Source organism: Carcharhinus amblyrhynchos, unplaced genomic scaffold, assembly GCF_965287045.1.
Source record: "Carcharhinus amblyrhynchos unplaced genomic scaffold, sCarAmb.v2.hapA scaffold_39, whole genome shotgun sequence".
In the NCBI taxonomy this organism is placed as follows: Eukaryota; Metazoa; Chordata; class Chondrichthyes; order Carcharhiniformes; family Carcharhinidae; genus Carcharhinus; species Carcharhinus amblyrhynchos.
The window spans coordinates 2,175,715-2,247,803 of record NW_027649780.1 but is presented as its reverse complement, the minus strand read 5'-3'; the positions used below and the strand labels follow the sequence as shown (position 1 = coordinate 2,247,803).

Sequence of the window (72,089 nt, the reverse complement as noted above, 5' to 3'; positions counted from 1 at the left end):
CTTTTTGAAAAATTCTGCAGTACGTCTTTGATCCTGTCAACCTATTTAAATTTCTCACCATATTAGGAGCCAGCAAAAAACTTTAATCTTGTAGGATTTGACGATTATGTATTCGGTAGGCTATCACAGTGTTGCAAATTCAGATATTTCTCATCAGAAATCCAAAAGGTCTTCTTGCATGTGATGTTTTTTTCTGAACGTTGAATACCCATTGAAACATGTTTTTGAGATTGATGTGATTGTTATTGATGTAATGAAATTTTGTAATATGGAGTATTTGTAGGATGTCGGCAAAGAATGTTGATTCGAAAGGTGCCATGGATGAGGGTGTAATCCTCTCTGCAGATATTTCAGAGGTTGAAGCTGATATTGGACTTGCTCTCCTTGATAAAATGTGATCAATCTATACACAGAGGGCTTTCAGAGAGGGTTTTCATGTGTGATGTCCAGATAAATTGCATCTTCTTTCCAAAGCGTAATCACAAAATTAAAGTAATTTTCGAAATCAATTTAAAGGCAGTGAGGAAAAATTCCTCAAATTGAAATTTGGTACTATCTGGAAGACATGAACTCGAGGAGTAGTAGAATAAAATTTCTTAGAAAGTTGATGTACAGTTGCGCATTCAGGGGAAAAGGACATGTCGATGTCAACAAAGACTTTTTACACATTGTGGCCGATAACTAAAACACCCAGTGACTTCGGCACTTTCTCAAAGCACGTAGGGCAAGGCCAAGCCTGGGAGCAGCAACAGATTGGGAAGTGGTCCTAAGAAATAGGGAAAACAGATGATTTTTGAAATAATGGCATCATGCCTCATGCTGTCTGTAAATTTTTGAGCACGAAACAAAAATAGGCAATGTTGGAATTTAAACAGTATGCTGCCCACGTGATTTTAACAGCTAAAGTGTCTCATTGTTGTCCAGTTGGCTACAGTTTTCTTCTGAGGCTTTTCTTTCTGAGCATGCTCTCCCAACGAATTGGCTATTAAATGATTGTTCTGTACTCCGGACTCCTGAGGTAATTTTGAATGAATTGTGCCCTTGAATAGAGTTACTGGGCAATAGGAGCAATTTTGGAATTGTGCAGGTGTAATCATTAAGTCTGGGAGAGTGAATATGGCGGTTAATGCATACCGAGCTCTGAAAAGAGATATGAAAATTGGTTTGGAATTGTCACTTGATTTAGTGGAGGTTTGGTACAGGCCTATTGAGAGTGCCTGTGTCAGTGGATTTGCATTGTTCTGTTACCGAATTGTGGAGTACAAAGGTGGTTGGGAAAATAACATATGGCTTAAATAGAGTCATGGGAGAGAATGGGCGTGTTGGAATCGTGTTGAGTTGATACATATCCCTGAATGGACCAATCTTTTGACCCTTTTCTACAATTCGAGATAACAGTGTACCTGGGTGTAAAACTTACACATGTGCTTTGGATACACATCCTCTGAAACAATTTGTGGAACAAATGCATTCGATCTTCGATTTAAGATTATACATTGAGCTAATAGCTTTGACTGTTTGTTGGGAAGAGTTGCTCAGCTCCAGCATAATTTTCACGAAAACGCATTCCATATCAATACTCTGAGAGGCCTGACATTCAGTTGGAGGCCATGTCCACTTTCTTCAGTGCACATCTCCAAAAGCAGAAAGATCGGGTTGCCTCGAACGACTCATTTTTTAAAGAAAGCTATCAAATTTCCATTTAGGAATTTAGAAGACATGGAATAATAGCCGAGTTTCCAGAGTTTCTATTCATGATGTAATACTTCGACGCTGCTAACATTAAAGTATATCAAAGATTAAAGCGAACAAAGTAGTTCACAGCAGAGGAACAGGCCCTTCGACCCTTCTAGTCTGCACCGAACATGCTGCCCGACTGAACTAAAAGCCCCAATGCTTCTGTGGACCGAACCCATCTATTCCCATCTTATTGATGCATTTGTCAAGATAAGTCAATATCGATTCTGCTTCCACAACCTCTCTTGGCAGTGAGGTTCAGGCAATCAGTACCCTCTGTGTAAAGAAAACTTGCCTCGTACATTTCCTTTAAACCTTGTCCTTTGTACCTTAAACCTATGCCCCCTCGTAATTGACTCTTTCACCATGGGAAAAAAAACTTCTGACTATCCATTCTGTCCATGCTTCTCATAATCTTGTAGACTTCTATCAGTTCGCCTCTCAACCTTTGTCATTCTAGTGAGAACAAACCATGTTTCTCCAACCATTCCTCATAGCTAATGCCCTCCATACCAGGCAACATCCTCGTACATCTTTTCTGTACCCTCTCCAAAGCTTCCACATCCTGGTGGTAGTCTGGCGACCAGAATTGAGCACTATATTCCAAGTGCAGCCTGACTAAGGTTCTATGAAACTGCAACATGACTTGCCAATTTTTAAACTCAATGCCCCAGCCGATGAGCGCAAGCATGCTGTATGTCTTCTTGACTCCATTCTACACCCACGTTGCCACTTTCAGTGGCCTGTGTACCTGTACACTCAGATCCCTCTGCCTATTAATACTCTTAAGGGTTCTGCCATTTATTGTATATTTCCAATCTGCATGAGACCTTCCAAAATGCATTAACTCACATTTGGCTGGATTGAGATGCGTCTGCCATCTTTCCATCCAAGTCTCCAACATATCTATGTCCTGCTGTATTCTCTGATGGTCGTCATCGCTATCCGCAAATCCACTAACCTTCGTGTCGCCTGCAATCAAACCAGTTACATTTTTCTCCAAATGATTTAGATATATATATATGTGTATATATATATATATGTACAACAAAGGACCCAGCACTGGTTCCTGAGGAATGCCACTTGTCACAGCTCTCCATTCAGAAACGCATACTTCCACTGCTCCTCCTTGTGATCTATGATTGAGCCAGTTCTGTATCCACTTTGCCAGCTCATCTCTGATCCCAATCGACTTTTGCACCTGTCTGCGATGAGGGACCTTATCAAAGACCTTACTGAAGCCCATGTGGACAAAATCCATGACCCTACCCTCACCAATCATCTTCGGCAAATTGTTTATTTCATGGCCAATTTTTCCATCTTCTTGACCACTTTAAATTATTTTTCATGATGCTCCAGATTTGCTCGTGGAAGGACTTTCTGTTGCTGCACAAGATATCTGTTGCTTTATTGTCCAGCCTTGTGGTTATTTAAGACGAACATGTAGTTGTCATTTTTGAATAATTTTCTTTTTTTCGTTATTTTAGTCAGTTGCTTACATGGATGATTAAACGATTCTGGAAGTCACTTTCCCGATTTGTTTACGTCATTCACTTCCACAATTCGGACACTTACTTTCTTCCCAATTAGCTGGGCTCTCGTTTACTTATGTGGAAGGCCATCTACAATTGAATCCATGCTCCTAAATTATTATGCTCTTTTGTAATTCTATGTTACATCTATAATTTATATACCACTACTATTTCAGGATCAGAACATTTGGACATACAATTATTAATAGTGTTATCCAAATTCTGAGGCATATAATGAATATCTGAGACCAAAGACTGAAGCACATGCAATCACTTCCAATGAAATCTCCTTCCAGGTCCTTTCGACTTTCATTCTGTCTTCTACTTCTTCAATGGTCTAAACAAGTCAAAAATTTCCCTTTAATTTCATTCGCAGTGCTGTAGCCGCACATTTCTTTGCGAATGGAATGTTTTCAAATGCATTCTGGAATAGCGATCAGCAGCACTTATGGACAGTTGGCTGTGTCCAATACTAAAGTTGCACCTTAACTTGTATACCATAGTTATTACCTTGGAAGTACAGAAATTTACTATAGCTGGAAAAGACACAAGCTCGCCAAAAAAAAATCGTCATGGACTCATCAGGCCAGATTTCGAAAATACCAGCTGTAATAGGAGAACAACAATTTATAAAACACGAGAAGAATATGTGATATTGTTGGCAGGTGGACTCGAATTGGTGGAGATGCCGCCTTTGGAAATGCAGCACATTTATTCCAGATAAATTAACTGACAACCCATCCAGGCTGAAGCTAATAGGGACCGTTTTTCTTTCAGTTTTCCATTGATGTAGAACAATAGAAGAGACACAGAAAAGCACAGCGACACGTCCTTTGGCTTTCTCAACCTGAGCTGATCATGATGCTCCAGCTGAACCAAAAAAATGTTCTGCCCTTACTCCATCAATATCCCTCTATACCCTCCTTCCTCATGTATCCATCCAGATACCTCCTAACTATCACTAATATGCCTGCTTCCATCACCTCCTGCGACACCAGGCACCCACCACTCTGTGAAAGACCCGTCCCTCACATCTTCCTTAAACATCCCTCCTCTCACTATGAACCTGTGCCCCTTGGAATTGATATTTCCACCCTGGGAAAAAAAACTTTGACTATCCACTCTGTCTATGCACCTCAGAATTTCTCCCCTCAGCCTCCGCTGTTCCAGTGAACTTCAGAGTTTATTCAACTTCTCCTCATAGACAATACCTTTGAAACCAAGCATTATCCTGGTGAATCTTCTTTGCATTCTCTCCAAACTTCCACGTCCCTCTGGAAGTGTGCCGACCAAGACTGTACCTAAAACTTAAAATGCGGCCTAACCAACGTTTTATAGAAGTGTAACATGTATTTTTCCAACTCCTTTACTCAATGTTACGGCTTTTGAAGGCATGTATGTCATATGCCTACTTAATCACCTTTGTCACTTGTGTTGCCCGCTGTTAGGTTACTGTAAACCTGCACGCCGAGACCCTACTGAGTCGCAACAGAGGACACAAAATAGTTTAGGATTCTTTTCTTTGTAAATAGTAAGAAAAGTGTTGTGGAATTTGTTTCCTAGTTTAACAGAACTATTAGGAGTCACAGGGCTTTGTAGTTTGCTTTGCATTCCCACTTTACTACGGGGCAGGATGGAGCTGAAAATGTAGCTCTGTATAAATTTACGGTTTTGCATGAGTGACCGTAACGGTTGATTTTCTTAGTGACATCCAACTATGGGGAGCGTTCCAATGATCTGAATAGTACTTAGTTGAAACCTCGATGTGAACACTGAGACATAACATGGCAGCATGGCACATCTTGGATTGGCCAGAGTTGAGTGAGATATTGCAATCCTTTTTGGATCTCCTGATGAAGCCATGCTGTGATAGGTTCGGATCGATCCTTCAGGTTTCGTTTGGAATTAAAGAGGTTAATGTCGAGAGAGTAACCAAAACGGGAAAATATTCTCACCTATGGAAAGCGATGGAGATGAAGTGAAACAGTGCGATAAGTTTATCATATGGACTGGGACCGTTTGAGAAAGAGAACAGTCGGCATTAGGTTTGAATCTACAGATATAAGGAGCGAAAATGAGTCAACATTTCTGGTTCATCAATGGTAAATCAGTATGCTGAAAGAGGGAACAGTGAAACGGGTGTGGGAATTATGTATAACGAAGGGCAGAGAGCTGTGGCGTTATCTTATTCAGGGATTAATGCAGAGCCACGGGGACTAATTGACATGCGTAATTACTTTGTAATTTACCCCGGGCTACTGGAAGCAACAATAATAGAACAACGAACAATATAGCAGGGAAACAGGCCCTTCGGCCCTCCAAGCCTGCGCCGCTCATTGGTCCAACTAGACCATTATTTTGTATTCCTCCAATCCCAGTCTGCTCATGTGACTATCAAGATAAGTCTTAAACGATCCCAGCATGTCCGCGACCACCATCCTGCTTGGCAGTGCATTCCTGGCCCCCACCACCCTCTGTGTAAAATACGTGCCTCTGATATCTGAGTTAAACCTCGCCCCCCTCACTCTGAACCTGTGACCCCTCGTGTTTGTCACCTCCGACCTGGGAAAAAGCTGCCCACTGTTCACCCTATCCATACCCCTCATAATTTTATACACCTCTATTAAGTCTCCGCTCATTCTTCGTCTTTCCAGGGAGAACAACCCCAGTTTAGCCAATGTTTCCTAATAGCTAAGACCCTCTATACCAGGCAACAGCCTGGTGAAACTTCTCTCTACTCTCTCCAAAGTCTCCACGTCCTTATGGTAGTTTGGCGACCAGAACTGGACACAGTACTCCAAATGTGGTCTAACCAAAGTTCTATACAGCTGGAACATCAGCCGCCAATTTTTATACTCCGTCCTATAAAGGCAAGCATGCATATGCATTATTCACCAGCTTCTCCACCTGAGCTGCGACTTGCACACCCAGGTCCGTCTGTGCGTCTATACTTTTGAGGGTTCTACCATTTATCGTATAGCTTCCCCCTATATTAGTCCTACCAAAATGCATCACATCGCATTTATCCGGATTAAATTCCATCTGCCATTTCTCTGCCCAATTTTCCAGCCTAAATATGTCCTGCTGTATTCTCCGACAATGTTCATTGCTATCCGCAAGTCCAGCCATCTTTGTGTCATCCGCAAACCTACTGATCACACCAGATACACCTTATTACAAATCATTTATATACACCACAAATAGCATAGGTCCCAGTACAGAGCCCTGCAGAACACCACTGATCACAGACCTCCAGCCGGAAAAAGACCTGCTATCCTCTGTCTTCTGTTGGTAGTTCTCTGCCCATCTAGCCATCTCTCCTTGTGACCCATGAGATTTAACCTTTTGCACCAACCTGCCATGAGGGACTTTGTCAAACGCTTTACTAAGATCCATATAGATGACATCCACGGCTCGACCCGCGTCAACCATTTTTGTCACCTCCTCAAAAATCTCCACTAAATTTGTGAGGCATGACCTCCCTTTTACAAAACCATGCTGTCTATCACGAATGAGATTATTCCGTTCTAAATGTGCACATGTCCTATCTCTAAGAATCCTCTCCAACAATTCCCTTGCCACGGATGTCAAGCTTACCGGCCTCTAATTTCCCGGGTTATCCTTGCTACCCTTCTTAAATATGGGTACCACATTCGCTATCCTCCAACCCTCAGGGACCTCACCTGTGTCCAATGAAGAGACAAAGATTTCTGCCAGAGGCCCAGTAATTTCATCACTTGTCTTCCTGAGCAGTCCAGGATAATGGGTTACTTTGGGTTTGTTATGCATCTACAGGGAGATGGGCTGGAAGGGCAATTATAGCACTGCATCTTTTCCAGACTAATCACAGTGTCCAATGCAATGCCATAAATCTCGTATCATTTCCATCCTACTCCCACTGCCACACGCTCATATATTGGCCTGAAGCTTCCTCAGATTAGTCAGAACCATAGAACCATAGAAAATTCTGAGCTGTAATTTTCTGTGCTTTCTTCTGAGGAAAGTATAGAAAGTGAAGTAAAGGCTACAGTCATATCAGCCGCGCACCTATTCTATGGCTCAAGCTTTTTAATGATCTTTTGCTCCAATGATGATATATTGATTATGATCAATATAGGTTAATACATGACTGCAGGAATTGAGAGGAGGAGTGGAATGAGTTTGGAATTGATATAGGGCGAGGAGAAAAACGGGATATTGGGTTTATTTCTGGATTGCTGAAGACAATTTTTGAGAAGTAGATATTTAAGTTAACTTGATATTGGTGCAGGGTTGTTACGAGGGACAGGAGTCATGCAATTTGTTTCAGATTGATTTTGGATCATGGGGTGAGAGTGCGGTAACAGATTTTTTGTCTGAGCCTTATAAAGAACGGAGAAACTGACAGTGACAGAGAGAGGCACGGAATTAGAAAATAACAGGGACATGGAGCGTCCCTGCTTTGGATTGTAGGAGTAATTATACTCTGTGGCGAAGATAGACCAGTACCCTTAATTTTAGAATATTGCAATGTTATGGGGTGAGAGTGGGCTTTGAGATTAGTTTCTGAATTGGGAGAGAGGCATTGCGAGAGTGTCAGGAAGTGGTATTAATTTGTAAATTGATACAGATCTATGGGGTAGAGTGAAACAGTGGAATTAGATTGTTAATTGATATAAAACGATGTGAAAAAGGTGGCAATGTGGGATTCTAATGGCATTGAGAAAGAACTATGGGGCACACACAAAAAATAATGTAATTAATATTTTTCATGAAACAAAGTAACTGAAACGCCATAATCCTGTATCCATTGCGGTTAGTAAATGTCAGTGGTAATTAATGGCTTCTGAGTCAGTTTCCTTTTTTTCCCTAAACTGTCAGTAGCCATGGAAACTGGTCGAGGCCGCAATCAGCAGCAGGCAAGTTTCCTGAACAGATTATCTGAACTTCTCAAGCTCACGTTACCAGAAAGGAAGCCATTGATCATTCTCAGTTAATCCCAGACAGATAACGGCCACATCATATAGAATCACAAAGGGCGAGAAAAAAATGCTCCATAAAATTTCTGATGCAGAATAGGGCGATATATATTGAGCACAATAACATTAAGATACTTGTGGGATTTTACTGAACATATGAATTCCATTCTAATGAATTCCAAAGCTGCATCTCAAACAGTTTGACATTCCTTTCCTTAAGTCATTGCTGCCTGATTTAGCATGCTTCCTTTATTAAGTATTGAATTATGCTGCTCTGGGGGAACGAGTTACAGTAGATCATCGTTTTGCCCAATAAATTATTAATTTCTAAAAAAAAATCCCAGGCTTTATTGCAAGAACTGGGACAAATCTGACTTAAACTGGCATTTAAACTGTCTTAAGCAGGTAGCACAGTGGTTAGCACTACTACTTCACAGCTCTGAGGGACTTGGGTTCGATTCCCGGCTTGGGTCAGTGTTTGTGTGGAGTTTGCACATTCTCCTCGTGTCAGCGTGGGTTTCCTCCGGGTGCTTCATTTTCCTCCCGCAGTATAAAGATGTGCGGGTTAGGTTTGATTGGCCACGCTAAAATTGCCCATTATTGTCCTGAGATGCGGAGGTTAGAGGGATTAGTGGGTAAAATATGTAGGGATATGGAGTTAGGGCCTGGGTGGGATTGTGGTCGGTGCAGAATCTTTCAGTGCAGTAGGGTTTCTATGATTTCTTTCACAATATTCAAAGCAACATGCACAGAATTGGATACGCAACAGAAACCTCCATGATTCAAATAAAACTGGCTCATTTCTTAGCATTACTTGGTAGCAGTTTTCTTTCAGGTCTCAAAATTATATTGCTGTTGTGAAAATCATCATTATAGTTAAAATGGTATTTCTCATCATCAGTGTCGCTATCATTCTTGATGTGTGTCCTATTATTTGTGCAATCTATCAGCCCGTGTCAGAACACACAACTCGTGCAGTGAACAAGCTACTGTAATTTCACGATGCTCTCATAAGATGTCAACTTTTACAGAATACCACGTCAAAATTCAAGCACAACAATTTCGACCCGTACTCAAGAAACTGACTTGTGTGAGGGATTCATTCCTTTACCATGTGTCTTCTTGGGTAGCAAGTGGTTAGCGCAGCATCAGGGACTTTGTTTCTATTCTCAACTCCGCTCACTATCTATACAGAGTCTGCATGTTCTCCCCATATCTGATCGTGTTCCCTCCGGGTGCTCCCGTTCCCTCCAATAATCCGAAATACATGCTGGTTAGTTGCATTAGGCATGCTAAATTCTCCATCGGTGTACCCGAACAGTCGGCAGAGTGTGGTGACTCAATGATATTCACAGTAATGTCATTGCAGTGTTCGCGTAAGCCTACATGTGACATTAATAAATAAAATTTAAACTTGTATTCCCGGACTGTAGTTGTGAATTATTTGCCGTTCTTCGTATGTACTCAGTGTTCGTCTCGCCTGATGAAAGTAAACAGCACTTTTCTTCCACCTTCCGATGCTCCCTGATTAATAGTATTTGTCAACAAAATGTAACGCCTCAACGATGGTAGACCATGATATTCTCCAAACAGCCACAGAGTAATACTTAACTCCTCGAAACTGTGGATTGTGAATTACATTTGGTCAGACAAGAAAAAAAAAATGAAAGGTAGATTTTTATATGTAGAAGCACTATGACATGCAATTTAAAATGTTGTAACAAGCCAAGGAGGTAAGTAGGTGTGTTATGCTGTTTCTGAAACTCTTCCACTTTATTCACTCTCATAGAATCCCTACGGTGCAGAAGGAGGCCATTTGGCCCCTTGAGCCTGCACCTACAAAAGTCCCATTTGTTCCCCTAACCCCATGAATTTGCCCCACTAATTGGACAGGAAGGTTCAATTCAGCATGGTCAATCAACTTAATCTCTTTGGAGTGTGGGAGGCACTGCACTGCCCTCATCTACATTCTTGGCTCCTCCTTCAAAAAACTCAATTAAATTTGTGAGACATTGTTTTCCACTCACAAAGTCAAGCTGACTGTCCCTAATCAGTCCTTGCATCTCTAAATGCCTGTGAGTTCTATCTCTCAAAATACCTTCCAACAATCTACCCAGCACAGAAGTGAGGCTCTCTGGCCTGTAGTTCCCAGGCTTTTCCCTGCAGCCGTTTTGAAACAAAGGCACAACATTTGGCACTACAATCTTCAGGCACCTCATCCGTGACTATCGATGAGTCAAATATCTCGGCGAGGGGACCCGTAATTTACTCCCTCGCCTCCCACAATGTCCTGGGATATATCTCATCGGGTCCCGGAGATTTATCTACCTTGATGCGCTTCAAGACTCCCAACACCTTCTTGTCTGTAACATGTACAATACTCAAGGCATCACTATTTATTTCCCCAATTTGCCTAACATCCACTCTTTTCTCAACAGTAAATACTGATGAGAAATATTCATTTAGGATCTCACCCATCACTTGTGGATCCGGATATAGATGACCTTGTTGATCCTGAAGAGACCCTATTCTCCCTTGTAACTCTGTTGCTCCTTATGTATTTGGAGAATCTCTTTGGATTCTCCTTTGCCTTATCTGCCAAAACAATTTCGTGTCGTCTTTTTGTCCTCCTGATTTCTCTTAACTGTACTCCTACATGCCCTTTACTCTAACAGGAATTCACTTGATCGCAACTGCCGATGCATGTCATGTGCCTTTTTTGGCTTCTTCACCAGGGTCTCAATATCCCGAATCATCCAGCGTTCCCGACTTCTGCCAGCTTGCCCTTCTCTCTAAGAGGAATGTGTTTATCCTGAACCCCGGTTAACACACTTTTGAAAGCATGCCACTTACCAGACGTCCCTTGCGTACTCACAGAGCGCCCTCCCCCCCGCACCCCCCCCCGCCAATTAACTTTTGAAAGTTCCTGCCTGATAGCATCAACATTGGCCTTGCCCCGATTTAGAATTTTAACTTTTGGGACAGACCTATCATTCTCCATTGTTATCTTAAAACTAATAGAATTATGGTCACTGATCCCAAAGTGATCCTTCCCTAACACTTCTGTCACCTGCCCTTCCTTATTTCCAAAGAGGAGGTCAAGTTGTTCCCCCTCTCTGGTCGGGCCATCCACAAACTGAATGAGAAATTCCTCCTGAATACACTCAACAAATTTCTCTTCATCCAACCTGCTAATATTATGGCTGTCCCAGTCAATGTCGGGAAAGTTAAGATCACCTACTATTACCACCATATTTTTCTTGGAGCTATCTGTAATCGCCTTACATATTTCCTCCTCAATTTCCCACTGTCTCTTTGGGGGCTTAAAGTACAACTCTATCAAAGTGATTACTCCCTTCTTATTTCTCAGTTCCAACAATAGAGACTCAGTGGCAGAACCCTCAGATATATCCCTCTCAGTCGGCCGTGATGCATTCCTTTGTCAGAAGTGCAACTCCCCCTTCTTTCGTACCTCCTGTTCTATCTTTCCTATATTCTGTAGCCTGGAACATTAAGCTGACAGTCCTGTCCCTCCATGAGCCATGTTTCCGTAATTCCTATCATGTCCCTGTCCCATGTACCCATCAAAGCCCTGAGTTCATCTCTCTTGACCATCAGGCGTCTTGCATTGAAATTGATGCAGTTTAATCTGGACTTCCCTTGCTTTCTGTCTTGCTTTTGACTGATCTGCGGTAAAGAGACATTACATACTATAAGACTTGAAAATCATGGCACCAATTTGTCCTTATCTATTCTTCCCAGACCCCTCAGGATTTTGTACATCTTCATCAAATACTGAAGTACAAAATTAATGAAAAAAAACTTCTAAAAGACCTCAGGATGTTCTTTAATTTTATGTATTGGTAACATTTTGTGCCCCCTTTTCGCTCTTCTATTAAGTTTTGTCTTGCATATTTTATACTCCTTCAGAACTTCTATTGTTTCGAACCATCGATGTCCACCACAAGCCTCCTTTTTTCCTCCTTATTCAATGTGGTATATTCTTCCCTATCAATATTCACTCAATTAAAATTTCCGAAAGTTTTACTCTATTGGAATATGTTATTCCTCCAATCTCCCTGTTTCCATTTTGAATGCTATTCTGCCATAGATTTAAATAAAATTCCCCGTTCAGTATCTACTCTGGTCAACCTCTGTCTGATCCTATTAAAATAGCTTTGATTTCTGGCCAATACATGTCCTTTCCCACAACAATTTTGAACATAGCTGAGTTATGATTGCTGTCTGCCAAATGTTCCCCCAATACTTCAATCACTTGCCCCGAGGTCTTCACCTAAAACTCATTCCAACAGCTTCTACGGTCTGGCTTAAACGTTTCTCCTGAATGCATTTTGAGGAGAGTTATGCCCTTCTAAAGCTTTAACATCATAACTACCTTAGTTAACGTCGGAAGCAGAAATGCCCCACAATTCCTACCCTCTTTCTTTTATACACCTCGGAGATTTCCCTACAAATCTGCTCTTTTTTCTCAGACTGGTAGAACCACTGAATCTCCACAGTGCAGAAAGTGGTCATCCAGTTCATCGAGTTTGCACTGACTCTCGGTCGGAGCTTCCCAGTCAGGTGCTCCCCAGCAACTCACGCACATAATCTCGCACACTTACCCTGGGCCATCGAGGTAATCTACAGGTCTTCGGACACCAATGGACAACGACGCATGACCAATCTACTAAGTTAGAACATAGAACATAGAACATAGAACACTACAGCGCAGAACAGGCCCTTCGGCCCACGATGTTGCGCCGACCAGTTAAAAAACAATGACCCACTAACCTAAACCAATCCCTTTTCGTCCATAAACCTATCCACAGATCTCTTAAACGCCCCCAAACTAGGCGCATTTACAATTGCAGCAGGCAGGGCATTCCAATCCCTCACCACCCTCTGGGTAAAGAACCTGCCCCTGACATCCGTCCTATAACTACCCCCCCTTAATTTAAAGCCATGCCCCCTCGTGCTAGCTTTCTCCATCCGAGGAAAAAGGCTATCACTATCCACCCTATCTAAACCTCTAATCATCTTATATGTTTCAATAAGATCCCCTCTTAGCCGCCTTCTTTCTAGCGAGAACAACCCCAAATCCCTCAGTCACTCCTCATAGGACCTCCCCTCCATGCCAGGCAACATCCTGGTAAACCTCCTCTGCACCCTCTCCAAAGCCTCCACATCCTTCCTGCACGCAGTACTCCAAGTGCGGTCGCACCAGAGTTGTGTACAGTTGCAACATGACACTGCGACTCCTAAATTCAATCCCCCTACCAATAAACGCCAAAACACCGTATGCCTTCTTAACAACCTTATCTACTTGATTCCCAACTTTCAGGGATCTACGTACACATACACCTAGATCCCTCTGTTCACCTACACTATTCAAAGTCCTCCCGTTAGCCCTATACTCGACACATCTGTTATTCCTACCAAAGTGGATTACCTCACACTCCTCCGCATTAAACTCCATCCGCCACCTCTCGGCCCAGCTCTGCAACCTAAGTCTCCCTGCAAACTATGACACCCTCCCTCACAATCTACCACACCTCCGACTTTGGTGTCATCAGCAAATTTACTAATCCACCCAATTATACCCTCATCCAGATCATTAATAAAAATTACAAACAGCAGTGGCCCCAAAACAGATCCCTGAGGCACACCACTCGTAACCGAACTCCATGACGAATATTTACCATCAACCACCACCCTCTGTCTCCCATCTGCTAGCCAATTCCTGATCCAATTTCCTAGATTACCCTCAATCCCATACATTTGCATTTTCTGCAGAAGCCTACCATGGTGAACCTTATCAAACGCCTTACTAAAATCCATATATACCACGTCAACTGCCTTACCCCCATCCACCTCTTTGGTCACTTTCTCAAAAAACTCAATAAGGTTAGTAAGGCATGACCTACCCGCTACAAAACCATGCTGACTATCTCCAATCAATTCATTACTCTCCAAATAGCTATAAATCCTATCCCTAATAATTTTTTCTAAAACCTTGCCCACAACAGAAGTAAGACTCACCGGTCTATAATTCCCGGGGAAGTCTCTGTTCCCCTTCTTAAACAATGGGACATCATTCGGTATCCTCCAATCTTCCGGTACTATACCAGAGACCAACGACGACCTGAAGATCAGAGCTAGAGGCTCTGCAATCACCTCTCTTGCCTCCCAGAGAATCCTAGGGTAAATCCCATCCGGACCAGGGGGCTTATCTATTTTCAAACCCTCAAGAATATCCAGCACATCCCCCTTATCAACTGCAGTACTGTCTATTTTACACCCCTGCAACCCAATGTCCTCCTCAGCTATATTCATGTCCCCCTGCGTGAACACCAAAGAGAAATATTGGTTCAATGCCTCTCCAATCTCTTCCGGGGTTGCACAACTTCGGACTGTGTGAGGCAAATGGAACACCGGGAGTAAGCCGATGCAGGCACAGGACGATGTGAAATCTCCATATAGACACTCATGCAAGGCCGCAAATGTACCTGGGTCCCTGGCACTCCGAGTCAGCAATGCTAATCACTGAGCCATCTAAAATGGTTTTCAAGCCTTATAATATGTCATCTCTCCTTACCGCCACAATTGCTTCCCTGAACCCCCTCCACTTTCACCTTCTTCCCTGTCCATCCTACGTGCTGAAATATTCATCTTCCTATCCTTTCTCTCTCTAAATCATGTCACAATGGCATCAATTACATCATATCCCCATGTTTTAATTTGTGCCTCAACTCATCTGCTTCGTTCGTGTTCGTCAAAGTCCACACATTAAATTAACTCCAATGCAATCTTGGCAAACTCCCTTCTGTCTTAATTTAGGCCTTGCATCTCCCCCTTTTCAACCTTCTCTCGGGATTTCATTCCCCTACCAAGTCAATGTAAACTCTTTCCCACAGCATGAACAAATCTCCCTGCAAAGACATTGGTTCCATTTTGTTTCAGCTCCTTCAGCATTGCACAGATGACACCGTCTCCAGAAGTCATATAAATCATAGAAACCCTACAGTGCAGAAAGGGGCCATTCGGCCCACCAAGTCTGCACCGAACACAATCCCACCCAGGCCCTACCCCTATGTCCCTCCATATTTTACCCACTAATCCTTGTAACCTACACATCTCAGGACACTAAGGGGTAATTTTAGCATGGCCAGTCAATCTAACCTACACATCTTTGGACTGTGGGAGGAAACAGGAGCACGCGGGGGAAAAACAACGCTGACACAAAGAGAATGTGCAAACTCCACACAGACAGTGACCCAAGCCAGGAATCGAAGCCAGGTACGTGGAGCTGTGAAGCAGCAGTGCTAACCACTGTGCTACTGTGCCACCAAATGTAGTAGAGATATAAAATTCTTCCTTCTGCACCAATTCTGCTATCATGTGTTGGACTGTCCTTTTGTTTCTGAATTCATCAGCTTGCAACACCGGCATTAATTCAGAAGTTACTACCATAGTTCCCTCTGTTCTGCTTGCAGGACCTCGCCGCTTGTCCATCTGTGCTACCAATATGTGCCATGATATCTGCCCATTTTTCCTCCAGCTTCAGGATGCTCTGCTACCGCCCAGCGACAACTACAACTGCATATCTGGCACCTGGGAGGAAATATGCCATCATGAAGACTCAGTTGTTGCCGCATCAAGTCTTTTCCCCTTACAAATGAATTCCCTAAAACTATAAGAAGGATGTGGAAGCATTGGAGGGAATGCAAAGGAGAATTACCAGGATGCTGCTTGGTTTGGAGGGTACGTCTGATCAGGAGAGGTTGAGGGACTTTTCTCTTGAGAGTGGAGGAGGATGAGAGGCCACTTAATTGCATCAGAGTTCCTGTTAATTATTCATGCCACTGAGTCAGGAGAATGTTGTTAATATTCACACACTGTTCATAAGAACATAAGAAATAGGAGCAGGAGTAGGCCATCCAGCCCTTCGAGCCTGCCCCGCCATTCAATAAGATCATGGCTGATCTGTTGTGGCTCAGTTCCACTTTCCCGCCTTCTCCCCATAACCCTTAATCCCCTCTCTTATCAAGAACCCATCAACCCGCTTCTTAAAAATATTTAGCGAGGCAGCTTCCACCACTTCAACGGGCAGAGAATTCCAGAGATTCACCACCCTTTGAGTGAAGAAGTTCCTCCTCAACTCCGTTCTAAACCGCCTCCCCTTTATCTTGAGGCTGTGCCCCCTAGTCCTACTGTCTTTTTTGAGCGGGAAGAGTCTCTCCACCTCTATCCTATCCATCCCATTCATCATCTTATACGTCTCAATGAGATCTCCCCTCATTCTTCTAAACTCTAACGAGTACAAGCCTAGTTTATTCAGCCTCTCCTCATAGCTCAATCCCCTCAACTCCGGTATCAGCCTAGTAAACCTCCTCTGCACTCCCTCCAGGGCCAAAATATCATGGGCACCGCAAAAGCTAAAATACCTCTTTTAATACTGATTTTTGTTTAAACTCAGAGGTTTCAAAAAGAGAATTGGAAAAATCACTTGGCAGTGCAGAGCATTGATGCAAGCCAAAGACATTGAACTAACAGGTTCGGTTTTTGAAAACAAATACCATAGACATGAAGGGTTGATTGGTCTCACGCTGTGTTGTGTAATTTTACAATTTTATTCTTCAATTAATTTCTCTATAATGTTCCAAAATAATCTGTCCAATTTCTATGTTTGCAAAATAAATTCCAGAATCTCAGCACAACTGCACAGTCTGATATGTAGCTTTGCTTATGTAATGTGCTGGTTGTCACACTCACCTTACACACAAAGGGCTCGACCTCCCGGTCAAACGCGGCAGTAATGTTGACAAATTATTTCAACTTCAAAATGAGAAAAAATTCAATTATTCGTTGATTTACCACGAACTATTTACTGGATGTTGAGTAATTCTATCTTTTATGATTGTAAGTCAGGAGGCAAATGGTTCAAATGAAAAGAATGAAAAGAAAAGAGAAAGAGCTATGATGGAGAGCAAGGCAGAATGATTCAATGACACAAGGGATAATGGACAAGACAACATTGACCTGTGATAGTGGAACCCGGATGGTCCATTGTTTCAGGGTTAATATTTTGCCAGTACATCTCGGGCTCAATTTAAGCTGAGTAACCTTTTGGTAAACAGATTATTGTATCTGAGAAACTTGCTTGTTGTGTAAGGGACCACTAGGAAGGCAATAGGTAAACGGATCATTCTCAGCTCATTGGTAAGATCACGGCTAGCTTGTCCAGCGAATCCGTTCAGATTCGGGACTTTCACAGCTGTTCCATTCCCGGATATGGCTGAATTCGATTTCACCACTATGTGAACTGTTACAATGAAGAGGAATTTCTCATTGAATGAAACAAAGACCTGAGCGTTTGTTTACAGGGTTGATCCTCCATCAAACGGGCGGTAAACAAATCCTTATCGACAATTACAAGGACCTTCCGGTATGGTGTTCTATTCCTGTTGTCGTGTATTGCATTCTAACTCAGTGTTCGTATCACGCAGGGCAATAGTAAGCTTGAGAGTCTAGGTGGCAGTATGGTTCAATGGTTTAAGGTGCTGGCTTACGGATCAAGTTTGTCGGGACGCTGGGTTTGAATCCCATCACTGATAAAATAATTTGTCAGCCTGGCCAGTTCAGCGAATGCCTCTTGAAGTAAGTTAATGTCTATAGTGCTGAGAAGAATTCGATGTACCAACATTCCTGTCAATAATATCACATGGGTCATAGAACCCGACAATCCTACAGTTCAGAAGGAAGCCACTTGGCCCATCTCACCCAAGCCCTATTCCTGCAGCCCCACACGTCTACACCACTGACACTAAGGTCAATTTATCATGGCCAATTTACCTAACCCACACATCTTTAGACTACAGGGGGATACCGGAGCAAATGCACACCGACAAGGGGAGAAATGCAGACGCCACACAAATAATGACCATAGCTGGAATTGAACTCGGGTCCCTGGAACTATAACTAAGCTAACAACTGAGCTACCATGCCACCCCAGTTAAAAATCAACTCCTGGCCTTTTGTCAACCAAAGGAACGCTGAGCCAATCTTATCTTTCCAAGTCATATATTGCTAAGTGCCCAAAGTTATGAAGCATCAAAGGAAACGCCGTTGCTGTTGTGTCATCAAATAATATCTGTGAACAATGTGAATGGATTTGCCTTTTATTTGGTCCAGATCTGTGTTTTATTTTTGCTGAATAGCAGCAGTGCGATAATTGTAATCATCCTGCTTCTCGCATTTCTCGTATCAATAGCAGGATCATTAATATTCCCTGAATCTCCAGTAAATTCCGCGTGATAAGTTGATTCACATTCTGAAATTGAAGTCCGAATTTATGTCATAGAGCCGAGTCATAGAGGTTTACAGCTTTGAAACACGCCCATCATCACAACTTGTCCATGTTGCCACGTTGTTACCATTAAAATAGTTACAATTGCCCATGTTTGGCCCATATCCGTCAATGCTAACCTTACCCATGTAACTGTCTAAATGTTTTCTAAAGGAGAAAATTGTACATGACGCTGTTCCTACCTCTGGCAGCTTGTTCCAGACACTCACCACACTTTGAGTGAAAAAAGAAAATACCCTTCTACACTCTTTTGTACCTGTCCCCTATCAGTTTAAACTTATACCCTCTATCTTTGGGAAAATGTGTGAACTATCTATTTTCCCTATGCCTCTTAGTATTTTGTATACATAAGAACATAAGAACATAAGAAATAGGAGCACGAGTAGGCCATCTAGCCCTTCGAGCCTGCCCCGCCATTCAATAAGATCTTGGCTGATCTGTCGCGGCTCAGTTCCACTTTCCCGCACTCTCCCCATAACCCTTAATCCCCTCTCTTATCAAAAACCCATCAACCCGCGTCTTAAAAATATTTAGCGAGGCAGCCTCCACCACTTCCACGGGCAGAGAATTCCAGAGATTCACCACCCTTTGAGTGAAGAAGTTCCTCCTCAACTCCGTTCTAAACCGCCATAAGGTCACCATTCAGTGCCCAACGTTCCAGGGAAAATGCCCCAGCCTGTCCAGCGTCTCCCTATAATTGAAAATTTTAAGTCCTGGTAGCATCCTGGCAAATATTTTCTGCACTACTTCAAGTTTAATAATATACTTTCCAACATCCTAAGTGATCATTGAATCTCAGAGACAGCCCAAACATGTTCTGGATTATTCAACTTGAGCTCCGTATTTCCTGGGTGCCTTAAGATCGCCAAATAATTACTGCCCGCTCCTCACTGCAGTTGGTGTAACCGGTGAGTCATATTTCACTGTATTTATTGCCTTCGTCCAAAAAAACCGGCTATTAACATAATTGTGTGTAAACGTCCTGCTTTGTATCTTCTAATGCATTGGGAACACATTCCCCTCCCGCCTGACAGCCTCTCTCCACTCCACACCACCAGAAAATGGGCTACTCTTCCCCCTCTGCTGAAGCCACCTTCTCCACCCTCACTCCACCATCCCTTCCCTCCGACACACTCCCTGCCACTTTGATGCTTACCGCCTTAGTGACTACAGAATCTTGCCTGAGTCAATAATAAAATAAAAATAAAACTTTTCAGACTCACAGTGAACTCCAAATCAGCTCAACCAACATCTACAAATGTAGTCTGCGGAACAGGTGCAGCATAGTAATCCAGACAAGAAACCTTAGGTTCAAACCCGTTTGCAACATTGCATCTCCGAAATATAAATCTGGAGAAGGGATAAAATTCACCTGTTGGTCAATTTGGATTCTTGCTACAACAGTGCGGTGATTTTCAACTTTAAACCGTCTCAACCGGAACACGCAAAGCTGTTCTATTCTGTATCTGGATTCGTTAAAATTGCTGCATCTCTTTCCCAGAATCCTGGCTGAGTGCTTCTCATGCTCTCAGTCTGAAGTCTGAGTGAATTGTGTCCCTCTTCCTTCCAGTTCACTGTTCTTATTCTAACTCTAGGAAGCTACGAAGAAACATATCTCACGTTATCTAATTTCCATGTCAGTGGCAAATCGATTTCACTGATAACTGATCGTTATCATCGATCTCATATTGAGGCAAATACATATTAGCTTGAGTGATCAATTTCAGTTCAGGAATCATACTCAACAGTGCGACATCCATGCTGTCCTGCTTTTTTCAGTGGCTGGTTGTTCTGTGTCGTTCACTGTTTCTGTTACTTTTGATCGATTCATGGCCATCGCTTGGAAGAAACGGCTAATGTAATACTGCACTGAGAAAACATGCAGCAGTGGGTTTCGGAACAGTGCGTCAGTCAGTCTAAAAAACACTTTCTGGAACTTCACATGTGGAGATCAATATTGGCTTTCCAACAACTCCCTATTTATGTGTTGTTGATGTTGATATCATTACTCACCAGCGTGGGGAGCAGTTGCAACTGACACGATATTATATTGCAACTTACATTATATTTTAACCCGGTTTGTTCATTTACTGTTGATTCTGCTTCTCAATGTATTAACCGTTAAACACAATTGAGTGTCAAGCAAAATCCACAGGAGACTTCGGAGACGCAACACAGGGAAGAGTCCAACTGTCCCAGAGATTGAGAACTGAAGAAAATCCATCAAATTACTGTTTGCTGTATCTGGCAGTTTTCCCTGATATGATGAGTATTCATGTTTTATTGTTTATAAGACCGATTGTATCTTTGAAATTTAATTCAACTGAATCTAACAACTTTTGTTCAGGATCTGGGATTCATGTTCCAACTCCTGATCTGCTGCAAAAGTGCATATATTTATACAATGACCCAGTTACAATTTAGCAAGGATCTGAAGAATGTGGTGTATTTTCCATTTTCTGGAATTATGAAATTCATTACACAGTAACAAATATTGCACAATGTGTTTATCTGATATTATGCGCAAAACCTCATCTCAGTCAGGCACACACAATGAGGTTTTCTTTTGCTTTATTCATCCTGGTAAATCCATGCCTAGAAATTGTAGAAATAGGAAATCAAGCATTTTCTGTTCCGAGGGACACTGGATCCAAATCAGTTAATTAGTCTAATTCGGTACAGACTGGGAAGATTGTGCTCCAGAGTAGAGTATCCTCATGTCAGTGTGGTTAGTCACTGTAGCATTTTACATCAGTTCGAACTGAGATCCCCCAAAGAAAAAATCCACCACTTCAGCCTCCCCCGCAACCCTCAAGTCACCCCTTTCACTCATGCTCACTGTCATCTCACTTCTCTCACCACACGCCAGCCCCCCCACCTCCCCACCCACATATCCTCCCCTATTTGTGTATATTCACTCTTGAATCAAGTGATGAATTGGCAGCGGAGATACCAGATTAATGAATGCCCCATGGTGTGTGTGTATGAGGGAGGAACAATGGGGCAACGGTGACCATTAAATATTTGTCCTAAACTTCCATGGAGTTACAGTCAGAGTCAGACTGTAGGTCGGGACTGCATATTTGAAATCTGTGACCATACTTAATACAATTCTTTGTCATCATTCGATAATGCAGTCGATTCTATTTGCTAATAGCTCAAATAAATGGACAGTAATTTATTCCAAAGTCTCCATGTGCTTCTCATTGTATGTTGTAGGTCAGAGTGAGATTTGCCTTAAACATTCTGGAAAGGAAAGTTCAAATAAACAAATACATTTTGAATACACATGACACAGAACATAGGCAGGAATTTGCAGATTTGTGAAGGGACCATGAAACAAATCAAAGCTAAAGAATGGAAAATTTAGAGAACAGTATAAATTTCTTCAAATATAATTAAATAATGCAAAGCCTGGTTGAAAACTAAATGAACAGCTGTTTAAAACAATAGAAGAGTTTTTCCAAGAAATCATGAAGATTGTTGATGCGGCTATGGCAGTGGATATTGTCTACGTGGACTTCAGTAAGGTCTTTGACAATTTCCCTCAAGGCAGATTGGTTCAGAATGTGAAGTAGAACGGGATCAGCGGTGAGCTGGCAAAATGGGTACAGAACTGGCTCAGTGATAGAGATGATGTGGAAATGTCGGCGTTGGACTGGGGTAAAAACGGTAAGAAGTCTCAGAACACCAGCTTAAAGTCCGACAGGTTTATTTGTAGCAATCGCCACTCGCTTTCAGAACAGGCTGTTCCTTTGTCAGTTGGGTGGGAGTTCTGGTCATAAACGGGGCACAACGACACAAACTTAATTTACACGATTAATGATTGGAATGTGAATCTTTATAAGTAATCAAGTCTTAAAGGTACAGGCAATGTGAGTGGAGAGAGCATTCAGCACAGGTTAAAAAGATGTATATTGTTTCCAGACAGGAAAGTTAGAGAGATTTTGCAAGTCCAGGCAAGTTGTGAGGGTTACAAATAGTGTGACATGAACCCAAGGACCCGGTTGAGGCCGTCCGCATGTGTTGAGAACTTGATGAAGGAACAGCTTGTTCCGAAAGCTAGTGGCATTTACTACAAATAAACCTGTTGGACTTTAAGTCAGTAATAGAAGGCACTGGGCAGCAGTGGAACGGTGCATTTCTGTTTGGAATGCGATGACTAGTGACATTCCTCAGGGATCAGTGCTGGGACCTTTTCTGTTTGTAATATATGTAAATGATTTGGAGGAAAATGTAATTGGTTTGATTAGTAAGTTTGTAGGTGACAGAAAGGTTGGTTGAATTGTGGATGGAGATGCGGACCATCAAATGAGACAGCCAGATATCGATCAGTTGGAGACTTGAACAGAGAGATGGCAAATGGAGTTTAATCCGGACAAATGTGAGGCAATGAATCTTGGAAGTTTTTTTTTGTTTTTCTTCCAATTCAATCCAATGAAGTCCAATTTAGAGTCTCAGCAAGTTGAGACTTTCCCAATCGAAGCTGACCAGACAGGGCACTGACCTCCCGTCTTGGGTTTGATTTGCATGATACACGCTGATTAGAATAGACGGAACACCTCCTCCAAGGCTTGATCTTATTTGCATCTTAGCCAAAAGGCCGAGATGCCGCTTTTAAAAATTGCTTCAAACGAAGCTGAAATGTAACCGAATGACTTCAATTAAGTTCACAGTCCTCGGGAAAGATTTTTCTCTGAATACAACGGATGCCATTGCTGAACTCATTCTTTCATGTCATGGGAAATGAAGAATTGTATTTAACCCCGAATCTCCTCAAACCTCTTTCAGTGTCTTGTGATGCCGTGGGCGGCGCACGGACAGAATGGTTAGCACTGCTGCACAGGGACCAAGTTTCAATTTCAGCATTGGTCACTGTCTATATCGATTTTGCATCTTTTCCCTGTGTCTGCGTGATTTTCCTGCGGATGCTCCGGATTCCTCCCACAGTGCAACAATGTGTGGGTTAGAATGATTGGCCATGCTCAGCTTAACATACTGCCAGGATGATTCATTGGATAAATGTTTTTGTGAATGAGTCCACGGTGGCACAGAGTTGTGGGGCCGAATGGCCTCCTTCTGAATTATGGAGATTACCTGATGAAAGAGCTCACCATCTGCTGGGGGCTTATAGCTACTGCAGGTATTGGCCTTTGTGAGTTTCTGAGAAGTTCTGCGACTTGCTGGTCGCATCGGGAACCTGTTGCTGACTTATGAACATTGAAGAATATTGTCAAGAATTCGAGTTTTCAGCAGGACTTCGCTTGGTGCATTTGCCTTTTATAACAAGGCATTGTACATGAATTCTGTTCTGGTTTCCACATCGGGAGTTATTGCTCATTAAATCCATGATTATTTCAGACTGCAATGTGTACATTCAATGCACTGATCAGACAGAACCATCAGAAATAGAAGCAGGAGTCGGCCATTCAGCTTTTCGAGCCTGCTCCACCATTCATTTTGATTATGCCTGATCATCAAAATTAACAACCTGACACGTCCTTCGCCTGAAGCCCTTTATCCCTTGAGCCCAAGAGCTGTATTCAATATCTTATTGAAATCACGCAATGTTTTGTCCTCAGCTACTTTCTGTGGTAGTGAATTCCCCGGATTCATCACTCTCTGGGTGAATAAATTCCTCCATTGCCTCAGTGAAGGAAGGTATACCCCTTATCCTCAAAATATGACCTCTAGTTCTGGACTCTCCCACCATTGGGAACATTTTTTTCCTGAATCAAATCTGTCTAATCCTTTTAGAATTTTATAAGTTTCTTCGAGATCCCCTGTCACTCTTCTCTACTCCGCTGAATATGATCCTAACTAACTTAATCTCTTCTCACATTACAGACCTACCATTGGTGCTGTCAACTTGCAGAATCAGGAACTGACTAAATGTCCATCACTAACCCAGAAGGGATAAATAGATGTGGGAAACCCAAATAGATATTGTATGATAATACACGAGATGTGACTTACAAATTGGCCAGCTTTATTCTGATCTATTGATTGACTGGACAATGCACACGTTATTGCAATTATGTCTCCTTGCTGGCAAAGCAGACAACGGGATGATTGCATTTCACTGCGAAGAGCATTAAAAAAAATCAGCAAAAGAAGATCAGGAGGAAGGTTGACCAAAAGTTTAAAATCATTACTATGACCGATTCACATTCCAGAGGGAGAGTTTGTGGCAGGTTGGCTTGGAAGATGATGTGTAATGTTAGGTCAGATACTAAAGACGAAAGATTGATTGTTGAAGATGTCATTTTGTTACCGCAGCTCAACACATTTTTGGCTGTGGAGAAATTAGACCTTATCCATTTACAGAAGAGCATCAGGTATTAGCAGTTGTGCAGCACGAAGAGAATCCTTGGGAATTAAATAATGTTTTGATGAGTATTCCACAGGAAAATGATAAATGAACATATAAGGCTGGATTGAAAATCCAATTCCTGGCAAAGGGATGGAATGGATGGATGTAAAAGGCAGGAACCTGGATGTTTTACTCAACATTACGTCATCTGCTCATAGAACGTGCTGAAAAACAGCATAAAGATTCTGCCATTGTGATGTTGATTCACCCTCTTGACGATGCCTTTCAGACATTCAAAACTTCCTCCTACACCCCCTTTCTTTCTGACAGGCAGGGCATGGTTCCTCTGTAAAGTGCATGAGGGTGATCGTAACCACATTTCTGATTGCCATTCGCTGATTTTTTTTGGACATTTATCTCGTGACTCCGTCCTTCACTGGATGAGAGATGCGTCCATATTGGAAATGTACATTAAACAATTAACTTGGCCAGTGGTGCAGTGGACCATGACCACAACAGGATTGATGGTTCATAATTTTTGTTTGTTATCAGTCACAAGTAGGCTGATATTAATACTGCAATGAAGTTACAAGCAATCACGAGGGGAAGGGCGCAAATAAATATTGCCACAGCTAAACCCAGGGAATTAGAATGCTGAAAGAGAAATCGAGTCAAGGTGGCGAAATGTAGTATTACTGTTGAGAAATAAGAATGATGGCAGTGACAGAAGTGTCTATTACAATCTTGTATTACGGGCTCTGTGTTTGCTGTTCCAAGCGTCTGATCGTACCCCAAGCGATGGAGATGGCAATGGTGGCTAATGAAGGTGATACAACGATTTTTGCCATGACCCCTCCCAGTGAGTAGAAAAAATAGGAAAAAAATGACAATTTTTCACATTAATATAATTTTGATTCGGAGACGTCCTTTTGACTTGGGAAAATCGTGAGAGAAAAGTAGAACAACTGACCCGAAGCACGCTAGATTCCACTGTGATCCCTCAAGTCATTGGTGTGTAGAATGACTGCGAATGTCCCCACTGGGACAGGGAGCACTTCATCAAGGGTCCAGAAGGAGAACTGAAGCAGGATTAAAATTTTAAAACCCTGAACATTAATGTTAAACGTTGCATTAATGATTTCAGAATGGACAAACGCAGTTATGAGAGTTCCATCTTGGTATCATGGGAAATTAACCGAACTCTACTCGGGTAATTGAAACCTTGACCAATGATATTTCCAGAGGCGGCTGACCCAGCAGTTCTAACAATAACAGCTTTCAAATACATCAATGGTTGAACAGGACAAAACAGATGATTGTGAGATACTGGAGGACAATAACCAAGAGAAGGCCATAGCATAAGGTTGTGAGATAATGGGAATATCCACTGACTGAACAGTGTGGCGAGTTAAATAACTTGCTGAGAAAATCTTTGCGAATAGAAGGGAGACAAGAGCTATAAATGTCTTACAAGCCCTATGCAATGGAAAGGTATTTTAACAGATTGTACGTTTCTCTCTCTCTCTCTCCAGCTTTTGCGTGTCTTATAAACATTGTTGTCTGAAACTGACAAGCTTGAGTGGCCTCACCTTTTAATACAGCAACTCAAATCCATGACCAATTCGTTTTGAACTCATCTTGAATTCTATTTGCCTTGATGTTTATAAGATTTTTTTTCCCATTTTCTCAACAGAACAGATATCCACAGTCCTTCCTAAATATCACTTTCAAGAATGTGACCTTCTTCTTAAAGTGTGTTACCTGGGCCTGAATAAAATAAGCAAGTGGATACATTATCATGTTTTATTAAAAGTTTGATAGATCTTTCTTGAGTTTTGTAGTGGATGTCTTTATTAATAAAATTAAAGTTCGCGCTTGTTTTCTGAAAACACTTCTTATTTTATCACCAGGATTTGCTTTTAACTTCGAGAATCCCGAGGCTGGGTATCCTTGCCCCCTCTTTAAACTGGATCTTTTCACGTTACCCACAGCTTTCTCGCTCACCATTCGCCAAAGCAACTCCTCACTAGAATTTAACAGAGTTTACATCATGAGCCGTTGAGCCATTATTATTCATATGCCAACCCTTGGGAATGTCAGTAGTGATACCATTGCATTGCACGTTTCTTTGCTTTCTGCTTGTTGTTCATCTGTGCGAACCCCACAACACCGCCCACCCCACCTTTTCCGCCTCCCAAATTACATGGTTCACCAGAAATATCAGTCTAAGTTGCAGGTGTTAAAACAAATCAACAAGGGGTGGATTCGGCCCCAATTTACATATTTTATGTTCCACTTCATGTGAGCTGAAAATTACAATTATGAAATAATTCATAACTTCTGCATCGCTACTTCTTTATAATTGTACGTCAATCAATGTAGCTGAATTGAGGTTAGTTGATGGACAAACAGTAATAGTATTTAATAATCACATTTATCATTGACTCGTTACGCAAAGACACTCATTTGCGATCTAACCTTTCGGTTAAAAAAACTGTAATTGTATCAGTAACTGAAAATTAGCCCTCATGCAAGTTACTTTCACATTACTGAGCATGGGTGAGCAATCATCTGCCTCATGTACAGAGATATCAGAATCAGGCAACAGATGGAATTGAAAACATGTTGAATTGATATTGCCTGGTTCTACTGCGATGCATTCTTCCGAATTCTTTGACTGATTTTTATAGATACAAATATTTAAACACTCATTAATCCATACGTCCGACTAATCCACTTTTAGACCCTTGCTGACTGTTTGCTTCAGTTAAGATGTGAAGTATGTTGTACACTATTGTCAACTACTTGGCAAGAAAAAAAATGCGGAACTGAGATGTTTACAAAGGGGTATTTTCAGTTCCCTGCCCCACAATTTATTCTTCACGGTCATTCACTTTTACAGCAATTTCTGCCTGAGAAATTGAAGAGGAACCGAATCAGTATACTGGCGCGCTCAGCAATATAGCTGAGATAACGCCATCTAAGTGACACGGACTGAAAGTAGCATCGACTGAGTTTCATGGCATTAGTTCACTCTGTACCTAGCGCAAGCAAACTGTGTTTTCTTCATAAATAAAGATAATTTGGGCTGTGACTAAAATGGGAGCACATGTTTGCCATCAGTTGGTGACATGAAAGCTGAGCTAAGCGCATCCAGTTGGAAGGAGAGAATCAGTTCCTTGTTTTAGTTCCTTATGATACAGAACCGCAGGTTATTAGTGACATCGGGGCGAAATCCCGCTGCATATTGCGGTGAATGTCACTGACACGGATTGGTTGTTTTATATATATATAGATAGCATATACATAAATAATCCATACATATATAGCATCTTTCACTATCTCATGATATTTCACACCACAGCACCAGCTATCAGTATTTTTTAAAAAACAAATAACAGCTGAAGAAAAAGAAATACCCAAAGAGAAAGTATACAAGTCAACACATCTGTGCTCAGGGATAATGTCGTCTTTCACTGGACTTACATTCATTTACTCACGTTCCTGAAACAAAGTGTATGAAATCTAGATTCCTTATCATTCTGTGATGAGATAAACGAGGATAGAGCCAATACTGGACATGGGCGTCCCAATCGTTTCAATGTTATTATTTATGCCAGGATTATATAATTTGGATAAACTTCAGCCATGAACAATAAATGAGTTCATTAGTTCTCGTGATTCACTCGCCCTTAGCAATCTCAGTGCCAATAAGAGAATTGGTTTCGACTATTCTAAAAGGTCTTTCCAAAGATTGGTTATTCCTTGTATAGAGACGTTCAATCTAACATCAGTGATTATTATCACTGGAGGAAGGTATACAGTAGATTTTCCAAGTAACATATTCCAGACCGACTGTTTCCCTTGGCATTTACTGAGGACTTAGAATGTGATTTAATTAGACTGAATTTTGAAATAGATAGATTGTGCAACAACAATATATTGTGGCATTTTTAAATGAACAATAAGTGAGCTGAAGAGCATCTAGCAATATTGTTTGGAATGTGTAGTCAAGCGGCGGGAACAATTCATTGTAGAGACGTTTGAAGTGTCGGTTTTTGGTAGGAAGAATGAGGGACGACCAAAATACTTAAACATACTGATCTGAATGGAATGCAGGCTCAGTGGGACCTGAACATAGACCTGCAGAAACTAATGTATGAAATAGGACAAGATGGTTAATCGGATAACTGAAAATTTCATCATTTTCTGGTGCACAATTTCGTAAGGATGAGAAGCTACAATGTAAACATGAAGAAACAGTTTATTGAAATGCTTTTACAAATCAGGTACTTCAGCTGCGCCCAGCATTTGGTTCCTTGAGTTCCTGAATATCTCTCCTTCCGAAAACTAATTCAATCAATGCTTTTGGAAAAAAAAAACTTGGTCATCGGATAAGGGCGTGTCTGGGTATGCCAGCTTTGATTAATTCATTGCTGCCATTGAGGAGGTAGTGATGAGTTAGCTTATAGAACCTGAATTTGGAACACATCGGGCGGGATTTTCCCTTCCCACTGCCCTGGTCGAGTCTCATGGCATTGCGAGGAAAGAGTGACGTTAGAAAAGGAGTTCCAGGATTTTAACCAGCAACAGCAACGAAACAAGGATTAGCGACCCAGTGATGATCTTTGTCTCTGTGGTAGAAACACACTGAGATGTGCAATGGGGTTAAGATTTTTTTACTAAACAATCCTAAAAGCCGAAGCATAAGTGACCGTCACCCTCAACTTCTGATGCACCAAACTTCAAACAAGAGAATATCAAACCATTTATCTTGTTTGTCCCCCCAAGACATTTATTTATTTTTGTGTTTCAATGCAAACATCCTTCATTTTCAAACCTTCAGAAAGCGAAGGGTCCACTTATCCTCACGGCACATTCATCTCGTCAGAAAGATCTTCCTTGCGATCCTTTGTTTCAAAATAGGACATGTACAAATTTTCTGAGGAACGGAGACCAGAATGGTGCAGAGTAATCCAACTGTGGTCAGGTCCAGCAAAGTAAACTACGAAATAATCCAATTGATTTAACTGGCAGCTGTTTGCCAATTGGTTCAGTTGCAGATTTCCACCTGCATTTGGGAAGGAGTCATGCCTTCGAGAGCTGCAAGCCAATGAATTGGTCACCAATTACTCAGGGCCAGCAGCATGAAAAATAAACTGCAACTCTCTGAAGTTGTTCCAAGCCGTCCATTCTCCTTTTGTGCATCGTCAATTATAATCACTACATTATTGGGATTTCAATTCGCAGGGGTTAATCTCTGTAATATTTTTCCCAACAGCTCTCCAGGTCTCTACTCCCTTCCCTGCTTCAAGGTGATTTGTAGTAATTATTAACAGTGATGTGGGAAATAAAGTCTGATTACTACGATTATTGCGATTACTCTGAGCTACACATATGAAGCAGTTTCATGATATTCTCCCAACACAGTGTGCAAATGTATTTTGCCGGAGATAGTGCCACCGTGTCTGAAAACGTTTACCCGTCTCCATCTTTTACACCTCAGATGTCCCTGTAGCTTGTCAGTCCAGGGAAATATTATAGAATATTCTTACCACATGCACAGGAAGACCACAAAAAGACACACAAAAAGATTGGCCCCATAGAAATATGCAAGGCTCTGCACTTTCGAAGGAGAAATTGAGTCATAGACTGTTTTCTAAATGGGGAAATACTTAGGAAATCAGAAACACAAAGGGACTTTGGAATCCTTGCTCAAAATTCTCCGAAGTTTAACGTGGAAGTTTCAGTTGGTAGTTAGGAAGGCAAATGTAATGTTCGCATTCATGTCGAGAGGGCTCGAGCACAAGAGCAGGCATGCACTGAGGCTGGATGAGACTCTTGTCAGATCCAATTTGGAGCATTGTGAGCAGTTTTGGGCCCCGTATCTCAGGAATGATGTACTGGCCTTGGAAATGTCCAGAGGATGTTCACAAGGATGTTCACAAGAATGTTCCCAGAATGAAGCGCTTAACATATGAGGAATGGTTGAGAACTTTGGGTCTGTATTAGTTGGAGTTTTCAAGGATGAGGGGCGAATCACATTGAAACTTACATGATACTGTGAGGACGGGATAGAATGAATGTGGAGATGATGTTTCCACGAGTAGGAAAAGCTAGAAGCAGGAGTTCAACCTCAGGTTATAGGAATGACCCTTCAGACATACATGAGAAGGTGTTCCTTCAGCCAGAGAGTGATAAATCTGTGGGACACTTTGCCGCAGAAGCCGTTGATAATCTTTAAGGCAGTGATAAATAGGTTCTTGGATAATAAGAGGATCGGGGGTTATGAGGAAAAGACAGGAGAATGGGGATGATAAAAATATCAGCCATGATTGAATGGCGGATCAGGCTCGATGGCATTGCCAAAGCCAAGTAGCCTAATTGTGCTCCTATGCCCTATAGTCTTGGCTTCAAACAACCGCACAACCTCAAACAAACAATTGTCCACAGCAAGCTACTACCCAGTCTTCAGGAGAACAGTGACCACGACACTACACAACCCTGCCACAGCAACCTCGGCAAGATGTGCCTGATCATTGACACGGATGCCATCATCTCACGTGAGAACACCATCCATCAGGTACACAATACATACTCTTACAACTCGGCCAACGTTGTCTACCTGATACGCTGCAGGAAAGGATGTCCCGAGGCATGGTACATTGGGGAGACCATGCAGATGCTACGACAACGGATGAATGAACATTGCTCAACAATCACCAGGCAAGAGTGTTCTCTTCCTGTTGGGGAACACTTCAGGGTCACGGGCATTCGGCCTCTGATCTTCGGGTAAGCATTCTCCAAGGCGGCCTTCAGGACAGCGCAGAGTCGCTGAGCAGAAACTGATAGCCAAATTCCGCACACATGAGGACGGCCTCAACCGGTATCTTGGGTTAATGTCACACTATCTGTAACCTCCACGACTTGCCTGGGCTTGCAAAATCTCACTAACTGTCCTGGCTGGAGACAATACACATCTCTTTAATCTGTGCTTAATGCTTTCTCCACTCACATTGTCACGCAATTTTTATGGCATGGCCAATCAACCTAACACACACATCTTTGGACTGTGGGAGGAAACCGGAGCACACTCACGCAGACACTGGGAGAACGTGAAAACTCCACACAGACAGTGACCCAAGCCGGGAATCGAACCCAGGTCCCTGGAGCTGTGAAACAGGAGTGCTAACCACAGTGCTGCCGTGCGGCCCAATATTGATTGGGCTCAACAGACTGGTAACAATGCGATGGAGGAGGATTTCCTCGAAAGTATAAGGATGGTTTTCTCGAACAATATGTCGAAGAACCAACTACAGAGCAGGCCATCGGAGGCTGGGTATTGTGTAACGAAAGGTGGCTAACTTGCAACCTTGTGGTTCGAGATCTTTGGAAATGAGTGACCACAATATGGCAGAATGCTTCATTAAAATGGCGAGCGGAACTGTTAATCCTGAGACTGGGCTCCTGAAATTCAGAAAAGCTAACACTTATGATTCGAGAAGTGCATTGGCTATCAGAGAATCATAGAAACCCTATAGTGCAGAAAGAAGCAATCTGGCCCATCGAGCCTGCGCTGACCACAATCCCACTAGGCCCTACCCCCATATCCCTACACATTTACTCGCGAATTCCTCTCACCCACACATCTCAAAACACTGAAGGGCAATTTTAGAATGGCCAACCAAACGAACCTGCACATCTTTGGACTGTGGGAGGAAATCGGAACACCCAGAGGAAACCCACACAGATACAAGGAGAATGTGCAAACTCCACACAGAGAATGACCCAAGTTGGCGATCAAACCCAGGTCACTGGAGCTATGAAGCAGCTGAGTTAATCATTGTGCCATCATGCCGGCTAGTTTAAGCTTGCAAAGGATACTGAAGGGGTTAATAATGGACAGGAAATAACAGAGATTTTAATGACACATGAATGACCTTCAACCACTGTACATCCCTCTCTGGTGTATGAGGAAAACGGGGAGATGTATGGGATTGAGGGTGATTTAGTTAATTGGATCAGGAATTGGCTAGCTGATAGAAGACAGAGAATGGTGGTTGATGGAAAGTATTCATCATGGAGTTCGGTTACAAGTGGTGTGCCTCAGGGATCTGTTTTGGGGCCACTGCTGTTTGTAATTTTTATAAATGATCTGGATGAGGGTATAGAAGGATGGATTAGTAAATTTGCTGATGACACCAAAGTCGGAGGAGTGGTAGATAGTGAAGAGGGGTGTCATAGTTTACAGAGAGACTTGGACAAGTTGCAGAGCTGGGCCGAGAGGTGGCAGATGGAGTTTAATGCGGAAAAGTGTGAGGTAATTCACTTTGGCAGGAATAACAGATGTGTAGAGTATAGGGCTAACGGTAGGACTCTGAATAGTGTTGACGAACAGAGGGATCTAGGTGTAAATGTGCATAGATCCCTGAAAGTTGGAAATCAAGTCGATAAGGTTGTTAGGAAGGCATACGGTGTCTTGGCGTTTATTGGTAGGGGGATTGAATTTAGGAGCCGCAACGTCATGTTGCAACTGTACAAAACTGTGGTGCGGCCGCACTTGGGGTATTGTGTACAGTTCTGGTCTCCACATTACAGGAAGGATGTGGAGGCATTGGAGATGGTGCAGTGGAGGTTTACCAGGATGATGCCTGGTATGGAGGGAAGGTCCTATGAGGAGAGACTGAGGGATTTGAGGTTGTTTTCGTTAGAAAGAAGGCGGCTAAGAGGAGACCTTATTGAAACGTACAAGATGATTAGAGGTTTAGATAGGGTGGACAGTGATTGCCGTTTTCCTCGGATGGAGAAAGCTAGCACGAGGGGACATAGCTTTAAATTAAGGGGGGGTAGTTATAGGACGGATGTCAGAGGTAGGTTCTTTACCCAAAGGGTGGTGAGGGAATGGAATGCCCTGCCTGCTGCAGTTGTAGATGCGCCTAGTTTGGGGGCGTTTAAGAGGTCCGTGGATAGGTTTATGGATGGAAAGGGATCGGTTTAGGTTAGAGGGTCATTGCTTTTTTTCTTAATTGGTCGGCGCAACATCGTGGGCCGAAGGGCCTGTTCTGCGCTGTAATGTTCTATGTTCTATGTTCTATGGTTCAACCGTGGATAACAAGGGAAATCAGGGATAGCTTTAAAGTGAAAGAAGAGGCATTATAATTGGCCAGCCAAAACAGCAAACCTGAGCACTGGGAGAACTTAAACATTCAGCATAATAGGACAAGGGGTTTAAATTCAGAATGGGAAAATACAAGAGGAGAGCATGCTTGTGGAAAACATAAAAGCTGGCTGCATTAGTTTCGATAGCTAAGCGAAGAGCAAAAAAAAAGGCTGCTGGAGACAAAGGGTGGTTGCTGCATTAGAATCAAGTGAATTTACAATGGGCAACAGAGAGATGACAGAACAACTGAACAAATACTTTGCAGGTGCATTAATTGAGGAGGACACGAAAAACTTCCATAACTACTAAGGGAGATGGAGTTTGGCATGAAGGAAGAGCTGGAGGAAATCGATATGAGTCAGGGAATTGTATTTTTGAATTTCCTGGAATTAAAACCCGAAAGATCCAGGGGCCTGATATTCTGAATCTCAGAGAACTTATTGACGTGGCGCTAGAAAGAGTGAATGCACTGGTGATCATTTTCCAGCATTCTATGGATTCTGGAAGAGTTCAAACAGATTGAAGGGTAGTTAATGCAGCCTCACTTTTTCAAATAGTTGGGAGAGAGAAAACCGGAAAATTATGGTTTAGCCTGACATTGGCATTGGGAAAATTCAGGCAACAGTTATTAAGGATATAACAACTGAGGATTTAGAAAGCAGTGATGGGTTGCCTCCAAGTCGGTGTGGATTCACTAAGGGAAAATATTACTTGAGAAATCTTGTGTGTGTGTGTGTGTGTGTGTGTGTGTGTGTGTGTGTGTGTGTGTGTGTGTGTGTGTGTGTGTGTGTGTGTGTGTGTGTATTTAAGGTCGTGACTTGCAGAGCGTACATGTGTGAACCAGTGGATGTTATGTATTGGGATTTCCAAAAATCATTGACAAGGTCCCAAACAAGAGATTAGTGAGCAAAACCAAAGCTCATGATATTGGGGTAATGTGGACAGAGAACTGGTTGCCAGAAGCAAAACAGGGAGTGGGAATAAACTGCTCTTTTTTAGAATGGCAGGTATTGACTCATGCACCACATGGTTCTGTGCTGGGACCCCAACTATTTACAATATACACTAATGATTTGAACAAAGAATTTAAATGCAATATCTCCAAATTTGCAGAATGCATCAAGATTGGTGACTATTTGTGTGCTATGAGGAGGATGGTCAGATGCTGCAGGGTGACTTGGGCAGGCTGACTGAGTGGGTGAATGCAATATAATGTGGATGACTGTGAGGTTATTCAGTCTGGTGGCAAAAACTAGAAGGAAGATTATTATCTGAATGGTGATAGCTTAGGCAAAAAAGGAAGTGCAACACAACCTGGGTTTCACGGTAGAACAGCCGCTGAAGGTTTGCATGCAGGCACAGCAGGCAGGGAGGAAATCTAATGGCATGCTGGCCTTCATAGCAAGACAATTTCAGCATAGGAGTAGGGATGACTTGTTGCACTTAGACAAAGCCTTGGGTAGGCAACATTTTGAGTGTTGTGTGCAGTTTCGATCTCCTAGTCTGAGGAAGGACATGCTTGCTCTTAAGAGAGTCCAGCAAATGTTCACCAGACCGATTCCCCAAATGGCAGGACTAACATATGAAGAACGTTTGGATTAAATGGACTCCGACTCACTGGAATTTAGAAGAATGAGAGGGGATCTAATCAAAACGTATCAAATGAATTGGGACTGGGCAGGCTCGATGCAGGAAGAATGTTCCCATATTGGGAAGTCCAGAACTAGGGAACACAGCCTAAGAAAAATAGATATGGCATTCAGGACTAAGATGAGGAAGAACATCTTTCACAGAGTCACAGAGTTTTGCAACATGGAAACAGGCCGTTTGACCCAACATGTCAATGCCTCCATTTTTTGAAACCCCTAAACTAATCCCAATTGTGCGTGTTTGGCCTGTGTCCCTTTATACTCATCTTACACATGTAATGGTCTAAATGCTTTTTAAAAGACAAAATTGTACCCGCCTCTACTACTACCTCTGGCAGCTTGTTCCAGACACTCATCACCCTCTGTGAAAAAAATTGCCCCTCTGGACACTTTTCACCTTAAACCTATGCCCTCTAGCTTTAGACGCCCCCATCGTTGGGAAAAGATGTTGACTATCAAGTTGATCTATGCCCTTCATTATTTTATAGACGTCTATAAGATCACCCCTCAGCGTTCTACGCTCCAGAGAAAACAAACTCCCAGTCTATGAGGCCTCTCCTTATAACTCACACCATGAAGAACCGGTAGCATCCCAGTAAAGCTTTCTGCACTCTTTCTAGTTTAATAATATCGTTTCAAGAACAAGGTGACCAGAACTGTACCTAGTAATCCAAGAGTGGCCTTACCAATGTCTTGTACAACTTCAACAAAAGTCCCAACTCCTGTATTCAATGCTCTGACCAATGAAACCAAACATGTCGAATGTCTTCTTCATCATTCTGTCCACTTGTGACTCCACTTTCAAAAATCTGTGTGCCTGTACCCTAAATCTCTTTGTTCTGTAACTCTACCCAATGCCCTACCATTAACTGAGTAAGTCCTGCGCTGGTTCAATCTCCCAAACTGCATCACCTCGCATTTAACAAAATTAAATTCTAACTGCCATTCGTCAGCCCACTGGCCCAAATGATCAAGATTCCATTGCAATCGGAGTTTATTGGAGCTAATCTTTATTCAGAGTTATGAACCTGCGGAATTATCAACCACAGAACGCTGTTGGGGTGGGCTCGTTAGAAATATTCAAGATGGACGGGACGTGACCTTTCCGGCTGAAGGGAACAAGGGATATGGAGGGAAAACGGGAGTCGGCCACTGAAAGTGCATGATCAGCCAAGATGACATTGAAAGATGATGCAGGATCGAAGAGCCGAATGGCCTACTCCTGCCACTATTTTCTATGCTTTTTCGGCTGATTGGTGTCAATAAATTGTCCCTGAATTGGATCTCCCTTAATCTGGTGCACATATAATTCCCTAATTGTGCATCTCCTTTATTGTGGAGTTCCACTAGAGGTAGACAAAAACGTCGAAAATCGACGAAAGACTTGAATAAGACACTTACTGAGTGTTAAAATGGGCGGCGCGGGATAGTAGGGCCGAAGGGCCTATTTCCAGTGCTGTTCTTTGTTCTTTGTTCTATGTATAGTTGGAAACGGACTTCTTCCTCTGCCGTTCATAATCCTTCAGCATTTAGAGTATATATACATTTACTATTCTTGCAAGGAAAGCATGTGGCTTAATCTCTGTCGAATTTATCTGCATCTGCTGTACTGTTGGATGCACATTTCTAAATCGTATATTTACCAAAGAAAATTTGTGACCCCACTTGTACCACTTACTGTGACACGTGCTTATTTCCCCTTCGGACATTGATATGCAAATTTCCAATTTGTCGTCCAAGTCATGAATAAATATAATGGATACTTGAAACACCAGTGCAGGTTCCTGGCAAACTACCATTTGTAAAGTTCTATAAATCTGCATCTACAACATTTATTCCAACTTCCTCTATCCTTCCTTAAGTAACTTATTTTCTGAGCTTAGTTGTGGAAGATTATGGAACGTCTGCAGATTCCCTTACAGTAAATATCGCGGGACACACTAATCTCTACTTATTGGCATTTTCGTTGTTGTTGACCTTGTTGAATTATATACGATTCTAAATAATATTCACACAGTCGACGTGGAAAAGATAATATCCTGAGTCTTGTGTGTGAACCCATAACTAGAAGTAATTTCTACTTATTGCCATAATCCACAAAAAAATTAAAGAGATTAGTAATATCTCGCATAGGCTTAGCAGAAAAATCTGGACACTCGACATCTGACTTAAGACGTGTAAACTCAGCCAACCACATGTTACTTCGTTGAGAGGAAAAAATAATAGAATTTGGAATAATGGAGCGTTAAATGCACGAGGATAATTGTACTTGCATGCGCTTCAAAGCAGAATTATGGACGTCGGCTTTACCAGGAATGCATGCTACGATTTTCGAATACTTCACTGAATTAAAAGAAATCTGCTCATTTGAATCCTCATCACGCAGCATGTTCATGGATAATGAAGCTCACCTAACCTTACATTGGCCTGGATTTTAAAGCACCAGATGCCAAATCATTTAATTCTACAATTTCAACATTAGGCTACCCATGGTATTCTTACACTGCTGCCCCATGGATACGATTGTGAAGGGAAAAAAAAACTATGACGGAAGCAAAATTCCAAATTTCAGAGGGATCAAAACCTATGAATTAACAAGACAAAAACAAATGCGTAATTTAACAGGAGAGGATATGAACTTATCAGTTATACAAGGCATTGGCGAGACTGCGTTTTGGATACTATGAGCAGTTTTCGTCCCCTTCTTTACACAAGGATATACATGGGTTGGAACAGGTTTGCTGAATTTATTCCTGGAATGAGTGGGTTTTCTGATGAGGCTAATGTCGAAATACTATGTTTGTTTCCAGTGGAATTTCGAATTGTGGACTGTGACCTGATTGAAGTCCGTACGATTCGAAATAGTGTTCACACATCAGCCGTGGAAAAGATGACATTCTGAGTCTTTTGGGTGAACCCATAACTGAAGGGGCATCGTTTTCAAATCAGTGGTCTGCTTTTTGGGAAAGCAATGAAGTGATTATTTTCCGATTTGCAACTTTGGAATTCTCTGCTCAGAAAGGAGAGGAAGCCAGATCATTGTATCTGTTCGAGGCGGAAGTAGATAGATTATTGTTCGGAAAGAGGCCAAAAGTTATAGGAATGTAGCACTTAAAACACAAAGATATTAAAAAGCATGTTGTCCAATGGCGGAACAGGCTCCAGGGATTGAATTGCCTACCTCTGCTCCTGTATCATAACGTGCTTCAAGACTGTGATTTAACACCCATATATATTAAAGATCAAAGGTCTCCTGACGGCAGTAGTATTTTCACAGTTAGAGTGCCAAAACAACGTTAACAGAGTAACAAAGGAAATGTATCTTTCAACCCTTCCAGAAATTTCAATGAGCTCCAGTAATTCACCCGAAAAATTCCCCTGCGTACTGATCGTCAACGAGAGTGGAGGGCTGTCAAAGTACCCATCATTGCTCTCAATGTGACATCAACTTGTGCATTCCAACAAAAATGTGTCCCAGCACTTGTCAGGAGGTAATGCATGTTTACTTCTGACAGCGGCAATGAACTTCAGACTATTAGAAATAGGAACAGAAATAGACCGTTCAATTCTTCATGTCATGTGTGAGGTATTGCACTTTGGAAGGACAAACCAGAGTGGAACGTTGAAGTTAAATGGTAGGACTCTGAAGAATGCAGTTGAACAGAGGGATTTGGGAATACAGGTACAGAATTCCCTTAAAAGCGACGTCACATGTGGATAGGGTCGCAAAGAGTGCTTTTGATACATTGGCCTTTATCAATCGGAGTATTGAGTATAAACGTTGGAGTGTTGTGGTAAGGTTATACAAGGCACTGGTGAGGCCGAATTTACAGCATTGTGTACAGTTTTGGTCACCTAGTTACAGGAAAGATGTAAACAAGGTTGAAAGAGTGCACAGAAGGTTCATTAGGATGTTGTCGAGACTTGAGCAGCTGACTTACAGAGAGAGATTGAATAGATTAGGACTTTATTCCCTGCAGCGTAGAAGAATGAGGGGAGATTTGATAGAGGTGTATAAGATTTTGATGGGTATACATAGAGTGAATGCAAGCAGGCTTTTTCCACTGAGGCTCGGGGAGAAAAAGAAACAGAGGGCATGGGTTACAGGTGAAAGGAGACAAATTGAAAGGGAATATTGGGTGGGGGAATGGATGCTTCTTCTTCATGCACAGACTGGTGGCAGTATGGAATGAGCTGCCCGATAAAGCGGTAAATGCGGGGTCACTTTTAACATTTAAGAAAAACTTGGACAGGTTCAGGGGCGAGAGGGATTTGGAGGGATATGGTTCAAGAGCAGGTCAGTGGGACTGGGCAAAAAATGGTTTGGCACAGCCAAGAAGGGCCAAAAGGCCCGTTTCTGAGCTGTAATTTTCCATGCTTCTGTGGTTCTATGCTCCGTGATTTAATAATATTAAAACTGATTTACTACTCACACAATCCTCGTTCCTGTTTTATCTCCGTCACCCTTAATTCCCACATTTTATTTAGAACCTGTCAATCTGAGCATTGAAAATGCTCAACTGTTAGATTTCTGCAGCTTGGGGTAAAGACGTACAAAGATTCACAAGCCTTTGAGAAAAGAAATTCTTCCCAATTCCGTCTTCCATGATCACAACTTTGTCCTGCAACTATGTTTTCTGGTCGTCTACTCTCCCATCAATGCAAATATTCTCTGAAAATTTACCCCGCCCAATCCCCTAAGAATAATTTTGTTTCTTGAGTTCTGTTCGGGAGATCAAAGATTGCTGACGACTCCACACGCCTTCCATTCACCAATCAACCCAGGCTTATTGTGGATGTTGACATGGTTCATGAACGAAACATTAAACATGTTGGTAAATTTCACAGATTCACAACTGTAATGATGAAGACAATTCACTCGATAATTTTTCTAAACTTAATAAAAAGTTAACAATGTATCTCTGACACCTTCCAACAATTGAAAACTGATTTTTTTTCTTTCCTCCTTTTCAATATTTTAAAACATTCTTATTGTATCGACCTGGAATCAAATTTCTTTTGAAGGAATTTGAGCAATTCACTTAATTGTTTATTTGTATCTATTAACCCTTTTGTTTGCGGAATCTCTGGTGATCCGAATGATAGCAGTTTGACTACGTTGCAGAACAAACACTTTTTCAGCTGTCCTAATAATAGATAGGTCATTTCAAAAAACACCATAACAGCTTTCGAGTTCAAAAAAATTAAATGAATAAGTCTGTAATAAAATGCTATAATTTACAGCGCTGACCATGAAGATGCACAATTGTCAAAAATGATACTTTTTAGGATATATTCTCCATTAAGGAACAATATCTACTGTTCCGAACCGACATCACTTCTAAAAAAAAAGCCCCCAAAATGCAACAATGTAATTTCCACTTAAGTTCTATCTAACAGAGCCATCCTTCTCAGAAAGAAGCTCATGACATTTTATCATGTGTAACGAGAGATAGACAATTAATACTGGTTTTCCCAGAGACATGAGAATCTTTGAATGAATAAAACTATAAGTTATGTCTTGTTCAGTATTTAAAGCCTCAATCTCCATACCATACCAACGGACCCAATATCACTTAATCCCCCTTCTCATTCCAAACACCGTACAAAGTTCCATTCAGGGTTGCATTCCCAGTGTATTTGTTTGTTTACTCATTTCAAAGTTAATGATTGAATGACTTCTGTCATATTTTAGCTCATATTTTATTTCCCTTTTGGAACACTCTCCAAAGCGCCACCGCATAAAACAACTAATATTTATCCAATACCTTCAACAAAATGAATGTCGCAACAACGATCACCAGTTCCTTATGAATGAAATATTGGGACTGGGACAAGTCAGGAAATATTAGGTCAATTTATGCAAGTTCTCAGAAAGAGGCAACTTGTAATAACTGTACGAAATGGGAAAGCAAAGTCGTGCGGCAGACAAGTAAACAGTTTGTATCCCACAAATGGTGGAGCAATTAAAACTGGGAGTGTACTGGAGACTACAATTGAAGGCATGTACATCGTCGATGAGCGTTTGCTGGAGATGACAGCGATGCAAAAATCTGAAGCATGAAAGGGTTTTGTAAACAAGGATGACAATATTGAAATTACAGGTGTTGTCGGAAAATGGGACCCAATGCGTGTTATGATATGGGTATTAGATGCTGACATCACCTTAAATTTACTGTGGCTATTGTGTGGGAGATCGGAATACGTTGAAATGATCGAATTTAGAGGTAAGGAAGACAAAGATGAGGGGTCCATGCAAGGCGAGCTGAGATATAGGTGAATCGAGCTGCTTTAGGATTGCAAATAAGGGGTCTTAGTGATATTGCAAATATGAAGTGGAAAACTCCTTAGTGATTTAATTTATCATCAGAGTTGCAAAGAGACATTTTTAAAGTGAGCTTGCTGCTTGGTAAAGGACACGGTCTGACGGTAGGTAAAGGATTTTTGGAGCAGGGTTGATTTAAAAAAATGGATATATTGAGTAGACAAACATGGCCAAGAACAGATTCCTGTGGAATATTTTATTTACACGTTTGTAATCGAACTGAGACCTCTGTTTGCCCTTTCGAAAAGCATCTTCAGTGTCAAAGAGGAAATACATGCAAAGATAGCCAGTAAAGCAGGCAGAACATGAAGCAATTTGGAAAATCTTAGTAATTATGTTTTGGCTAATATCTTTGCCGATTCTGGAGTGGAAACCTATCAAAAGTGTTTGCACAATTCGCGTGCACGATGCAACATATAACTGAAAGTCAAACGATCACAGCAAAAATGAGCAAATGTTTCCTTTCAATAATGCAGTTAAAGAATTGCTACTTCATTCATATTGTTTGCATGCCAGCTTTTTATTTCAAAGATGACATTTGGACTTTACTGATCTTACTTTAATGTATGGCCAGGTTGTTGAAGAGTGTAGAGTAATTTGCAGAGACATCTTCGAAAGGACAATCCAAACACGAAACCGCAATTATTTTGAAGGGAAAAACAAGAATAGCAAACGGACAGGAAAAATCCGACTTGAACGTTTTCCTCCAAGCCACACAACACCCTGACGTGGAACCATGTCACTGCTCTCTCACAGTGATTGAATACATATAATATTATTAATCGAATCAATAAGAACTCCGTTTCTCCCAGCAGTTTATGTGCACCTGCATCAGTCGAACTGTACACATTTAAATAGGCGAATCACGACCACTTTCACATTCATGAGGAATGCTTTTCCTGCAAGCAACTGCCACACCTCAGGGAATAATTTTGTTTCAGATAAAAAGAACAGTGTGAATGGAAACAAACTCAATATGTTGAGGGTATTCCCTGTAACTCTAACGGATTGTCCAAATTCATCGGATACAAATTCCAATTGCGTGACTATGGATATTATAGTCATATTGTAAGCTATGGCACAGACTGAGCAATGCAGATTGATCATCTTCGATCACTCCGCCCTATGCAAATTCACCCTGTCTCTTGAGGTTTATAAAGTCGGTGTTCAGCTGCCCACCGTTACACAGAGCACTCAGTGTTGAGGTCGAGTGATCGCCCTGCTGAGGTTTTCAGTGCTTGTGAAGAAACAATGCATATTTTCTGGGCTGCGCTTCTTTTAACGTGGTTATCAAGTAAGTTTCTTTCAGAAGAAAAAGTAAGTGTTAACTGGATAAAATTGGGTGGCTGCGCATACATTGTGGAAAATTCTATGCCTTTAAGTTCTTGTATTGTTTCAGGCAAATAATTCATTTCGTATCTTTCCTCCATACAGATGCCTTCAGTACACATGTCGATCAAACACCACGGACGGCAGCTAAAGAAACAGGCGAATCTCTGACAATCAACTGCGTCTTAAGGGGTACTCCCTGGGCCTTGTTTGAAACAAGGTGGTTTCGGAAAAATCCTGGTTCAACAGCGTGGGAACGCATTGCCTTTGGCGGCCGATATTTTGAAACGGTCGACAAGGGAAGCAAGTCGTTTTCTCTGCATATCAAGGACTTAACAGTTGAAGACAGCGCCACATTTTACTGTAAAGCTCAAGACTTCGCACAGCAATAAGATTGAACTTTCAGTCATACAAAAATATCTTCCGATCTCCAATGAAGGTAAGACAATTTTGTTCGCTCTTCTGGATGAAACTGCATTTTAGCTGTGGAAACTATTCTGAAACGGGGACATTTATAAATATCTGGTGACAGTTCCAGGATCATAAACCCCAGAATTTGAAATGTGGAAGCGCAGCAAATGCATTCAACACACAGACAAACAGAGAAGCTGTTTTTGTACGGGACGAGACCACTGTGTGAAGAATCCTGGATAACTCACAGCAATCGAGAAGACAGTTCCCGTCATACACAAACTATCTTCAGATTTGTTTTCTTTAACACTGGAACAAGTTAACTGTTCCTCAACTGGTTTTGCGAGAAGTTACTAATGAATATTTTGGAAGGATAACATATGTAGTGGAATGAAAACGATGAAAAAACGGACGCTGTGATGTGAAGTCAAATCGGAGTAGACGCCTCGAACTGAGAGGCTTGGATGACTGTACATGATAAGTTATTGCACTGATCTCTGCGGCTGTGTGGGTGTGTGACCCACATTAATGAATCATAGATTCTGTTAATAGAAAAACTAGTCCTATACTCCTGAAGGCAAAACAAACAGATTTTACTTACTGAGTGGCTCCGGGAGCTCATGGTTAAACAACCGCTGTCCTCCTCAGACACCGATTGATGCATTGAAACATTTTCTCTGTTTATTTTGACAATTATGTTTACAAATATTTGAATCGCATTTATAACTTAGCACGGAGGTTTCTCCATGATTTGGACAAGTCCTTTGGAGAGAGAGACAGCTGCTCGGATTCTAATATGTCGCAATATTTGCGACAATTTCCAATGGATATTTTGGAATGATTGAAGCATTTTCTGTGAATGTTTGAAGAATGGATTTATTGTGCTGATGTGAAATGATGTGCAGCTCGGGTGGCACGATGATGCGGGCCACAACAAAAATCTCCACTACAGTTATTTCCTTTACGACTGGCGAATCAGGCTGTAGAGTACTGTTCCTTCCACCTCTAACTGCACAGCGTTGGAAATCCGTTCCCGATGGAATTTCATTTTTTGGAATGCCCCATTAATGGTCCTTAATATTGAATCACTGGACTGTCTTTCTTTTCAGGTGTTACAAGTGTACATGTAGCTCATGGAAAATTTATCCACGGTTAGAGGCAGATCAAGAATTTAGATGCGTTGATAAATGCAGCATATACAAAAGGTGTTTGTAACGTTGTGGCTTCAGGGCATTGAATAGCGGATTTTGCTTCATTGGCAGTTCATGACACGGGCGGAATGGATGCTCACTGACTGTGTGTAACTGGCATGATGGAGCTGGCACTGTGCTGACTGTGAATCCTGGTAAGTGACGTTTCTTGCTACTTCCATAAGATTTTTTTGTGTATAAAGGTTAAGAAGAACTAATGTTTTCATTAATATTGCCTGAAGAAGTGAAGTAACATTCATAGCTCTTTTTCAGATCCTGAGTTATTAGACGGTCTCATTTAATTTGACTGACATTTAGAACTATTTAGAACATAGTGACTGAAAATATTACATTTCTAGCGGTAACGTAGCTGTCAACAAACACTTTAAAGACTTGATTGGGAAGGTGATGCTGGTTTTCAGAGTTAAAACGGAACCAATCATAAAATTTTCATCCTGACCGACCTGGTAACTTGTAAAATGAATAGATATTATTTCTAACCAGACACAAATCTATGCAATATTGTGGTGAGGAGTGATCTCTATGATCACGTAACACATGTAATGTATTGTTTCATAAAATGCTAGTTACAGTTTTAGATGACCCATAAAACACTTTCATTTAACCATGACATGGAAAGTACCATTAACGTCTGATCGGGCCCTGAAAATATGTTGGCCAATAACTTCTGTACATTTCAGAATTTGCTCAATGGGAAAAAAAAACAACTGATCTCGTAAGGGACTAACTGGTCATGGTGTTATTCTATTCCAGTGGCGCCAGGAGTGCGCTAGTTATTCAGCAACCTATCTGACAAGTTTATTCCGTCCTCCCCCATCTGAACATCCCCAGCTCCTACCCTGTCTCTCATTGACCTGGAATGTGGATTTAATTTCAGATCAAGAGTAAACGATAGCAGACCAGTTCAGTCTCAGTTTTGTGAATACTAGCGGAAAGCAGATGGACAGTAGATCAATCATTGCGGAAATCTGACTCTCGATTCGCCATCTGCTGGTGTAGCACAGCAAATGAGACAGTTTTAACCATGCGTTGTGTAATTCTGCGAGAATCCTGTTTACATCGAAACTTGTCTCCTTCAGCTAATAAGGATATATGTAAAACTAGCTGATTGAATGTTTGTAAAACTAGCTGATTGAACTAAAAAGTAGACACTGAAATTGACCACAATATTCAAAAGCTTTCTCTTTGTCCTTTTATGTTCTTAAATACATTAAGAATTGATTTAAGTCTCGAAGTGAATAGTGTTTTCTTACACTTCAGATGTTATGTTGTCTGTTTCCTTACTTTATGTGAAGAAGCAATTTGTTAATTTGGGGTCTGAGGTCGGGAAATCTGTCCTCGCGTGGCAGTGCAAAACTTGGGCATGGGTTCGGCATGTTTTCTTCCATTGGTTGCAACGAATGTTTGTATGACAGCTGGCCCGTACCAATACACCTGTTTTACGCCATCAGCACAGATGAATATTTTACCTTTTAACTTTTAACGCAAACGGTGAGGTGCAGGTTGGATTAGAAAATATGTCATGTGTACTGTTTCACTGCAGCGGTGGAGCAGACGTTCGAAACATCAAGGGAAGCTGCGGGGCGAGAAATTGAGTTTTGCCGCTTCAACAGTGTGTAACAAGATGCTAAAATAGTATGTGTACTACGGCATATTAGTTAAGATTAATTTTAATTGTTCTGGTTATAGCAGGGCATGTTAGCCAAGGTGTAGCAGGGATGTTGACAAAGACGGCTTTGGCCGAGTAATTAAGGAGAAGCCTTTGACTGGATGTAGATAAATGTAGTAATGAGTCATATGCGGGTTGAAGAATTGCTTGATGTCTTGATTTCTTACGATAAGAAATGAACTGCCAGGAGGCCTGATGGAAGTGGATGCTGAATTAATTTCTAAAGATAAATTTTACAACAATGTCCAGGCAGAATGCAAACAATTTTTATTTGAAAATGAGATCGTCTGACTCAATAGATAGCTTTTAATAAGACCCTGTGCACAGGCCGAATCACAGATTTGCCTCATTTTGTTCTCTACCATGAAATGTTTATACGATTTTTGCTGCTGTTTATTTTACAATGCCTCTTCGATGGCCGCAAATAGCAGAACAGTTGTAATTAGCAAGGTTTTGCCGGGGTTGGTATGGGCATATTTTTATCATGGAATCTACAGAGAGCAATGCCGTGCAGTATAAGTTCAGTTGTATACGGCCTTATACAGGATCGGAGGCATGAGATCATTTAGTGAAACGAATGGGTGGTCTTGGGGATGTCGAGCATATCAAGATGAAGTTCAGGCAAGGGGAAGTCATGTCTGACAAATCCTTTAGATTTCTTTGTGGAGTTAATAAGGAAGTTAGAAAAAGGAGGACCAGTGGACGTGATATATTTAGATTTCCAGAAGGCCTTTGATAAGGTGCCACATAGGAGAATGTGAAATAATTTAAGAGCTCATGGAGGTTAAGGGCAAGATACTGGCTTGGATAGAGGATTGGCTGAATGTGAAGGCAGAGATTGTGAATGAAGGGGTCTTTTTCCCAGTGACAGCTGGTGACGTGTGGTGTGCCTCAGGGGTGGTGCGAGGACAACTTTTCAGAATATACATTCACGATTTGGAAGAAGGAACTGAAGGCACTGTTGCGAAGTTGGCAGATGATGCAAAGACATGTACAGGGACAGGTAGCATTGAGGAAGCAGGGGCAGGGCTGCAGAAGGAGTTGGACAGGTTAGGAGGATAGGCAAAGAAGTGGCAGATAGAATAAAATATGGAAAATTGTGAGGTTCTGCACTTCAGAAGCAGGAATAGAGGCATAGACTATTATGTAAATGGAGAAATGGTTCGGAAATCAGAAGCACAAAGGGACTTGGGAGTCCTTGTTCGACTTCTCTTAATGTTAACATGAAGTTTCAGTTGGCAGTTAGGAAGGCAAATGCAGTGTTAGCTTTCATGTCGAGAGGGCTAGAATACAAAAACAGAGATGTACTTCTGAGGCTGTCCATTGCTCTGGGCAGGCCCCATTTGGAGCATTGTGAGCAGTTTTGAGCTCCGTATCTAAGGAAGGATGTGCTGGCCTTGGAAAGGGCCCAGAGGAGGTTCACAAGGATGATCCCTGGAATGAAGAGTTTGTCTTATGAGGAACGGTTGATGACTCTGTGTCTATACCCGTTGGAGTTTAGAAGAATGAGTTGGGCGGGGCGGGGGGCGGGGGCGGAGGGGAGGGAATGCTATTGCACCTTACAGGATACTGCGAGGTCTGGATAGAGTGGGCGTGGAGAGGATGTTTCCACAATAGGAAAAACTAAACCAGATGACACAATCTCAGATGAAAGGAACGATCTTGTAAAACCGAGATGAGGAGGAATTTCTTCAGCCAGAGAGTGATGAATCGGTGGAACTCTGTCACAGAAGGCTGTGGAGGCCAAGTCATTGAGTGTCTTTAAGACAGAGATAGATATGTTCTTGATAAATAAGGGAATCAGGGGTTATGGGGAAAAGGCAGGAGAATGAGGATGAGAAAAACATCAGCCATGTTTGAATGGCGGAGCAGACTCGATGCGCCGAATGGCCTAATTCTGTTTCTATGTCTTATGGTCTCATAGGCAAGTCTAATGTGCAAGGTCAATGTTATGGACAGTCTAAATATGCCTCAAGCAATGGCCATCAGAGAGAGAGAATTCAGCTATTTGACAAATTAGCTTTGATCTCAGTTAATCAGAATAAAATTTCACATTGTTAATAATCGAGAAGAGTTCTCATTACCTAATTGGACAGAAACAATGTTTGTATTGGTCAATAAAGAATAGGGAGTATTGTAAAATTATTTTGTGAAGATAAATAGATGTATTCAGCAGAAGTTTGTGTGAGTAATGAATGCCCTGCAAGAAGCAGTGATGCCATCAGAACAATTTTAATCTTAATCTTTCTGTATTGGCATTGTGATTATTCTAAAAGTCACTTACTTAACACTTAAAGCATTGCTGTTTCATAACATCAGCCACACACACGCATTATTGCACTCTCGTATTAATGTAGGAATCCTTCTTTAGAACATAGAACATAGAACATTACAGCGCAGGACAGGCCCTTCGGCCCACGATGTTGCGCCGACCAGTTAAAAAGCAATGACCCTCTAACCTAAACCAAACCCTTTCCATCCATAAACCTATCCACGGATCTCTTAAACGCCCCCAATCTAGGCGCATTTACAACTGCAGCAGGCAGGGCATTCCAATCCCTCACCACCCTCTGGGTAAAGAACCTACCCCTGACATCCGTCCTGTAACTACCACCCCTTAATTTAAAGCTAAATTATTATTAAAGCTTAATTATTATTAAAGATGCTGGCAGTGTTAAGAACAATGTGTACTCGCATCGTAGTTTTAGCGTAAAAATGTAACCCCAAAGTAGTTCATGGAATCGTCAAACACTGAAGTCGAACAACAGACACTGAAGGTGACGTTATTGCCAATTGGCAAAATTTTGATTAGAGGGATAGATTTGTTTGTTTATATTTTACTTTATTGTATTTTATTTAATGAATATCATAAAGGATAGAGGTTAGCTGGAAGGGCGGTGAGGCTTTGGCAGAGAATTACAGAACATGAGGTACGGCCGCTAATTGGAAGGCGACCAATTTTGGAGCAATTGAAATCGGAAGCAAATAATCATGCACAGTTGCTTTTTACTTTGTGGAACATCCAGTTACGTTCTGTGATCGAGGAGGAGGATGTCATGGAAAGATTTGCAGAGAATTTTAAGATAAGTGTGTTGATTGACCTGGGCAGGGTGTAGGTCATCGAGCATCAAACTCATGGGGCAAAGATACTTTAAGAAGTCTCACAACAGCAGATTAAAGATTTATTTGGTAGCAAAAGCCACTAGCTTCCGGAGTACTGCCCCTTCGTCAGGTAAGTGGGAGTTCTGTTCACAAACAAGGCATATAAAGACACAATCTCAATGGGGGTTACAGAAAGTTTGATATATAACCAAGATCTCGCTTGAGGCCGTCCTCATGTGTGCAGAACTTGGCTATCAGTTTCTGCTCAGCGGCTGTGCACTGTGGTGTGTCATGAAAGCCACCTTGAAGAACGCTTACCCGAAGATCAGAGGCCAAATGCCCGTGACCGCTGAGGTGTTCCCCACAAGAAGAGAACACTCTTGCCTGGTGATTGTCGAGTGACCTTCATTCATCTGTTGTCGTAGCATCTGCATGGTCTCCCCAATGTACCATGTGTCGGGACATCCTTTCCTGCAGCGTATCAGGTAGACAACGTACCCCCATGAATTGCCTGGGCTTGCAAAATCTCACTCACCGCCCCAGCTGGAGTCAATTCACACCTCCTTAACCTTTACTTAACCCACGCTCGATTGACATTGTCTGTACCTTAATGACCTGATTACCTGCAGAGACGTCATTCCAACCATTATTTTGTAAATTGAGCTTATGGCTTTATATGCCCGGTTTGTGAACAAAACTTCCACTTATCTGATGAAGGGACAGCGCTGCAAAAGCTAATGGCTTTTGCTACCAAATAAACCCGTTGGACTGGTGTTGTGACACTTCGTGCTGTGTTCACCCTCGTCCAACGTCGGCATCTCCACATCATGACAAAGATAATTAGCATGGTTAAAAATCGGTCAATAGTGGTTTTGGTAGCTTTAAATTCACAGAAGGGAGAACGAAGAGCGATGATTTCGAATTGGATGTTGGACTAACAATTGGTTAATTCAGTGACATTTGAGCAATTGCTATTTGTGGCGGTGTAGGTTGTCAGTATACAACAGTGCACAGGTGCGTAGTCTCGTTTCGGTGTCAGGTGATGTCGCCGAGGCGCACATTAATATTAGAATAAAAATATATATGAGAGGAAAAAATGAATTCCATGTACATTTAATTTTAGACAACTTTGCGCCAAGTAAAAAAAATGAAATGTTTGACACATTGAATGCTCAATCATTTGGTCATCAATTTAAGTAAAGACAAGCAAATTTAAACGTTCATTATCATCTCAATTCCTTTAACACAATGTCCATACCCGAATATTCTGCTCATAATTGATAGCTGGCGGTAGATGTGGAGCTGATTGTCCTAATGTTGACTCTATTATTAACCAGATTGTCAGTGGTTATCACGAGATTATCAAAACATAGCTTTACAGTACGGGAACCAGCTCCCTAACTGTTCCCTCACAGCTATTCACCAGCAGATAAATGTACACAGGAACTTTCCAGGGAGTTTCATACCTGTTACGGCTATTTTTTAAAATAAAATTGAACATCTTATCCAACACCTTGTGAAACGCTCAATGCCCCGTTGCAATTTGCCAGAGAAAATTGAGATAAGTCTTCAAATAAATCTCAAATTCAGATTGCCAATGCGCTGCTAAACGAATTCTGAGTTGAATCTGTACCTGCTAGCATTGACCATAAATATGTAGAAGACATTAAACAGCTCGGAGATTTCTGTCGACTCAATTAGTGCTCTCAAAATATAGGTCCACTAGTATCTGCAGCAGGGAGTTTTTCTCAAGCTGCTGAGGCAAAACGCAATTTCCTGATGAGAGCATTAAATTATGCCCTGTAAGATGCGCCTCAGTTACGTCCCACAATGATGCAATGGCAATAAAATCCAGGCAACTGTAATGATGAATAGGAATGAGTCAGGGGAATACAATCTGCGATATGTCAACTATATCAACTCAGTGCTGAGAGTCTATCATGTCATCTTACACTAAATTATCTGGCCTATATTTTTGAAAACAATTCAAATGTTGTCAAGTTTGTTAGGCCAATGATATAAATGGAAAGTAATACACGGCAATGGATTAAGTAGGTAAACCAAGAAAAATATAAAATACTTTAACCCACTTTTCGCATTCTCATAAATGCTGCACTGACCATGAAATATCTTCCGAATATAGGCACAGATTCATTCAGACAGATGATGCTGTTAGTGTGCTCTCACATACAGCGATTTGATTCTACCAGAATTATTTCATTTCGATTTCGATGTTGGCTCAGGAATAAATTTTGGTTCACCATGTGGAAAACGATTTAATTTTAGTCATATAAGAGACTAAGACCTGTTTTGTAATTTTAGGAGGAACTTCCCCAATCATCAGTCTCTCCTCTGAAACTGATGAGGGGTTTGTGCAGCTGATTTGTTTGATCAGCGAATACAAACCTGAAAGCATTGGAGTGAGCTGGGAGAAGAATGGAAACGCCCTACAGTCTGGCTTCACCACTACATCCCCATGTAAATCAGCAGATGGAAAATTCCAATCCAGCAGCATCCTTAAGTTGCCACTTCAGGAATGGAACAGCGGTTCCACGTACAGTTGCCAAGTGACTCATTCTGCTACCAACAGCAACAAACGGAAAGAAATTAGATCAACATCAGGTAAGGAAATGGAACCAACTTACAAACGTTCAGGTGTCGTACATTCTTATTTTGTTTTCAGGATTCAAATAAGCTGGCACATAAAGTATTCAATAAATAATTGGCTTGGTAGGTATAGATGTGATCGGCGCAACGAGTGGGCCGAAGGGCCTGTATGTTCTTTGTTCTATGTCAATAAACATTAAACATCCTGGAAAGAAAATCCAGAAAATTCTGTGAAAACTCGGCAGTATCTTTGGAGAGAAAAGCAGTCTGCCTTTGGAATCCATTTGACTCATCTTTAGCGATTTCTGTTCTTGTTTCAATTTCAGATTCACAGCATTTCACATATTTTGTTGTTGGAGATCCTGGAGCAGGCCATTTGAATCATATATTCAGAGCACATACATTGCAGGATAGGCCCTTCGGCCTCTGGAATCTGCAAGGACACCAAAGAAGCATGAACTCCCGCTTAATCCCATTCGCAAGCAGTTGACCCCATAGCCTTGAATGTGATGACGTGACAAGTGCACATGTAGACATGTTTTAAAAGGATGTGAGACAAACTGCCTCTACCATCCTCTTAGGAATTGCAGGCCAGGCCGTCAGCACAATCTGGGAGTAAATCGACTTTCCTCAAATCACCTAAAATGCCTACCCTTCAGCTTGAATTTCTAACCCCTCCTCACTGATCCTTTAACAAAGGGTACAATTTTTCTCGTCCACTCTGCCCATGCCCCTCATGATCTTGTATGCCTCGATCAGGACAGCCCTCATTTCTCTCTGCTCCAAAGAAATCAACCTAAGCCTATCCATCCTCTCTGCCTAAGTAAGTGCTGCAAGCCAGGCAGCATCCTAGTGAATCTCCTCTGCACCCCATCAGAACAATCACATTCTTTCTACAATCTAGCCACCAGAGGTGCACTAGCTATGGCCTCACCAAAGGTCGATACAACTATGACATGATTTCCCTGATTTTGTAATCTATACCTCGATACAGAAAGGCAAGTGACATGTCACCACCTTGCTATCATGCCTTTCAGTCTTCAGGGTTTTATGGAAATATACGTCAAGATTTCTTTTTCGACATAATTTCCCAGTTCAACGAATACGCGTTCGTCAAATGGCTCCATTCACACTTTTCATGCTTACATTCCATCTGCCACTTATCTGCCAATTGAACATCCTGTGAGTGTGATCAGTTAGAGTAAAAGTTGCAGTTAAACACTACAGTAAAATTGGTTGGAATTCATTCAGCTGTAATGACCAAGCTGCTTAAGATTGCTTTACAGAAGAGATCGTGAAGTTTTGAAAGGCTGAACGTCCTCATTTTTCTGTCCATCTTTCTTCTTTTCAACTACGGTGGCTGAAGTACCCGATGTTGATTACAATTGGGAAAATGTTGCAACAGACAATTTTCAGACGCCTTCTCATAAATGTTATACTTTGGGTAAATAATGTATTGAGTATAATGTATTTACAATATTACGAAAATATAGCGACAGGTCACCAAATCAATCTAGGTGGAATAGAACAGAAACATAGACGGTCATTTCTTCCTCTCGCTATTTTTTTCCGATTCTGACCCCCTCGCTCTCGATCTCTCTCACACACAAGTGCGCACTCTCTCTCTCTCTCTCTCTCTCTCTCACACACACACACACACACACACACACACACACACAAACACACACACACACAGAAACTCGTTTTCTTTCCTCTCTGTGTATCTCTCTCTACCACTTGATTTCTCGCACCATTGCCTCAAGCAGAAACAAACCGTTTGTGAACTCTGCATCCAACAGCTGAACTTCCAATCAAATATCTTCTTCACTTTTTTTCTGACTCCCTGCTCCGGCAGCTTCCTCCATCTCCATCTCACTTTTTCCTGCTCCCAACTTTATTGTTTATTTCTCAATCTATGTTTCTAAATCTTGCTGCACATGGCACTTTCTGTTGCATTTCTTTATGCCTTACTGTATATGCCAGTTGTACAGACTAAATTCACCGTTCAGTATTGTGTTTCATATCAGCATCTTGCCCAACTGCAGAATTATAATTCACATTTAAGAAAACCCAGTGAAGACAACAATTGCCACCCTAACGGTTGTCATTGACATTACAATTCTCGGTATAAACGAAATAATTATCATTAAAGCCTGTCATTGATTCAGGATTATGTTATTTTCCATTGGCAGAAATCACAGTATTTCTCAGAGCGCCCTCACTTGAAGAAATTTGGATAAAGAAAACTGTCATACTCATTTGTGAAGTGGTGTCCACAGTTCCCAGTGTGGTTGGGATCTCTTGGACAGTGGATGGTAAGAAAAGGACCGAAGGTGTTCAAACTGAAAGACCTCAACAAAGAAACCAGTATCTGACCATCAGCCGCTTGACCAGCAGTGTGGAGGAGTGGGATCGTGGGGCTGAATACAACTGTTCAGCACAACAGAGCGAATCATCGACTCCGGTCTCAAAACGAACACAAAAGTTAAAAGGTGAGTTATAGCACGATGAGCAAACGCAATCGTTCTTTTCTGAATGACAATGGAGGGATGGAAATCATTGGTTGTTATTCTGTTGCAGTCGAGCCATCGAAGCCCAATCTCCAAGTCCTGCCTCCATCAGCAGGGGAGCTTCAAAGTTCCAGCGTCGCAACTCTCACTTGTTTGATAAGAGGATTCTACCCGGACAAAATATCCATTTCCTGGGAGAAGAACGGAGCTGTTCTGAGCTCGAACATCACTCGCTTCCCCACTGCTCTGGAACAGGACCAGACCTTCAGCACAAGCAGCCTCCTCATTTTACCGGCAGGGGAATGGAAGACAGGAGCAAGATACACCTGTACCGTTTCACATCCAGCTACAAAATTCACCGGAAAGAAGACGATCAACAGCCCGAAAGGTAAGGACAGTTTGTTGGAATGTTCTTTGTTTCAAAAATAAGACTTTTCACTTAATCCGGCCACAATATCCAAAAGAGAATACACTAACGAGTCGGGTCCAAACATCCAAAATGTTTGGACACCAATTAATGTGTCTTCTCCTCGGAAAGGAGATGATAGTCAACACTCAATTGGTAGGCCCAAGCAAGCTACCTGAGAATCCAGTGAAATGAACAGATGAAGGATGTCCAAAAATGTGCGGGTTCGGTTTATTGGCCATGCTAAAATTGCCCCTTAGTGCCCTGAGATGCGTAGATTGGAGGGATTACCGGGTAAAACATGTAGGGATATGGAGATAAGGCCTGGGTGGGATTGTGGTTGTTGCAGACTCGATGGGCCAAATGGCCTCTTTCTGCACTGTCGGGTTTCTACAATGATGATGATGACTCTATGATGATGAAAATGCCTGTTAGTTAATTGTGCAGCTTTCTGCTGATGAGAACATGCTTTGACACAGTGCCGAGCAGTGCATTAAGACAATGAAGGCACCCTACGATGAGGGAGGAGACGTTACCACCTCTCTCTTCCAGACTGAACTTACTGTTCTAACGCAGCACAATACTGTGTGCTCCAAGTCAGCCAACTGAAAGTCAGAAACAACCAACTGTTAAGGCATTCAACCAAATAATGGAAAGAAATGCACACATTTCTAGTCTTAAACGTACACTAACAAGTGGGATAGATGTCACAGGATATAATGAAATACAGTTTTCATGCCCTAAAACTAATCAAGTGCCTAGTGCTTTTGATCAAAGAAGTCACCTCTCATGATTTACTTATACTTTATGATTGGATTTTTTTCAGAACAAAAACATTATCTCTGCAATCATTGCACTGGCATCTCTACAATGGCACCGAGAAACTTAAAACTTCCCAGAATATCAGGTTATGCTCTGGCATTTGATAAATTAATTGATCTTGTCTGTTCTCCATGCCGTCTCTAGCTACCATTTATTTGTACAGTAGTAGTAAACAATAGTTCAATTCTCTATTTAGTATAGGTTGCCATGTATGAGTTCCAATCAAATGAAAATCCAATTAACCCGTGATGCTCTCGTTGTACAGTCATTACTGGTCTTTGCTGCATACGTTGACACTTGAGGAAAGTCCTTTGGCTACAGTAACTGAGACACCTACCCGCACTCTTGCAATAACAAGTATTACAATTACACGAACAAAACGGTGACTACTTCTTGCCAAGCTCATAAAATAAAGCACATACATTTAGGAAGCATCATTAGGTTGTAATAACTTCTTATGCAGTGTAATAGCTCCCAAGTTCAGCTGCTGTGCTTCACCAGGTTATCCACGCTAAACAGTGGCTGTTGAAAATTACAGTAGTCTCATCAAATCCAGAAAATAGAGACGGACCCATTCTTTCATCATCCTACAACCAAAAGGCCCATTTTGGAGACGGCATGTTTCCACTTCTGATGCAGTGAAGTCTTCACATGGCTCTGATGCATTTGTGTTAAATTAGGCGGTTGATATCCTGACTTCACACTGATAGAACATAGAACATAGAACAGTACAGCACCGTACAGGCACTTCGGCCCTCGATTTTGTGCTGAGCTGTGTCCAAACCCAAGCACAAGCGATACCACTCCCTATCATTCTGGTGTGCTCCATGCGCCCATCCAATAATCACTTGAAAGTTCCAAAAGTGTCCGACTCCACTATCACAGCAGGCAGTCCACTGCACACCCCAACCACTCTCTGAGTAAAGAATCTACCTCGGACATCCATCCTATATCTCCCATCATGAACCTAATAGTTATGCCCCCGAGTAACAACTACATCCACTTGAGGAAATAGTCTCTGCACGTCCACTCTATCCATTCCCCTCAACATCTTATAAACCTCTATTAAGTCGCCTCTCACCCTCCCCCACTCTAAAGAGAAAAGCCCCAGGGAACAGAGATAGCCCGGGAAATTACCGACCGGTGAGTCTGACCTCAGTGGTTGGTAAGCTGATGGAGAGGCTTCTGAGGGACAAGATTTACGAACATTTGGAGAGGTTTGACATGATCAGGAATAGTCAGCATGGATTTGTCAAGGGCAGGTCGTGCCTTACAAGCCTAGTTGAGTTCTTCGATAATGTGACTGAACACATTGACGAAGGAAGTGCCGTGGACGTAGTGTACATGGACTTCAGCAAGGCGTTTGATAAGGTCCCCCATGCAAGACTTCTTGAGAAGGTGAGAGGGCATGGGATCCAAGGGCCTTTGGCCTTGTGGATCCAGAACTGGCTTGCCTGCAGAAGGCAGAGAGTGGTTGTGGATGGGGCTTTTTCTGAATGGAGGTCAGTCACCAGCGGAGTGCCTCAAGGATCTGTTCTGGGACCCTTGTTGTTTGTCATTTTCATAAATGACCTGGATGAGGAAGTGGAGGGATGGGTAAGTAAGTTCGCTGATGACACGAAGGTCGGTGGTGTTGTGGATGATCTGGAAGGATGGCAAAAGTTGCAGCAGGACATAGATAGGATGCAGGACTGGGCGGAGAAGTGGCAGATGGACTTCAACGCGGATAAATGTGTTGTCGTCCATTTTGGCAGAACCAACGGGATGAACGAGTACACTATTAAGGGCAGAAGTCTGAGTAGTGTTGAGGAGCAGAAGGATCTTGGGGTCCGGGTCCACAGGACTCTTAAATCGGTCTCGCAGGTGGAGGAGGTGGTCAAGAAGGCGTATGGTGTACTGGCCTTCATTAATCGAGGGATTGAGTTTAGGAGTCGGGAGGTAATGCTGGAACTTTATAAGACCCTTGTCAGGCCTCATTTGGAGTATTGTGCGCAGTTCTGGTCGCCTCACTATAGGAAAGATGTAGAAGCTATTGAAAGGGTGCAGAGGAGATTTACAAGGATGTTGCCTGGACTGGGAGGCATGCCTTATGAAGTTAGGTTGAGGGAGCTGGGACTCTTTTCCCTGGAGAGACGAAGGTTGAGAGGCGACCTGATAGAAGTTTACAAAATGTTGAGAGGAATAGATAGGGTGGACTCTCAGAGGCTATTTCCCCGGTTTGAAATGGTCGCTACGAGAGGACACAGATTTAAGGTGCGGGGAGGGAGGTTCAGAAGTGATGTTAGGGGTAAGTTTTTCACTCAGAGGGTGGTGAGTGAATGGAATCGGCTGCCGTCAGTGGTGGTGGAGGCGAACTCGCTGGGGTCTTTTAAAAGACTTCTGGATGAGTATATGGGGTTTAATGAGATTGAGGGTTATAGATAGGTCTGTAGGTTGGTAGGTGATGTGGTCGGCGCAGCTTGTGGGCCGAAGGGCCTGTTTGTGCTGTAGTGTTCTATGTTCTATGTTCTATGTTCTAGCTCCCTCAGCCTTTCCTCATAAGTCCTCCCCTCCAAACCAGGCAGCATCTTCTCTGCTCAATCTCCTCTGCACTCTCTCCAATGCTTCCACATCCTTCTTATAGTGAGGTGACCAGAACAGCACACAATATTCCAAACGTGGTCTCACCAAGTCCGGTAAAGTTGCAGCATAACCTCAGGGCTCTAAAACTCAAACCTCCTGTTAATGAACGCTAACACACTGTAAGCTTTCTTCATGGCTTTATCCACTTCAGTGGCAACCTTCAGAGATCTTTGGATATGAATCCCAAGATCCCTCTGTTCCTCCACATTCCTCAGAACCTTGCCGTTGATCCTGGAACCCACAATCAAGATTGTCCTCCCGAAATTAATCACCTCACAATTATTCAAGAAGAATCTGTGGGCGCCTTTGGCTCGGCGAACATTTATTTCTCATCGCTGAATAGCCTTGAGAAGATAGGGGTGATCCGCCTTCTTGAACGGCTGCAGTCCAACTGGTAAACTCACGGTTGCGTTGGAGAGGGACATCCAGGATTTTCACCCAGGGATCTTAAAAGGAGGCAGCATATTTCGAATACACAATACATCGTGACTTGGAAATATATCGGTCCTTTCCTTCATTTTCCCCAAGGCAAAATCATGTAAAGCCCAACACAACTGCACTGTGGACGGACCAACATTATTGGCAGCATTTCAGGAAAGGGACTCACTATTATCTCCTGAAAGGCAATCATAGAATCCCTATAGCACAGAAGGATGCCATTCGACACAGTGAGTTCTCCCCGTGGTTGCGTGGGTTTCTTCCGTGTGCTCCGGTTTCCTCCCACATCCCCCAAAGATGTGCTTTTAGGCTGATTGATTGGGTACTAAAATTGTCCCTAAATTGGACCTCCCTGATCCTCGCACGTTAGGCGTAGACTAAAATCATGAATAGGTCACTGAGATAGTAGGACGGCGGCGCGGGCTCGTTGGGCCGAAGGGCCTGTTTCCCGTGCTGTGTTGTTCTTTGAGTATGCACCAACCAACAACACACTTATGCCCTTCTCCCATAACCCTACACATTTACCCTGCTAATCCCCTGACACCAGGGTTAATTTAGCATGGCCAATGAACCCAACCCACGCATCGTTTGACTGTGGGAGGAAACCGGTGCACCCGGAGGTGTCCTACTCAGACACAGAAGGAATGTGCAAACTCGAGAGAGACAGTGATCTGAGGCCAGAATTGAACCTGTCTCCATGGCGCTGTGAGGCAGCAGTGCTAACTACACCTGATGTTCTTATTCTCTGGCCAGAGATATGTCTTTAACTTAAATTTAATTGGTTTATTTCCCATTGTGGTTCGTATTGCTGTCTCGGTGTCAATGAACCAGTGGTATGGAATGTAATCGAGAAGGCCTCCGCATTTTCAGTCACATAAATATTGTGAACCTCAGGGTCAGACATATCATCATAATAATATATGCGGCCAATCTACATTTGAAAACAAATACGTTTGATTTACTTAACAAATCCAGCAATGCTTAACAGTCTGAACTTAAGTGGCATTTGCTTTCTCCTTTAACTTTGCCAAACTCGACGCGAGGACTTTCGTGTCAAATGATGAGGCAAATCTGCAAAATCGGATGAAGGGCAAGTTTTTTTTCGGGGTATAATCTCAGCTGAAATGTGGGGAACATTGTTTTTTACTGAATTTGAGCATTTGATTGAACATATGTATTCATTGGGAAATGATTGAAATGAGCCGTAAGGATGAAATTAATGTGGCAAGGAGCACATAGAAACTCATCAACTCAGCTGCAACAAGATAATGTAATCTCAAAGCATATTGCAGTAAGTATTTTCCACGTTCGTTTTTTGTTAGCATGTAGTAGTTGTTGCCAAGAGCGATTTCAACATGAAATTTTAAAATAACCCTTCACATTCTTCCTAGTTGATTGCTACGAGGAAGACATTTCCATAAATCTATTGAACCCTTCATTTGAGGAGATTTGGGTCCAAAAGACAGCAACAATTGTTTGTGAAATCCGTTCCACTGTGTTAGAAAACGTCAGGGTCTCCTGGCAAGTGGATGGGAGAATGAGAACGGAAGGAGTTGAGACCCAAACTCCTGAATGGAGTGGAAGTAAAACAACGATCATGAGTAAACTGAAAGTCACAGCAGCAGAGTGGGACACTGGGGTGGAATATGTCTGCCTCGCAGAAGGAAGTGAATTACCAACACCGAAGAAACGATCCACTCGGAAAATAAAGGGTAAGCGTAGATAAAACTCGTTCAGAGACTGGTTCAATTATCAATGTTGTTAAACGAAAACAAAAATCTGATTCTATCATGAAATGCTTGTATAATACACTTCACATCGTCCTGGAACCCAGCAGTCGCCACGTGGATAAAAACTACCATGAAAAATGCAACATATAAGAATCCGCTGAGCTGCAAACCCAAAACATGTCCGCACCTTATAAGTTATTTCTCTAATCTGTTCAAAATAACATCAAACCACAACGAATTAATGAATATTAATGATACTCATGAACAAGGAAAACATGCCTTAAATCTCTGAGGGATAGGAAGCATTACACATTTGCAGTATGTGATATTTCTAAGAGAGGTAACTGGATAGAAGAAAATGAGGGCATATAAAGATTTGGTTTACGAAATGTATGCATTTTTCTCTTTTTGTAGTTGGTGCGATGAATAGTCCTAAAGTGTACGTTCTGCCACCATCAGCGGCCGAAATTGACTCAGAGAAGATGGCAACTTTGATGTGCATAGCCACTGGCTTTTATCCTGCTGAAATTTATATCGCTTGGTTGGCCAATGACACGCTTTTAGATTCGGGTTTCCCCGGTCAAGCAGTGAGCGAGAAAGGAAATGGTTCCAGCTTCATTGCCAGCAGATTGAGGCTCACAGCGGCGGAATGGAACACTGGCACAACTTATTCCTGTTTAGTGGGACACCCGTCCCTTGAAAGGAATTTAATCCGAAGTATAAATAGCTCTTATGGTAAAACTACTTTAGTTAATGTTTCGCTTACCCTAACTGACAATTTTAAATCATGTGTAATCGCCCGCCACGATTAAGTTGTTCTTTTCTGTAAAAGTGTCACCTCTTCCGGATTTTTTTTTGGCAATTTGAACCAGCAAATCTCCCAGTCACATGAAGGCACAATCACGCTTTAGAGCAGCAAATACTTGCTTTGTCATTTTGCTAACACATAAAACCGTGTCATTCAATGATGAATAATTGTGTTTAGAATCTGAGATCCTCAAATAAGCATAGTAATATTTGATAGAAGTTGTCATTTTGTCGAAGACCTCTTGGAAGCTTTAGTGCCCTTTTTCGATATGTATAGGCCTAACGGGACGCAATAAATGCAAAATGAAAACTTTCGTACTTGCCTATTCCTGGTTTATGTGTGCGAAATCTTCGAGGGGATGATTTATATTTTCAGGAAAAGATAAATTATGTCGATGCTGTAAGGTTCCAAATGTGCAATAACTTTGCATTTACCCAGGTAAAAAAGATCATGGCTTCTATCACCTGATCAAACTAACTTATAAGCGGTCTTGGCAACTTTACTGACAAGTGATGGTGTGATTTATTCCTTGACCATGAAGTCTTTACCCATAGAATGGAACGAATGAAGGTGGAGCAACAGCTGTTCAACTTATAGAGCCACATTCATTCACCAACACTGGCTGTCTGGTTTAACTCTGTTTAATCCAGTTCGAGAAAGGCAAACTGTTTCAGTGAAGTGCCTTCGCTTTCCACAACATTAACCCCCTCATATTCTATAACTGGATGCTGCTTCTCGATCACAAAATTCAAAGACACCTTTTTCCATTGCACTTGCTTGCAGACACCAGCCAGCAGTATCTCATTGCGTTTTGTCTACACGCTCCACTGCTCCTCATTTTTGACGTTGCACATCTAATGCAGCATTAGAGGGACAGAGACTGACACATCTTGAGTTGAAGTTTGAGAGCATCAGAATTATAATCTTTGTACTCACTTAGACTCATTCTCATGTTACCGATTCCAACCAGAACCATCCAAAAATTTTCACCCCCTCCCGAATTCATTCCATATCCCTATTAACTCATCACCCTGTGCCTGTTCATATCTCATGGCTCCCAGTTCCAATAGCAGCATGACTTGAAAAATCTTACTTCTGTTTTCAAATATGCCCATTGCTTCTATGCTCTGTCAACAGTTTATTGTTTTCCTTCTGGATTTGTTAATGCTGCTAGAAAGGCCAAAATCTCTTTCTCATCCATAATTTCCCTTGAGATGATAGTGGCGGACCATTTGGTGTACACATATGGTGTATACGTGCGCACTTCGCTGTAAGGCATTACAGGATATTGATCCAGAAATAATGAAGGGAATGGAAATTTGCTGTCAAATACACATGTGTAATTTTGAGGGCGATTTGGTAGTGGTGATAGTCCTATGACGCTGTTATCAATGATGGGTTGAGATCTCCGGTTTGGAAGCAGCCATCTGGGGACTCGTGGGGAGTTGTTGCAGTGTTTGCTGTCGAACGTCCACACTGTGCATCAGAGTGATGGAAAGACATTGTTTGGAAATGTGAACGCATCGCCAGTCAAGGAGGATTTTTTAATTCTACTCTTGAGTTAATCACTCCTCTCCGAACTCCATATGACTCCAATTCAGAACTTGTATCGATCGCCCTTTGTTTCTATTTTATTATTTCATGGGAAGTCGCCGGGAAGGCCATTAGCGGTTGCCCATCACAAGGTGCCCTTTCATATCATTTTCTAGACCATGACAGAGGGCAGTTGTGAATCAAAAATCGCTGTGCGTCTGAAATCACTTGGAGGGCACATGTAAGGATGGCAGATTTCCTTACCTTAAGATATTAATGATGATTTTTTTTCAATAATTGATGAATTTTCTAATGGCTCACCATTGCTAAAACCTTCGTTTTACCACGTAACTACTTCGAAAGGGAGGGAGAGAGAAAATAGGGAACTATAGACCGGGCAGCCTAAAGTCAGGACAGAGGAAGTTGCTGGAGTCCATTACCAAGGGCTTCATAGCACAATATTTGAAAACAGTGGTAGAATCAGACAAAGTGAGCATGGAGTCACCAACGGGAAATCATGCTTGATTAACTTATTGGAATGCTTGGAGGATATAACTAGAAAAGATGACCAAGGAGAACTGATGGATGTGATCTATTTGTAATTTCAGAAGGCCCTCAACAAGATCTAACATAATGGATTACTATGTAAAGTTAATGTGCATGAGATTGTGGGTATTGCCTTGAGCTGGATAGCAAGTTGGTTAGCAGGCAGGGAGAAACGTGCTGGCATAAATTGGTCTTTTTTCGGATCGGCAGTATGTGACAATTAGAAGTATGTTGACATCAATGTTAGGACCAAAACTGTTCATAGTTTATATGACTGATTTGGAAGAGATCAATAAATGTTTTATCTCCAAGTGCGCGGATGATAAAATCTGGGGAGTGGGGGTTGTTGAGCTGTGAGGAGGATGCAGTGAAGCTTCAGCGTCAGTAGGACAAACTCAGTGAACGGGCATATGCATGGCCCATGCATTACAAAATAGTGTGAGTAAATGTGAGGCTTTCCATATGTACAATTAAAGGAAGGCAGACTATCCTTTGGATGGATATCAATTGGGATAGGTAAATACTCAGCGACACCTTGGTGTCCTCGTGTATCAGTCAGTGAAAATAAGCACACAGGTGCAGCGGTCAGTAAAGAATCCAAATGCTGTGTTTACCTTCACAGCGAGAAGATCTGAGAATAGGGATAGGGATGTTTTGCTGCAAATGTATAGGACGTTGCTCACGCCATACCTGACGAACTGTACAGTGTTGGTGTCCTTATCTGAGGAAGGATGTTCTTTCTATAGAGGCAGTGCACCGAAGGTTTACTGGGCTGATTCCTGGGTTGATACATCTGTCATATGAGGAGTGTCTGTGTCTTTGAGAATTATATTACTTGGAGTTTAGAAGTGTGAGAGGGGATCTCATTGTTAGTTATAAAATTCTAACAGAGTGGATTCGGAAAGAGTGTTCCCATTGGTGGATGAGTTCAGGCTAAGTTTCCTCGTTTGAGGATAAGGGCCTTATGAGATTGAGGTGAGGAGAAATTTCATCATACAGCGAGTGATGTTTCTGTGGAATTTATTACCACAGTAAGTGGTTGAAGTTATATGCTTTCAAGAGTAAATTGAATGTATCTCTTGGGGCTAACGGTATCAAGCGTTATGGGGGGGGGGGGGGGGGGCGGGTGGGTAGGGGGATCAGGTTATTGAATTTGATGATCAGCAATGATGAAAATGAATGGTGGAGCAGGCTTTAAGTGATTAATGGCTTACTCCTGCTTGTATTTTATGTTTCTTTATTATTACTATCATTCCATGTGCAGGTGTAGATTGGGTTTTCTGATTTTAGTTGGCCAAGTCCGACGCAATAGAATAGAATAGTGTTGCTCTTCGTCCTCCAGTCTAATCTCTTAATTTAACAAGATCTATAAATCACCATTATTTTGCAAAGTGTTCATTCACTTAAGCTCTTGTCCGCTTCTAGGCAACAACGCTTGTGAGGTGATGGCCACAAAAAGCAATCTGGGGCCTTTTACAACTCTAAAAATGCTGTAAAAATGGAACTTGATGTTGTTGCGCATTGAACGCAAGCTCCAATTCGGAACTATGCATTGACTTTGAATGTATCGCCCTGTCATTCAAGGCCCAGATTCTATCGTGGATATTGAGATAGTGTCTGACTCAGAAGTTGTTTCATTCAGGATCATATCCAACATTTTGCTCTTTCATCAAGGCTATTAATGCAGCTCGACACTCTTTGTGTTGCTGCAGCCATAATAGTGCAGTGTTTCAAATGAAACATTTCTTCCTGGCCTGAACCGATTGTTCAGATGTATGTTGAATATTCTTTTGGTGAATTGCTGGGGCAGCGATCCCTCCCAGTGTTTGGCCAAAAGCAGCGCTGTGTACACTGACATCCCATTAATTGCAACATGGCTTTATTTCTGACACATCTTATAAGGAGTAAGTTGGTTGTACGGATTTAACTGAGACACTTTAAAATGAAATCGTTTGCTTAAAAACCTTCGGCAACCAGTGAATGACGACCTATGAAGCAATATATTTATTTGTTGCCATGATCGTCAACCTGGCTAAACCCACATGATGTAAAACAGGGTACGGAATCTGTCAGTTTATGCAATGACAAGGGAGACATCAATAGCTGAATATTTCAAGAGAATCAGCTGCTTGACTCCTTGCCGCAAACAGTAGAGCTGCTTCCCATTCCCTTGGTGCATCAGTTCATTATTGATTTCGTGATGTTGCAAAATGCACTGACACCAATTTCATCTGTCAGTAGATCTTTTTACCAGCCAATGCATGAGTACTTCTCGCCTTCTTAAGATACGGATTGAACTTTGCAGGCAAGAAATTACGCAAATCAGGGATCATTGCATTGCTCCATTCTGGAGAGTGTATTCGGATGTAATTTAATGTGTTGGCTTAGAAACAGTGCAGGGTCCATGAATTCAACAATTTTAGCTAGGTTATAGAAAAACGCGTTTGCGCTCAGGTTGGAGAACGTGTGGAAGTGACGAGTTGTGTCTACCTGCCTGAACTGAGGCAGGGTTAAACAGATGGAGTACTGTCTGCAGTTTTGGTCGCCACACTTGCGCAAGGATATTTTGGCCTTGGTGGGAGTGCAGAGGAGGTTTACTAGGCTGATACCGGAGTTGAGGGGGTTGAACTATGAGGAGAGGCTGAATAAACGAGGCTTGTACTCGTTAGAGTTTAGAAGAATTAACGGAGATCTCATTGAGACATGTAAGATGATGAATGGGATGGATAGGATAGAGGTGGAGAGGCTCTTCCCGCTCAGAAAGGACAGCAGGACTGGAGGGCACAGCCTCAAGATAAAGAGGGGGGGGCGGTTCAGAACAGAGTTGAGGGGGAACTTCTTCACTCAAAGGGTGGTGAATCTCTGGAATTCTCTGCCCGTTGAAGTGGTGGAGGCTGCGTCGCTAAATATGTCTAAGACGCGGATTGATAGGTTTTTGATAGGCAAGGGGATTAAGGGTTATGGGGAGAGGGCGGGAATGTGGAACTGAGGCTCGACAGATCAGCCATGATCTTATTGAATGGTGGGGCAGGGTCGAAGGGCTAGATGGCCTACTCCTGCTCCTATTTCTCATGTTCTTAGATATTGCTGAGGCACTGTGCCTTCAGTAACTGCTACTGTTGCTGTTTGTGCTGTGGTGTGTCTCCATGCAGGGGGATGTCATGCTGTGTCTAATGGGTTTGGCAGCTTTCCGTGCTGAAATTTCATTGAGTGGAAATTACCCAACACAGAATAAGGATATTTGGCCCATCTATCCATGCCACATTGTTTGGGTGAAGTAACCAGCAGTGTATTTTACACAGTGACAAAGGCCGACTTGACAAAAGTTCAACTAATCAAAGATAGTGAATACAATTTGTATCTATGTACTGAACGTTGATTTATATGTGGCTGAACAGGATACACAGCTGTTTCACTCTATTACTGATCCATCACCAGGTCGCTGGACTTTACTCTGTTTCATTCGTTAACACTATTGAAGGGCATGTATGGCTCAGTGTCGAGTACGTCCAGTCGGAGCAACAGTCACGTTCATCTTGTATTATTGGAAGGTCTTGTTTTGAGGTGGCATTTATCCTTCCTGACACAGTTATTTAGAACATGTGGCATGCCAGTTCAATAAACTTTCATGTACCAGAAGATATTAAATTATTTAATCAATTTCAAACGAAATGACAAAAGAAAACCTGCCGTAGGGCAGTTCATGCTAAGATTACTATGCTTCACAAATAACTGTAAAAGTTAATGCAAACTTAAAACCATTACGCCCTCCGCAAAATATCGGCCAGCATTATCCAAAACAGCAGATTGAAAAAAAAATCGACCTTGATCGTAGTGATGCCATCAGGAGATTGAGAGAATTGCTGATGTCCGTTGTAATTGAGAAATCCATAAAAAAAGTGCGTCCACACCTGCAAATTTTTCAATGACCGAAGACGAGAGATACTATAGAGAAGCATAAGGATTCCATAAGAACTCACTAATTTAGTAAGCAGATGACTGTAACTGTAATTTGACAGAACAGCCTTACAAAGTCTTGCCGTATGACAATTGTGTAACAAATAATTCCAATGACAATGGGCATTGTTGAACGCCATTGTGCAGAAGTGGACATACTTTGCCGGTTTGCAGTTGCTTGAAAGAGTTTATCCTATGAGTGACTTTTGCCGTAAAATGTCAATGACTTAACAGGTGCGAATACAATCTGTACAAATTAGAAACCCTCCAATCTTAGGCTGAAAAATGACTCATCCCCAGTTCTAACATTCAGTTCTTGTGTTAATTTAGCATGTGAGCATGCGAAGTTAACATGCAAAAGATTTGAGCCCCACTCAACCCGTCTGTTCAAAATGGAACCGAGTTCAGCTTCTGGATAGATTTTGATTATGACGGTTGAAAAAATTAAGAAAGTAAAATGCAACACGTGTGATTGACTCTGTTCACGGGAATATGGGAAGGATACACGCATGTATCATTTAAAAAAAAATCACCTGCCCTCTGTCCCCTATTAGCCTTCAATTATTGCCAATCAGCACGTACCTCCATCTTTTCTGAAATCTATCCCTATCGTCTTTGGGCCTTTTCATGTTCTATTATTTCAGTGCACAATGCAACAATGCAATATATCTAGTCTATTTTCAACAGAATTCAATTGACAAAAACATTCATCTGTTGATTATAGAAACCCCTCCAATAACGGAATTAGTGGATAACGCAGTGGGAGTGGAAGATGGATTGGAAAACTTCGATGAAAATCTCAGTACTTCATCAACAGCAGTTGCTTTCGTCACCTTATTCCTTCTCAGTATGATGTACAGCGCATATGTGACAGCTATCAAGGTAATAATGGCTCACAATTGTAAGGTAATATTGTAAGTATATGTTCATAAATTGAAGGTCATCCACATATATGAATGCCATAAGCACAGATAAGGGTCATGGGAGGAGGGGGGACTAGAAATGTTAAAATGGCGGCGCGGGCTCGTTGGGCCGAATGGCCTGTTTCCCGGGCTGTTTTTTGTTCTATATTGCTGCAGCACAAGTGGTGAACTAAATGTTCCAACTTACACACAATTTGCACTGTTACCAACCTCTCAATTGAATTTAATGTTCGTTCCCAACTGATGCATAGAAATAATTCATCAACGTCCAGAACATGAAGATTAAGGAGAAGATGGAATGCATATGGACATTCGAAGGAAAACGGGAAATCAGTAAATAATGAATAAATACATTGAATCCAGATTGGAGATCATCAGATATGTACAAAATTGATGGTTTTGAGAAATGATCCATGTAGTCTTCTCGTGAAATAAGCCAGTAGCGTTGAGAATGATGTGTCAGCGGTCTCGTCTATTGGGAGGGGAATCTGCAAACAATGCTTCACATGGCGATGTGGATCTTTGTGCAGAGATGAAGACAGCATTGAATCCAACTTGAGAGGAGATGAATCCATCTGAACATTATTGGTAATGGAAGGATGGAATTTGGAGTATTGTGTATGTTTGAGGAAAACAGTGAGTGACAAGATGTGAGATGAATCATTTTGAAACGATGACGAAAGGTTTACCGAGGAAATCTTGGGGCATGGTGGATAGACGAGGTAAACATTTCTTATGGAAGGATGGGAGATTAGAAAATTGTTGACAGTTGTCAAAAAACATTGGCAACGGAAGTATTGGAGAAAGTATCAGCCTTCAACTTGGCAGACAACGAGTACAAGACGGCAAACTGTGGGCACGAAAACTACAAGCAATCAAACAGATATTATCGTTCTCAGATCAAAGCTAAGTAAGTGAAATAAAAAAAATGACAGACGAGGATAATGAGAATTTTGAAAATTAGCTGTTTTACTTGGTTCACCACACATTTATAATCGTAGAATCCTACAGTGCTGAAAGAGGCCCTTCAGCCCATCGAGGTTGCACCGACCATAATCCCACCCAGACCCTACCCCCACATCCCTACGTATTTTACCCGTTCATACCTCTGATATACGCATCTCAGGACACTAAGGGACTATTTTAGCATGGCCAATCAACTTAACCCGCACATCTTTGGACTTTGGGAGGAAACCGGAGGACCTGGAGGAAACCCACGCTGACACGAGGAGAATGTACAAACTCCACACAGACAGTGATCTGAGCTGGGAATTGAACGGAGGTCCCTGGAGCGGTGAAGCAGCAGTGCTAACCACTGTGCGACCATGCCACTCCACCACTGTGCTACCTTTCTACCCCATTTATAATGGGCTGTTCAGTCTTTTAACTGATTAACAACGCATCGTCACCAGCTTTATTAAAATGCTTCCTGAAAAGCATCTGTAAAACTCAGTTTTCAAACGTATCTGGCCAAGCCACATCAGTTTGTTTGCTTTTTTTGCGTGGGGAAAGTTCCAGATTCCGTCCACCCAATGTGTGAAAAACACTTTTCTGACCTCATCCCAGAAAACAAACAAGGTGAATTTTAGGTCTATTTCCAAGCTTTTCTCATATTTCTCACTAGAGAAAATGTCTACGTTAAAAGACAAATCAATTGCTATCATTAATTTCAGTGAAATGATTCCACTGCTGCCTCACAGCGTCAGGGACCCGGGTTCAATTCCATCCTTGGGTGACTGTGTGCATATAATTTTCACATTCTACTTGTTTCTGCGTAGGTTTCCACCGGATGCACTGGTTTCTTTGCACAATCCAGGAGTATGCAGTTGAAGCAGACTGGCCATGGAAAATTGTCCGTTAGAGTCCCAACATTTGTTGGTTAAATGAATTCGCTCAGTAAACGACGCGAGGATCGGGGTAAGATATTCTGTCAGGAAGTCGGTGTGGTTGAACTGGATCAAATGGCCTCCTGCGCTGCCAACTTCCTTGGCAAAAGAAGCCGAATATGAAGTCATGTTGGCATAATGTCAACTGCCTTACTTTCCGGTGTCATGGTGGAGAACTTGTGTTGTACCCCTCTAAGTACTTCCTAGGTTGTTCGTCCCCAGAACTGAACTCGATAACCAGTGATTTATCCAACTGAAGCAAAACTTCTACCTGCTTGCTTCAGACTTCGCCCACCCGGCATCAAAACAAGTGCTCAATTTGTCTTTTAGTTATTGTAACCATTGCTATTTAGCTTTGGAGATTCAGGTGAAAGGAAAACCAAACTCGACAGTTCCAATCATCTAATTGTTTGTAACATAACTAGGGTTTCAATTTTTTGTTTCAAATTAGACGTTACCACATTTCTATATGGGATTTCATATACCATTGTGCACCCTCTGACCCCATTCTCACATTTGCAAAGAATTATATCACTTTGCAGCTGTTTAATGCTACATTGTCAGCAATTTTTGTTTATGGTTCTCCTTCATCATAACATGTTGCTAAATATGTTGAAGACTGTCTGGCACAATTCAGACGTCCCCTCCGGGCTGGTATCAACTCAGTGGAAGCTGTTTCCATTAATTACTTAAAATTCCTCAGAAACGCCCCTGTCCAATTATTCTTTATTGTTTCCCCATAACTGTCTTCTTTCATTTCTGGTACAATTCCAGTAAATATTATTGCTGTTCTACCGAAATCTAAACATCCCGAAGGAGACAACTCAACATTGGTGACAACACTGTGTCATGGTATTTGAAACTTCCTCCACTACTAGCGGAGGACAGACTGGTGTGAAGGTACGTAATTTAATTTTCCCCTTTTCTGGGAAAAAGGAAAATCGTACTCTTTTCAGGAATTCATCTGCCACCGTAATGCTGCTAATTTCATTAGCTCAATCTGTGTGCAGAGTAAAGTCACCCATGATTACTGTAGCACCCATTGTTCTGTTTTCCTCAGATTCCGTGTTTAAATGTCACACTCAAATTTGTCATTACAATCTGGAGGCTTGTAGAAAAATCACACTATTTATCTGTCCCTTGTTGCTTCTTATCTCCACCCAGACTGAATCAACTTTTAGATTTTATTACCTAATACCCTCTCGCACAATGCACTGATTTAATCCATAAGTAACAACACCTGTCATCTCTTTCTCTTTTTGTCTACCTTCCCTAAACATCGAGAACACTTGGTCATTCAGTTCCAAACATTGGCCTTTCTGCATCTAACTGTGATTACAATGATATCATACCCGTTTATATCTATTTGCCTCTTAATTCATCTTCATTACCGTGAATGATCACTGCAATCAGATAGTGCTTTAAGACAAGTCCTTCCAACATTTTACACACGATATTTCCTACAATGGCCTCTTTTGCTACTTATTTTTGCTTCCTCTCCTTTCTGTCTTTGCTTTATTGTATTTATTTAAATTC

The 72,089-nt window shown here is 41.9% G+C and overlaps 1 gene segment (V, D, J or C); it reads left to right on the top strand.

The window, feature by feature from the left end:
- Positions 1-43,294: 43,294 nt before the first annotated feature.
- Positions 43,295-61,712, top strand: LOC145363512 (Ig heavy chain C region, secreted form-like). The segment is given in 8 exon segments: positions 43,295-43,337; positions 43,478-43,759; positions 45,063-45,128; positions 52,088-52,387; positions 54,565-54,864; positions 54,953-55,270; positions 60,562-60,882; positions 61,315-61,712. Coding segments are annotated over 8 exon segments (2,028 nt in total).
- Positions 61,713-72,089: the final 10,377 nt, after the last annotated feature.